General features: G+C 35.8%; 5 protein-coding genes and 1 long non-coding RNA gene across 8 annotated transcripts; 3 read left to right on the top strand and 3 right to left on the bottom strand.

The window, feature by feature from the left end:
- Positions 1-22,537: 22,537 nt before the first annotated feature.
- Positions 22,538-24,776, bottom strand: LOC113699754 (uncharacterized). The gene is made up of 6 exons (XM_027220103.1): positions 24,743-24,776; positions 24,006-24,127; positions 23,524-23,894; positions 23,368-23,437; positions 22,817-22,937; positions 22,538-22,626 (listed from the first exon to the last, which is right to left on the bottom strand). Exons 1-6 carry the CDS (start codon positions 24,774-24,776, stop codon positions 22,538-22,540), a joined length of 807 nt encoding a protein of 268 aa, XP_027075904.1.
- Positions 24,777-38,666: 13,890 nt separating this feature from the next.
- On the top strand, positions 38,667-42,645 carry LOC113698529 (rust resistance kinase Lr10-like). Of its 2 annotated transcripts, XM_027218376.2 has the most exons (4): positions 38,667-39,572; positions 41,064-41,099; positions 41,217-41,246; positions 41,347-42,645. In XM_027218376.2, exons 1-4 carry the CDS (start codon positions 38,756-38,758, stop codon positions 42,498-42,500), a joined length of 2,037 nt encoding a protein of 678 aa, XP_027074177.1. In that variant the 5' UTR covers positions 38,667-38,755; the 3' UTR covers positions 42,501-42,645. The 2 variants fall into 2 exon arrangements, with proteins under 2 accessions (XP_027074177.1, XP_027074178.1); XM_027218377.2 differs by lacking the exon at positions 41,217-41,246.
- Positions 40,288-41,456, bottom strand: LOC140010146 (uncharacterized). The gene is made up of 2 exons (XR_011817404.1): positions 41,352-41,456; positions 40,288-41,275 (listed from the first exon to the last, which is right to left on the bottom strand). It is a non-coding gene; the product is annotated as an uncharacterized lncRNA (long non-coding RNA).
- Positions 42,646-51,086: 8,441 nt separating the features above from the next.
- LOC113699960 (lysophospholipid acyltransferase 2-like) lies at positions 51,087-55,465 on the bottom strand. 2 transcript variants are annotated; one of them, XR_011817403.1, is made up of 4 exons: positions 54,652-55,463; positions 53,562-53,647; positions 52,111-52,174; positions 51,087-51,301 (listed from the first exon to the last, which is right to left on the bottom strand). XR_011817403.1 is itself a non-coding variant. In XM_027220321.2 (4 exons), exons 1-4 carry the CDS (start codon positions 54,647-54,649, stop codon positions 51,135-51,137), a joined length of 324 nt encoding a protein of 107 aa, XP_027076122.2. In that variant the 5' UTR covers positions 54,650-55,465; the 3' UTR covers positions 51,087-51,134. The 2 variants fall into 2 exon arrangements, 1 of the variants encoding a protein (XP_027076122.2); XM_027220321.2 differs by having other exon boundaries at positions 54,643-55,465.
- A 7,564-nt stretch (positions 55,466-63,029) lies between these two features.
- LOC113698581 (rust resistance kinase Lr10-like) lies at positions 63,030-67,566 on the top strand. The gene is made up of 5 exons (XM_072056655.1): positions 63,030-63,169; positions 63,777-64,588; positions 66,011-66,085; positions 66,195-66,224; positions 66,366-67,566. Exons 3-5 carry the CDS (start codon positions 66,059-66,061, stop codon positions 67,452-67,454), a joined length of 1,146 nt encoding a protein of 381 aa, XP_071912756.1. The 5' UTR covers positions 63,030-63,169; positions 63,777-64,588; positions 66,011-66,058; the 3' UTR covers positions 67,455-67,566.
- On the top strand, positions 63,749-64,617 carry LOC140010611 (uncharacterized). Its single transcript, XM_072057911.1, has 2 exons — positions 63,749-63,819; positions 63,969-64,617. Exons 1-2 carry the CDS (start codon positions 63,749-63,751, stop codon positions 64,615-64,617), a joined length of 720 nt encoding a protein of 239 aa, XP_071914012.1.
- Positions 67,567-71,782: the final 4,216 nt, after the last annotated feature.

Genomic DNA, 71,782 nt, shown 5'->3' with positions numbered 1-71,782 from the left:
ACCAACGTGCCAATCCCGTCTCGCCACTTGGAGGACGACGATACCTACGTGGCAAGGGGGCTTCCACACCTATTGGATCTTCAGTTCAGCAGTTTGACATGTTACTGGAATGAGCCTTACTATGGCATTTGAAATCGGATACTTTTTATAAACTTGAAGGGCAGGGCCGATCTTTGGAATGTCATTATTGAACATAATCCCTTCAATCTCCGATCCCTATCCACAAGGAAAATATTCACGAAATAATCAATTATGCATGCATTGACCTGCAGATAAAACAGAAGTTGCCTTAATTGTAAGAAAAATATAAGAACCATATTAATGCGCTATTTTAGCGATGAAATATTTAATCATGTAGTATGAAGAAGTATATATCGTGGCAGCAGGGAGAAGACCTCTGAATCCAATAAAATAAACTTTCATTTTTTTATTGGCGACTTTGCCGGCGTTGCTGTTACAGTTATCTGCTATTTTTCTTGCATGGTGACTTTGCAGGTCCTGCCTTCAGAGCCTGGTAGGACGTCTTTGACTGGGATAACATGTTCCATTCTGTAAATTTTTAGAAAACAGAAATAGAATGGGAAATTGACAATAGCATTTGAGTCTTCAAATTATAAACTAATAAGTATTCAATGGTACGGGTAATCGGACCTCATATGTCATGTGTTGGTCAAGCAAAATATGTCATGAAAGACAACATTTCTTGTTTTACAATCAACTTTGATGTCATCAGAAGTACCCGGAGCAATTAAAGCTTTAACTGTGGAAGAATTCCTAACTCTAGAGAGAGCAACATAAAGCTGGCCGTGAGAAAAGACAGGTTCACTGAGATAAATTTCAACATAGTCAAGAGTCTGACCCTGAGATTTATTCATTGTCATTGCAAAGCATAAACAGACGTGAAACTGTGTCCGTATAAATGGAATACCATTCTTTTCGCTATCAAAAGTCCGCAAAGGAATTTTTGGAATGAAGACTTTTTCCCTTTATGAGTACCAGAGAAAATTTCCGCAGTAATTGTGAGTTCACCCAATTCTCTACAGATTAACCGTGTGCTATTGCAAAGACGATCCGTTGGATTCACATTTCTTAGAAGCATTATAGGACAGTTTTCTTTGCGTAAAAGTTCATGAGGAGGCAGACCTTTTGGGTTAAAAGAATTTAGAAAATCCTTATAATCTGTCTGATTTCTCATATCAATAGTTCTATCACAACTTCTATATCTGTGAAGATTTTTCAAAAATTTTTGCAATCATCGTCATATTAATTTCATCCACTGAATTATTTTTTGGACAAAGTTCACATCTATTTATCATTCGATAAGGATTACAAGAGTACATATTTAAATCAGGAAACAAGATCCCAAATAACCTGGAAGAATTTACATGTAATTAGGACAAATAGTAAAAAATACACGGATGGAATGAACTACTTATAATGCACTATATGATTATAACCTATCAAGCGACTCTTCTTTGTTATGATAAGAAATAAACATATGAGGTGGAAAGGACATCTGACCATGTTCATCAACAGGTTCAACATCTTCTCCTACTCTAATAAAAAAAGCTGAAAATGCTGGATCTAAGGTAGCTCTCATATTTGTTGCCAGTCGCTACTTACGCATATGAGACCATAAATGTGAATATAGAACAGTCGATTTGATCGAATCTGACTCGCCTAGCTGTTCAATAACTGGCAGGGTTTGGCGAAAATCACCGCCAAAAATAATAGTTTTTCCTCCAAAGAGTACATCAAATTCCATTATATCTGTAAGAAGACAATGAACCGCTTCTATTGTTTCCGTTTTTGCCAATGAAGCCGCATCCTACAAGATTAATTTAGCAATAATAATCAGCCTGGCAACACTGCTCTACTTACTTTGTTGACAAGTTTTTTGCTTTAAAAAATCCAAAGGAATCTTATATTTTGAGTGTGCAGTTCTACCACCAGGGATGATAGGTGCTGCGACCCCAGATGTGGCAACTGCAATTGCCACATATCCTTGTGAACGAAGAAAAGCGAGAAGCACTCGATATAAGAAAGTTTTACCCGTTCCACATGGACTATCAATAAAAAAATTTGACCTTTTGAGCCGGATATTGAATCCAGAATCAAATTAAATGCATGCCTTCATCCAGCATTCAATTTTTTAGGAAGAAGCAGATCTTCTGGATCAATCGGTGTCGCAGTTTCACTTTTAATTTCTTTAGTCAGGGGCTCACCATAACGGGATGTAAAGGAATCTTCGAAGAAATGATAGTCATCAAGGTTTTTCCCATGTGTTCCAATGTTGAATTAATATCCTGAAGAACTTTCCTTTTAATCTCTATTGATGTGCAGTGTCGATGTGCACAACTTCTCTTATAATTAGAAGATGGCTGCTCTTCAAATGCTTGCCAAAGATGTTTGGGATTTTTTGGAGAACAATAAAACAGATGCATTGCAAATAAAGACCTTAACAATATGTCATCTGGAAATGAGCAGCTTCCTGTAATGCTTCCTCTATATAGGAATCAGATTCCAATAATCCTAACTGCAAACAGGCTTCTCTAAGAGAGCCAGTTTTGTGACCTCTAAGCATAAGTAAGTCATCCAACGACGTTGGTTCCTGAACATGTGTGAGTAAAAGTCTTATGTAGTACCTTTCTCCTTTCTTAGGCTCGACAGTTCCCAGTCTCCCTACGACCTTTCCACGACTTCTCTCTGACCATGTCTTTATTTTTGGCGTCCATAAAAAGTGTTGCAGAAAATCTTTATATAAGCACTTCAAATTCTGAGCTGTAGCATTTGTTTTGTTCATTCTGAAAAACTCAGTCTACATAATTTTTGAAAAATCAATTTTCCATCAGAAGGAAAGAACAGAGAGAATGTGGGGTAGACGTGCAAGGACTGCGAAGAGACAGTAATTTTTGAATGGGAGCAGCCTCAGAATGTCGAGAAAAAGGAAAAAGAAGCGGGGAGCAAGCAACAGAGTAGCAAAAATAAGCGAAAAGAAAGACGAACGAAGGAGAGAGGAGAGGGAAAATCAAGTGCAGGAAAGATAAAATTTGAAGTGAAGACAACACCAATATGTGGCGGAGTAAAAAAAGAAAGAAGCAGGTCAGAGCCGGTAGAGAGGAGCCTGATGAGCGAGTAGAGAGTAGCTGACCACCTCAATCGAACATCTGTAGAAAATCACAGTAGAATTAAACGGTAGGAAGGAAAGACGGGACGACGAACAAAGGGGAGGAAGAATCAGGTGCGACAGACACAGTTAACAACCAATGAATTCGCGCCATGTCACCAACGTGCCAATCCCGTCTCGCCACTTGGAGGACGACGATACCTACGTGGCAAGGGGGCTTCCACACCTATTGGATCTTCAGTTCAGCAGTTTGACATGTTACTGGAATGAGCCTTACTATGGCATTTGAAATCGGATACTTTTTATAAACTTGAAGGGCAGGGCCGATCTTTGGAATGTCATTATTGAACATAATCCCTTCAATCTCCGATCCCTATCCACAAGGAAAATATTCACGAAATAATCAATTATGCATGCATTGACCTGCAGATAAAACAGAAGTTGCCTTAATTGTATGAAAAATATAAGAACCATATTAATGCGCTATTTTAGCGATGAAATATTTAATCATGTAGTATGAAGAAGTATATATCGTGGCAGCAGGGAGAAGACCTCTGAATCCAATAAAATAAACTTTCATTTTTTTATTGGCGACTTTGCCGGCGTTGCTGTTACAGTTATCTGCTATTTTTCTTGCATGGTGACTTTGCAGGTTCTGCCTTCTGAGCCTGGTAGGACGTCTTTGACTGGAATAACATGTTCCATTCTGTAAATTTTTAGAAAACAGAAATAGAATGGGAAATTGACAATAGCATTTGATTCTTCAAATTATAAACTAATAAGTATTCAACGGTACGGGTAATCGGACCTCATATGTCATGTGTTGGTCAAGCAAAATATGTCATGAAAGACAACATTTCTTGTTTTACAATCAACTTTGATGTCATCAGAAGTACTCGGAGCAATTAAAGCTTTAACTGTGGAAGAATTCCTAACTCTAGAGAGAGCAACATAAAGCTGGCCGTGAGAAAAGACAGGTTCACTGAGATAAATTTCAACATAGTCAAGAGTCTGACCCTGAGATTTATTCATTGTCATTCCAAAGCATAAACAGACGTGAAACTGTGTCCGTATAAATGGAATACCATTCTTTTCGCTATCAAAAGTCCGCAAAGGAATTTTTGGAATGAAGACTTTTTCCCTTTATGAGTACCAGAGAAAATTTCCGCGGTAATTGTGAGTTCACCCAATTCTCTACAGATTAACCGTGTGCTATTGCAAAGACGATCCGTTGGATTCACATTTCTTAGAAGCATTATAGGACAGTTTTCTTTGCGTAAAAGTTCATGAGGAGGCAGACCTTTTGGGTTAAAAGAATTTAGAAAATCCTTATAATCTGTCTGATTTCTCATATCAATAGTTCTATCACAACTTCTATATCTGTGAAGATTTTTCAAAAATTTTGCAATCATCGTCATATTAATTTCATCCACTGAATTATTTTTTGGACAAAGTTCACATCTATTTATCATTCGATAAGGATTACAAGAGTACATATTTAAATCAGGAAACACGATCCCAAATAACCTGGAAGAATTTACATGTAATTAGGACAAATAGTAAAAAATACACGGATGGAATGAACTACTTATAATGCACTATATGATTATAACCTGTCAAGCGACTCTTCTTTGTTATGATAAGAAATAACCATATGAGGTGGAAAGGACATCTGACCATGTTCATCAACAGGTTCAACATCTTCTCCTACTCTAATAAAAAAAGCTGAAAATGCTGGATCTAAGGTAGCTCTCATATTTGTTGCCAGTCGCTACTTACGCATATGAGACCATAAATGTGAATATAGAACAGTCGATTTGATCGAATCTGACTCGCCTAGCTGTTCAATAACTGGCAGGGTTTGGCGAAAATCACCGCCAAAAATAATAGTTTTTCCTCCAAAGAGTACATCAAATTCCATTATATCTGTAAGAAGACAATGAACCGCTTCTATTGTTTCCGTTTTTGCCAATGAAGCCGCATCCTACAAGATTAATTTAGCAATAATAATCAGCCTGGCAACACTGCTCTACTTACTTTGTTGACAAGTTTTTTGCTTTAAAAAATCCAAAGGAATCTTATATTTTGAGTGTGCAGTTCTACCACCAGGGATGATAGGTGCTGCGACCCCAGATGTGGCAACTGCAATTGCCACATATCCTTGTGAACGAAGAAAAGCGAGAAGCACTCGATATAAGAATGTTTTACCCGTTCCACATGGACTATCAATAAAAAAATTTGACCTTTTGAGCCGGATATTGAATCCAGAATCAAATTAAATGCATGCCTTCATCCAGCATTCAATTTTTTAGGAAGAAGCAGATCTTCTGGATCAATCGGTGTCGCAGTTTCACTTTTAATTTCTTTAGTCAGGGGCTCACCATAACGGGATGTAAAGGAATCTTCGAAGAAATGATAGTCATCAAGGTTTTTCCCATGTGTTCCAATGTTGAATTAATATCCTGAAGAACTTTCCTTTTAATCTCTATTGATGTGCAGTGTCGATGTGCACAACTTCTTTTATAATTAGAAGATGGCTGCTCTTCAAATGCTTGCCAAAGATGTTTGGGATTTTTTGGAGAACAATAAAACAGATGCATTGCAAATAAAGACCTTAACAATATGTCATCTGGAAATGAGCAGCTTCCTGTAATGCTTCCTCTATATAGGAATCAGATTCCAATAATCCTAACTGCAAACAGGCTTCTCTAAGAGAGCCAGTTTTGTGACCTCTAAGCATAAGTAAGTCATCCAACGACGTTGGTTCCTGAACATGTGTGAGTAAAAGTCTTATGTAGTACCTTTCTCCTTTCTTAGGCTCGACAGTTCCCAGTCTCCCTACGACCTTTCCACGACTTCTCTCTGACCATGTCTTTATTTTTGGCGACCATAAAAAGTGTTGCATAAAATCTTTATATAAGCACTTCAAATTCTGAGCTGTAGCATTTGTTTTGTTCATTCTGAAAAACTCAGTCAACATAATTTTTGAAAAATCAATTTTCCATCAGAAGGAAAGAACAGAGAGAATGAGGGGTAGACGTGCAAGGACTGCGAAGAGACAGTAATTTTTGAATGGGAGCAGCCTCAGAATGTCGAGAAAAAGGAAAAAGAAGCGGGGAGCAAGAAACAGAGTAGCAAAAATAAGCGAAAAGAAAGACGAACGAAGGAGAGAGGAGAGGGAAAATCAAGTGCAGGAAAGATAAAATTCGAAGTGAAGACAACACCAATATGTGGCGGAGTAAAAAAAGAAAGAAGCAGGTCAGAGCCGGTAGAGAGGAGCCTGATGAGCGAGTAGAGAGTAGCTGACCACCTCAATCGAACATCTGTAGAAAATCACAGTAGAATTAAACGGTAGGAAGGAAAGACGGGACGACGAACAAAGGGGAGGAAGAATCAGGTGCGACAGACACAGTTAACAACCAATGAATTCGCGCCATGTCACCAACGTGCCAATCCCGTCTCGCCACTTGGAGGACGACGATACCTACGTGGCAAGGGGGCTTCCACACCTATTGGATCTTCAGTTCAGCAGTTTGACATGTTACTGGAATGAGCCTTACTATGGCATTTGAAATCGGATACTTTTTATAAACTTGAAGGGCAGGGCCGATCTTTGGAATGTCATTATTGAACATAATCCCTTCAATCTCCGATCCCTATCCACAAGGAAAATATTCACGAAATAATCAATTATGCATGCATTGACCTGCAGATAAAACAGAAGTTGCCTTAATTGTACGAAAAATATAAGAACCGTATTAATGCGCTATTTTAACGATGAAATGTTTAATCATATAGTATGAAGAAGTATATATCGTGGTAGCAGGGAGAAGACCTCTGAATCCAACAAAATAAACTATCATTTTTTTATTGGCGGCGTTGCTGGTCCATTTATCTGCTATTTTTCTTGAACGGTGACTTTGCAGGTCCTGTCTTCAGAGCCTGGTAAGACGTTTTTGACTGGGATAACATGTTCCATTCTATAAATTTTTAGAAAACAGAAATAGAATGGGAAATTGACAACAACATTTGATTCTTCAAATCATAAACTAATAAGTATTCAGTGGTACGGGTAATCAGACCTCATATATCACGTGTTGGTCAAGGAAAATATATCATGAAAGACAACATTTCTTGTTTTGCAATCAACTTTGATGTCATCAGAAGTACCCGGAGAAATTAAAGCTTTAACTGCGGAAGAATTCCTAACTCTAGAGAGAGCAACATAAAGCTGGCCGTGAGAAAAGACAGGTTCACAGAGATAAATTTCAACATAGTCAAGAGTCTGACCCTGAGATTTATTCATTGTCATTGCAAAGCATAAACTGACGTGAAACTGTGTCCGTATAAATGGAATACCATTCCTTTCGCAATCAAAAATCCGCAAAGGAATTTTTGGAATGAAGACTTTTTCCATTTATGAGTAGCAGAGAAAATTTCCGCAGTAATTGTGAGTTCACCCAATTCTCTACAAATTAACCGTGTGCTATTGCAAAGACGATCCGTTGGATTCACATTTCTTAGAAGCATTATAAGACAGTTTTCTTTGCGTAAAAGTTCATGAGGAGGCAGACCTTTGGGTGAAAAGAATTTAGAAAATCCTTATAATCTGTCTGATTTCTCATATCAATAGTTCTATCACAACTTCTATATCTGTGAAGATTTTTCAAAAATTTTGCAATCATCGTCCTATTAATTTCATCCACTGAACTATTTTTTGGACAAAGTACACATCTATTTATCATTCGATAAGGATTACAAGGGTACAGATTTAAATCAGGAAACACGATCCAAAATAACCTGGAAGAATTTACATGTAATTAGGACAAATAGTCAAAAATACACGGATGGAATGAACTACTTCTAATGCACTATATGATTATAACCTGTCAAGCGACTCTTCTTTGTTATGATAAGAAATAACCATATGAGGTGGAAGGGACATCTGACCATGTTCATCAACAGGTTCAACATCTTCTCCTACTCTAATAAAAAAAGCTGAAAATGCTGGATCTAAGGTAGCTCTCATATTTGTTGCCAGTCGCTGCTTAGGCATATGAGACCATAAATGTGAATATAGAACAGTCGATTTGATCGAATCTCACTCACCTAGCTGTTCAATTACTGGCAGGGTTTAGGGAAAATCACCGCCAAAATTAATAGTTTTTCCTCCAAAGAGTACATCAAATTACATTATATCTGTAAGAAGACAACGAACCGCCTCTATTGTTTCCGTTTTTGCCAATAAAGCCTCATCCTACAAGATTAATTTAGCAATAATAATCAGCCTGGCAACACTGCTCTACTTACTTTGTTGACAAGTTTTTTGCTTTAAAAAATCCAAAGGAATCTTCTATTTTGAGTGTGCAGTTCTACCACCAGGGATGATAGGTGCTGCGACCCCAGATGTGGCAACTGCAATTGCCACATATCCTTGTGAACGAAGAAATGCGAGAAGCACTCGATTTAAGAAAGTTTTACCCGTTCCACATGGAATATGAATAAAAAAATTTGACCTTTTGAGCTAGATATTGAATCCAGAATCAAATTAAATGCATGCCTTCTTCCAGCATTCAATTTTTTAGGAAGAAGCAGATCTTTTGGATCAATCGGTGTCGCAGTTTCACTTTTAATTTCTTTAGTCAGGCGCTCACCATAATGGGATGTAAAGGAATCTTCGAAGAAATGATAGTCATCAAGGTTTTTTCCATGTGTTCCAATGTTGAATTAATATCCTGAAGAACTTTCCTTTTAATCTCTATTGATGTGCAGTGTCGATGTGCACAACTTCGTTTATAATCAGAAGATAGCTGCTCTTCAAATGCTTGCCAAAGATGTTTGGTATTTTTTGGAGAACAATAAAATAGAAGCATTGCAAATAAAGACCTTAACAATATGGCATCTGGAAATGAGCAGCTTCCTGTAATGCTTCTTCTATATAGGAATCAGATTCCAATAATCCTAACTGCAAACAGGCTTCTCTAAGAGAGCCAGTTTTGTGACCTCTAACCCAAAGTAAGTCATCAAATGACGTTGGTTCCTGAACATGTGTGAGTAAAAGTCTTATGTAGTACCTTTCTCCTTTCTTAGGCTCGACAGTTACCAGTCTCCCTATGACCTTTCTCCTCTCTGACCATGTCTTTATTTTTGGAGTTCATAAAAAATGTTGCAGAAAATCTTTAAATAATCACTTCAAATTCTGAGCTGTAGCATTTGTTTTGTTCATTCTGATAAACTCAGTCAACATAGTCTTTGAAAAATCAATTTTTCAATAGAAAGAAAGAATAGAGAGAATGTGGGGAAGACGTGCAAGGACTGCGAAGAGACAGTAATTTTTTAATGGGAGCAGCCTCAGAATGTCGAGAAAAAGGTAAAAAAAAGCGGGGAGTAAGCAACACAGTAGCAAATTAAGTGAAAAGAAAGACGAACGAAGGAGAGAGGAGAGGGAAAATAAGGTGCGGGAAAGATAAAATTCGGAGTGGAGACAACACCAATATGTGGCAGAGTAAAAAAAGAAAGAAGCAGGTTTGAGCCGGTAGAGAGGAGCCCGATGAGCGAGTAGAGGGTAGCTTACCACCTCAATCGAACATCTGTAGAAATCACAGTAGAATTAAACGGTAGGAAGGAAAGACGAGACGACGAACAAAGGGGAGGAAGAATCAGGAGCAACAGGCACAGTTGACAACCAATCAATTCGCGCCGTCTCACCATCATGCCAATCCCATCTCGCCATGTGGAGGACGACGATACCTACGTGGCAAGGGGGCTTCCACACCCACTGGATCTTCAGTTCGGTAGTTTGACATTTTACTGGAATGAGCCATACTATGGCTTTTGAAATCGGATACTTTTTATAAACTTGAAGGCCATGGCTGATCTTTAGAATATCATTATTGAACATAATCCCTTCAATCTCCGATCCCAATCCATAAGGAAAATATTCACGAAATAATCAATTCTGCATGCATTGACCTGTAGATAAAAACAGAAGATGCCTTAATTATATGAAAAATATAACAACCATATTAATGCGCTCTTTTAGCGATGAAATGTTTAATCATATAGTATGAAGAAGTATATATCATGCCAGCAGGGAGAAGACTTCTGAATCCAACAAAATAAACTTTTATTTTTTTATTGGCGGCGTTGCTGATCCAGTTATCTGCTGTTTTTCTTGCACGGTGACTTTGTAGGTCCTGCCTTCAGAGCCTGGCAGGATGTCTTTGACTGGGATAACATGTTCCATTCTGTAAATTTTTAGAAAACAGAAATAGAATGGAAAATTGGCAACAGCATTTGATTCTTCAAATCATAAACTAATAAGTATTCAATGGTACGGGTAATCAGACCTCATATGTCATGTGTTAGTCAAGCAAAATATATCATGAAAGACAAGATTTCTTGTTTTACAATCGACTTTGATGTCATCAGAAGTACCCGGAAGAATTCCTAACTCTAGTGAGAGCAACATAATGCTGGCCGTGAAAAAAGACAGGTTCACTGAGATAAATTTCAACATAGTCAAGAGTCTGACCCTGAGGTTTATCGATTGTCATTGCAAAGCATAAACGGACGTGAAACTGTGTCCGTATAAATGGAATACCATTCTTTTCGCTATCAAAAGTCCGCAAAGGAATTTTTGGAATGAAGACTTTTTCGCTTTATGAGGACCAGAGAAAATTTTTGCAGTAATTGTGAGCTCACCCAATTCTCTACAGATTAATCGTGTGCCATTGCAAAGACCATCCGTTGGATTCACATTTCTTAGAAATATTATAGGACAGTTTTCTTTGCGTAAAAGTTCATGAGGTTTTGGGTTAAAAGAATTTAGAAAGTCCTCATAATCTATCTGATTTCTCTTATCAATAGTTCTATCACAACTTCGATATCTGTGAAGATTTTTCAAAAATTTTGCAATCATCATCCTATTAATTTCATCCACTGAACTATTTTTTGGACAAAGTACACATCTATTTATCATTCGATAAGGATTACAAGAGTACAGATTTAAATCAGGAAAGACGATCCCAAATAACCTGGAAGAATTTAAATGTAATTAGGACAAATAGTCAAAAATACACTGACGGAATGAGCTACTTATAACGCACTATATGATTATAACCTAGCAAGCGACTCTTCTTTATTATGATAACAAATAACCATATGAGGTGGAACGGACATCTGATTATGTTCATCAACAGGTTCAACATCTTCTCCTACTCTAATAAAAAAAAAGCGGAAAATGCTGGATCTAAGGCAGCTCTCATATTTGTTGCCAGTCGCTGCTTACGCATATGAGACCATAAATGTGAATATAGAACAGTCAATTTGATCGAATCTGAATCGCCTAGCTGTTCAATAACTAGCAGGGTTTGGCGAAAATCACTGCCAAAAATAATAGTTTTTCCTCCAAAGGATACATCAGATTCCATTATATCTGTAAGAAGACAATGAACCCCCTCGATTGTTCCGTTTTTGCCATTGAAGCCTCATCCTACAAGATTAATTTAGCATTAATAATCAGCCTAGCAACACTGCTCTACTTACTTTGTTGACAAGTTTTTTGTTTTAAAAAATCCAAAGGAATCTTATATTTTGAGTGTGCAGTTCTACCACCAGGGATGATAGGTCCTACGACCCCAAATGTGGCAACTGGAATTGCCACATATCCATGGGAACGAAGAAAATCGACAAGCACTCGATATAAGAAAGTTTTACCCGTTCCACTTGGGCTATCAATAAAAAAACTTGACCTTTTGAGCTGGATATTGAATCCAGAATCAAATTAAATGCATGCCTTCCTCCAGCATTCAATTTTTGAGAAAGAAGCAGATCTTCTGGATCAATTGGTGTCGCAGTTTCACTTTTAATTTCTTTAGTCAGGGGCTCACCATAACGGGATGTAAAGGAATCTTCGAGGAAATGATAGTCATCAAGGTTTTTTCCATGTGTTGCAATGTTGAATTAATATCCTGAAGAACTTTCCTTTTAATCGCTATTGATGTGCAGTGTCGATGTGTGCAACTTCCTTTATAATCAGAAGATAGTTGCTCTTCAAATGCTTGCCAAAGATGTTTGAGATTTTTTGGAGAACAATAAAACAGAAGCATTGCAAATAAAGAACTTAACAAATATGGCATCTGGAAATGAACAGCTTCCTGTAATGCTTCTTCTATATAGGAATCAGATTCCAATAATCCTAACTGCAAACAGGCTTCTCTAAGAGAGCCAGTTTTGTGACCTCTAACCATAAGTAAGTCATCAAACGACGTTGGTTCCTGATCATGTTTGAGTAAAAGTCTTATGTAGTACCTTTCTCCTTTCTTAGGCTCGACAGTTACCAGTCTCCCTATGACCTTTCTCCTCTCTGACCATGTCTTTATTTTTGGAGTTCATAAAAAATGTTGCAGAAAATCTTTATATGAGCACTTCAAATTCTGAGCTGTAGCATTTGTTTTGTTCATTCTGATAAATTCAGTCAACATAGTCTTTGAAAAATCAATTTTTCACTAGAAGGAAAGAATAGAGAGAATGTGGGGAAGACGTGCAAGGAATACGAAGAGACAGTAATTTTTTAATGGGAGCAGCCTCAGAATGTCGAGAAAAAGGTAAAAAGAAACGGGGAGCAAGCAACACAATAGCAAAATAAGTGAAAAGAAAGACGAACGAAGGAGAGAGGAGAGGGAAAATCAGGTGCGGGAAAGATAAAATTCGGAGTGGAGACAACACCAATATGTGGTAGAGTAAAAAAAGAAAGAAGCAGGTTAGAGCCGGTAGAGAGGAGCCTGATGAGCGAGTAGAGAGTAGCTGACCACCTCAATCGAACATCTGTAGAAAATCATAGTAGAATTAAACGGTAGGAAGGAAAGACGGGACGACGAACAAAGGGGAGGAAGAATCAGGAGCAACAGGCACAGTTGACAACCAATCAATTTGCGCCGTGTCACCATCGTGCCAATCCCATCTCTCCACGTAGAGGACGACGATACCTACGTGGCAAGGGGGCTTCCACACCCACTCGATCTTCAGTTCAGCAGTTTGACATTTTACTGGAATGAGCCTTACTATGGCATTTGAAATCGGATACTTTTTATAAACTTGAAGGCCAGGGCTGATCTTTGGAATGTCATTATTGAACATAATCCCGTCAATCTCCGATCCCTATCCACAAGGAAAATATTCATGAAATAATCAATTCTGCATGCATTGACCTGTAGATAAAAACAGAAGATGCCTTAATTATATGAAAAATATTAGAACCATATTAATGCGCTCTTTAAGCGATGAAATGTTTAATAATGCAGTATGAAGAAGTATATATCATGGCAGCAGGGAGAAGACTTCTGAATCCAACAAAATAAACTTTCATTTTTTTATTGGCGGCATTGCTGATCCAGTTATCTGCTGTTTTTCTTGCATGGTGACTTTACAGGTCCTGCCTTCAGAGCCTGGTAGGACGTCTTTGACTGGGATAACATGTTCCATTCTGTAAATTTTTAGAAAACAGAAATAGAATGGAAAATTGGCAACAACATTTGATTCTTTAAATCATAAACTAATAAGTATTCAATGGTACGGGTAATCAGACCTCGTATGTCATGTGTTAGTCAAGTAAAATATATCATGAAAGAAAAGATTTCTTGTTTTACAATCAACTTTGATGTCATCAGAAGTACCCGGAGCCATTAAAGCTTTAACTGTGGAAGAATTCCTAATTCTAGAGAGAGCAACATAAAGCTGGCCGTGGAAAAAGACAGGTTCACTGAGATAAATTTCAACATAGTCAAGAGTCTGACCCTGAGATTTATTGATTGTCATTGCAAAGCATAAACAGACGTGAAACTGTGTCCGTATAAATGGAATACCATTTTTTTCGCTATCAAAAGTCCGCAAAGGAATTTTTGGAATGAAGACTTTTTCCTTTTATGAGGACCAGAGAAAATTTTCGCAGTAATTGTGAGCTCACGCAATTCTCTACAGATTAATCGTATGCCATTGCAAAGACCATCCGTTGGATTCACATTTCTTAGAAGTATTATAGGAGAGTTTTCTTTGTGTAAAAGTTCATGAGGTTTTGGGTTAAAAGAATTTAGAAAGTCCTCATAATCTGTCTGATTTCTCTTATCAACAGTTCTATCACAACTTCTATATCTATGAAGATTTTTCAAAAATTTTGCAATCATCATCCGATTAATTTCATCCACTGAACTATTTTTTGGACAAAGTACACATCTATTTATCATTTGATAAGGATTACAAGAGTACAGATTTAAATCAGGAAAGACGGTCCCAAATAACCTGGAAGAATTTACATGTAATTAGGACAAATAGTCAAAAATACACGGACGGAATGAGCTACTTATAATGCACTATATGATTATAACTTGTCAAGCGACTCTTCTTTGTTATGATAAGAAATAACCATATGAGGTGGAAGGGACATCTGACCATGTTCATCAATAGGTTCAACATCTTCTCCTACTCTAATAAAAAAAGCTGAAAATGCTGGATCTAAGGCAGCTCTCATATTTGTTGCCAGTCGCTGCTTACGCATATGAGACCATAAATGTGAATATAGAACAGTCGATTTGATCGAATCTAACTCGCCTAGCTGTTCAATAACTGGTAGGGTTTGGCGAAAATCACTGCCAAAAATAATAGTTTTTCCTCCAAAGGGTACATCAGATTCCATTATATCTGTAAGAAGACAATGAACCGCCTCTATTGTTTCCGTTTTTGCCATTGAAGCCTCATCCTACAAGATTAATTTAGCATTAATAATCAGCCTGGCAACACTGCTCTACTTACTTTGTTGACAAGTTTTTTGTTTTAAAAAATTCAAAGGAATCTTATATTTTGAGTGTGCAGTTTTACCACCAGGGATGATAGGTGCTGCAACCCCAGATGTGGCAACTGCAATTGCCACATATCCTTGTGAACGAAGAAAAGCGAGAAGCACTCGATATAAGAAAGTTTTACCCATTCCCCCTGGACTATCAATAAAAAAACTTGACCTTTTGAGCTGGATATTGAATCTAGAATCAAATTAAATGCATGCCTTCATCCAGCATTCAATTTTTGAGGAAGAAGCAGATCTTCTGGATCAATCGGTGTCGCAGTTTCACTTTTAATTTCTTTAGTCAGGTGTGAGGCCCCAGTCCGTTCTTAAGTTTGATATTAGGTTTTATTCATTATTTGGGCGGTAACATTAGGTTTTGGGACTAATTCAAAAACCCTAAGTTGGAGTTAGTATTGAAACCCTAGTTTTGTATTAATTATAAGGTCGAGCGGTGATTAAAGCTAGTTATGCTAGTGTTTGTTTTAGTACAGGTACGTATAAGATTTGATCCATTTTAGATAGGTTAAGTGAGTTTAAAAGTTAAGAAAACCCTAAACTAGAAAAGTTTCTAGTGATATGATTTGTTAGAATCTAAGTTGGGTTTGAAACCCTTCATACTACCCATGACAAAAAGATTGTGGTTTAATTGCTTTTATGTGAGATAAAGTATGCTTAAGTATAGGTGATTAAGGTAGGAAAGTGATTAGTGAAGTAATTAAGTGTGATTACATGTCTTGGACTAAATTAAGTTATGACCTATGGAGTTAATTGAAAGAGTTCCAAATGTTTGAGGGCAAGAGTTGATCAAATGCAAAGTTAAAGTGCAAGGGCTAAAAAGCAAATAAAGCACTCTTGTGTGATTGGTTGGCTTAATAAATATCTCTTCTAAGTGGTCTTGCACCACATATTAGTCTCAAGGGCCATAACTAAGTATTTAGTTGGACAAAACAAAACAAACCAAGAGAGTGAGAGAGAGAGAAAGCCGTGAGGGAGAAGAAGAGAAACCAAGGGAAATTTTGCAAAGTTCAACCAAATTTCTGCTATAGATCTTCATCTTGAAGCATAAAGAATCCATCTTGGAGTTGGGTTGAGTTCATTGGTCATCATACAACCTTCATCTTGAGGTAAGAAAGTTCCTATGCAAAGCTAAGTATGGGTTGTGATACTTGAAATGGTGGAAATGATGATAATAGTTGTTAGTTGTGATTGATTATGGTTTCACTTGGGTTTATCACTTGTTTTTATGGAGTAATTTGGTTAAATTTGGGCCTTGATGATTCGGCCATAGCAGCCCTAATTAGGGTTTCATGCTAAACATGTTGGTTAGCCTTATTCTTGTGTTATTGAACTTGTAATGGTTTTGTTTGATGATTTATTTCATTTGTTTCATTTGTTTCATTTGTTTGGTGAGTGGGTGGTAGAAACTGATTTGGGTTAAGAAACCGTAGGCTAAAGTAAGAAGTATTTGCTTGGTTAGGGTTAACTTGGTTAGGGTGTGATACACTAATGGTTAGTTTAAGTGAATGGGTGCATATGAAGTTGGATTAGAAGGTGTAGATAACATGAGGTTAGTTTTGTAGAATTGTATGGTGTAATTTCGGGTTCTGAGAAGAGAGTTAGAAGCTGGTATATATGTGTTTCTTTGGTATGAAAGTAGTTAGAAAACTTGCATGAGAACCACGAAAACGAACCATGCATTTGCGTTGCGTGGAACTGTTTAAAACTCCAAACAGGGCAGCCCAGAACCTGAACTTAAGCTCCATTTTTCTTGATGCTGCGTGCTGATTCAGAAGTTTCTCAAAACATGAAAGTTGTAGCCTCTTATGTCCTGAATATGTCTACAAAACTTCAGGTCGAACGGATTAGTGTAGCCTGATTTAGGGCCAAAATAGTCGTATCTATTCTAAACTCAGAATTCTGCCGCGTTTCTTGTTTTAGCCTCTAACCAGGTTCTGTCCATTTTGATAACGTATGAACTGGGTGTTGACCCCTTCATAAGAAATGTAGATCTTGGTCTTAGTTTCGAAACGGTATAAAGTTCATCCAAATCCGAGTCCCGTAGCTTCAGTTATGACCAAAACAAGATCGGTTGTCAGAACTGTCTTCGCACTTGGACAGTTCTGACAGGAATGTTTGGACCCGTTTTCCTCCATGCTCTGTATTGATTCAGTTTTTAGTACAAACACGAAAGTTATAGCCTTATGGATGAGCTTTCTAATGCCTCTGGAATTTCTTGATTCTGATTTCTGAGCCTTGATTTACGGTCTTCCAAACAGGGCCTGTTTGATAAACCGAAATGAAATGGCTGGAACTATTTTGTGTCTTTTTGACCAATACCTATTGAGATCTGGGTCGAGAAGTCTGAATAAAAGTTGTAGCCTTTCCTCGTAGCTTCGAAACGGTGTCTCACCCACCTTGATCCGATATTCCTAGCCTAACATTTGATCAAAACAGTTTGAGATGGCAGTCTTGGCCGTTTCCGTTTGCCGTTCTGCGCGCGCGCGTGTCCATTTTGCCGTTTCCGCACTTGCATGTGCCGATTTTGCCGTTTTACTTGTTTTGGGCATGTTAGTAGCCGTTTGTGATATAATGAGATGCAATCCTTTATTTCAGACCGTGGTGAGTTAGGCGGAGCTGGTGGGACCTACTAGCTAACACGCACGAAGTGATTTATGCTCTTGTACTACTTTTGTGTTTTAAGTAAGTATTCAGGCCATTCTTATGTGCTAGTTGCTTATGTGTTATGATTTGTATGAAAATGGTACTTAGGCGAGGGTGTACTTTATCGCACTCGACCTAAACCCTAATTTGCCCACGTATTTGTACATGGCATATGTATATGAACCATTTTGGAACTAAAACCCTCGAGCTTGTAGCTCGGGGTGACTTTTGGATAATTTTGTGAAGTTTGTGAGTTTGAGGTCGATTTCAAAATCTAGATGGACTATTCGAGCCGGTTAGGGCTTGGTCGAAGTCAGTCCAGCCTAGTCAGAGGTCACCAAGTTTCTGAATCCGGTTCACCGAGCATGTGAACCAAGTTTGTGAACCGAGCTTGTGAACCAAGCTCAATTTCTTTCGCTCGAGCAAGTTTGTGAGGTGACTGGCAAGTGAGGGTGATAAGGTGTTAGGTGGGAGTACAAGTGGAGTTCTACGGACCTTGTTTATAATCGATGGAGTGTCGGCAGGAGGTCACGCAAGGCAAACGATTTGGCTTTGGAGCCAACCTGTATCCTTCCTTTGTATTGTTACTTTTGCACTTGACTTGACACTTTTGTGAAATAGTTGTTTATCTAACTGTGAAATTTATGATTTTACCCTTGTTTACTTACTAAACATATAACTTGCCTGTTTCCTTTGTTTTCCTTAGCAGGGGACGACACGGGGAACGCCTGGGCATATTCACTGGTATAGTTAGGTCTGCTTGTAATAGTTGGACAATTAAGATGTATATTTTGTTTTGGTGGTTTGTATAAGGACCCTCCTTAGGGTCTACTTCCTGCTGGTTGTTATCACACTGTAGAATAATGGTTTGACCAGATACTTTTGAAGATGTAAATAGAACTTTTGGCGGTTGTATATATTATAAATAGTACTCTTTGGTTTATTATAGTTTTATTAGCTTTGTGTTTCGAGTAAACAACACCAATATGTGGCGGAGTAAAAAAAGAAAGAAGCAGGTTAGAGCCGGTAGAGAGGAACCTGATGAGCGAGTAGGGAGTAGCTGACCACCTCAATCGAACATCTGTAGAAAATCACAGTCGAAATAAACGGTAGGAAGGAAAGACGGGACGACGAACAAAGGGGAGGAAGAATTAGGTGCAACAGGCACAGTTGACAACCAATCAATTCGCGCCGTGTCACCATCGTGCCAATCCCATCTCGCCACGTGGAGGACGACGATACCTACGTGGCAAGGGGGCTTCCACACCCACTGGATCTTCAGTTCAGCAGTTTGACATTTTACTGGAATGAGCCTTACTATGGCTTTTGAAATCGGATACTTTTTATAAACTTGAAGGCCAGGGCTGATCTTTGGAATGCCATTATTGAACATAATCCCGTCAATCTCCGATCCCTATCCACAAGGAAAATATTGACGAAATAATCAACTATGCATGCATTGAATTGTAGATAAAAACAGAAGATGCCTTAATTATATGAAAAATATAAGAACTATATTAATGCGCTCTTTTAGCAATGAAATGTTTAATCATGCAGTATGAAGAAGTATATATCATGGCAGCAGAGAGAAGACTTCTGAATACAACAAAATAAACTTTCATTTTTTTATTGGCGGCGTTGCTGATCTAGTTATCTGCTGTTTTTCTTGCACGGTGACTTTGCAGGTCCTGCCTTCAGAGCCTAGTAGGACGTCTTTGACTGGGATAACATGTTCCATTCTGTAAATTTTTAGAAAACAGAAAAAGAATGGAAAATTGGCAACAGCATTTCATTCTTCAAATCATAAACTAATAAGTATTCAATGGTACGGGTAATCAGACCTCGTATATCATGTGTTAGTCAAGCAAAATATATCATGAAAAACAAGATTTCTTGTTTTACAATCAACTTTGATGTCTTCAGAAGTACCCGGAGCAATTAAAACTTTAACTGCGGAAAAATTCCTAACTCTAGAGAGAGCAAAATAAAGCTGGCCGTGAAAAAAGACAGGTTCACTGAGATAAATTTCAACATAGTCAAGAGTCAGACCCTGAGGTTTATTGATTGTCATTGCAAAGCATAAACGGACGTGAAACTGTGTTCGTATAAATGGAATAACATTCTTTTCACTATCAAAAGTCCGCAAAGGAATTTTTGGAATGAAGACTTTTTCCCTTTATGAGGACCAGAGAAAATTTCCGCAGTAATTGTGAGCTCACCCAATTCTCTACAGATTAATTGTGTGCCATTGCAAAGACCATCCGTTGGATTCACATTTCTTAGAAGAATTATAGGACAGTTTTCTTTGCGTAAAAGTTCATGAGGTTTTGGGTTAAAAGAATTTAGAAAGTCCTCATAATCTGTCTGATTTCTCTTATCAACAGTTCTATCACAACTTCTATATCTGTGAAGATTTTTCAAAAATTTTGCAATCATCGTCCTATTAATTTCATCCACTGAACTATTTTTTGGACAAATTACACATCTATTTATCATTCGACAAGGATTACAAGAGTACAGATTTAAATCAGGAAACACGATCCAAAATAACCTGGAAGAATTTATATGTAATTAGGACAAATAGTCAAAAATACACGGATGGAATGAACTACTTCTAATGCACTATATGATTATAACCTGTCAAGCGACTCTTCTTTGTTATGATAAGAAATAACCATATGAGGTGGAAGGGACATCTGACCATGTTCATCAACAGGTTCAACATCTTCTCCTACTCTAATAAAAAAAGCTGAAAATGCTGGATTTAAGGTAGCTCTCATATTTGTTGCCAGTCGCTGCTTAGGCATATGAGACCATAAATGTGAATATAGAACAGTTGATTTGATCGAATCTCACTTGCCTAGCTGTTCAATTACTGGCAGGGTTTGGGGAAAATCACCGCCAAAAATAATAGTTTTTCCTCCAAAGGGTACATCAGATTCCATTATATCTGTAAGAAGACAATGAAACGCCTCTATTGTTTCTGTTTTTGCCATTGAAGCCTCATTTTACAAGATTAATTTAGCATTCATAATCAGCCTGGCAACACTGCTCTACTTACTTTGTTGACAAGTTTTTTCTTTTAAAAAATCCAAAGGAATCTTATATTTTGAGTGTGCAGTTCTACCACTAGGAATGATAGGTGCTGCGACCCCAGATGTGGCAACTGCAATTGCCACATATCCTTGTGAACGAAGAAAAGCGAGAAGCACTCTATATAAGAAAGTTTTACCCATTCCTCCTGGACTATCAATTAAAAAACTTGACCTTTTGAGCTGGATATTGAATCCAGAATCAAATTAAATGCATGCCTTCATCCAACATTCAATTTTTGAGGAAGAAGCAGATCTTCTGGATCAATCGGTGTCATAGTTTCACTTTTAATTTCTTTAGCCAGGGGCTCACCATAATGGGATGTAAAGGAATCTTCGAAGAAATGATTGTCATCAAGGTTTTTCCCATGTGTTCCAATGTTGAATTAATATCCTGAAGAACTTTCCTTCTAATCTCTATTGATGTGCAGTGTCGATGTGCGCAATTTCATTTATAATCAGAAGATAGCTGCTCTTCAAATGCTTGCCAAAGATGTTTGGGATTTTTTGGAGAACAATAAAACAGAAGCATTGCAAATAAAGACCTTAACAAATATGGCATCTGGAAATGAGCAGCTTCCTGTAATGTTTCTTCTATATAGGAATCAGATTCCAATAATCCTAACTGCAAACAGGCTTCTCTAAGAGAGCCAATTTTGTGACCTCTAACCATAGTAAGTCATCAAACGACGTTGGTTCCTGAACATGTGTGAGTAAAAGTCTTATGTAGTACCTTTCTCCTTTCTTAGGCTCGACAGTTACAAGTCTCCCTATGACCTTTCTCCTCTCTGACCATGTCTTTATTTTTGGAGTTCATAAAAAATGTTGCAGAAAATCTTTATATAAGCACTTCAAATTCTGAGCTGTAGCATTTGTTTTGTTCATTCTGATAAACTCAGTCAACATAGCCTTTGAAAAATCAATTTTCCACCAGAAGGAAAGAATAGAGAGAATGTGGGGAAGACGTGCAAGGACTGCGAAGAGACAGTAATTTTTGAATGGGAGCAGCCTCAGAATGTTGAGAAAAAGGTAAAAGGAAGCGGGGAGCAAGCAACACAGAAGCAAAATAAGCGAAATGAAAGACGAACGAAGGAGAGAGGAGAGGGAAAATCCGGTGCGGGAAAGATAAAATTCGGAGTGGAGACAACACCAATATGTGGCGGAGTAAAAAAAGAAAGAAGCAGGTTAGAGCTGGTAGAGAGGAGCCTGATCAGGGAGTAGAGAGTAGCTGACCACCTCGATTGAACATCTGTAGAAAATCACAGTAGAATTAAATGGTAGGAAGGAAAGACGAGACGACGAACAAAGGGGAGGAAGAATCAGGTGCAACAGGCACAGTTGACAACCAATCAATTCGCGCCGTGTCACCATCATACCAATCCCATCTCGCCACGTGGAGGACGACGATAACTACGTGGCAAGGGGGCTTCCACACCCACTGGATCTTCAGTTCAGCAGTTTGACATTTTACTGGAATGAGCCTGACTATGGCTTTTGAAATCGGATACTTTTTATAAACTTGAAGGCCAGGGCTGATCTTTGGAATGTCATTATTGAACATAATCCCGTCAATCTCCGATCCCAATCCACAAGGAAAATATTCACGAAATAATCAATTATGCATGCATTGACCTGTAGATAAAAATAGAATATGCCTTAATTATATGAAAAATATAAGAACCATATTAATTCGCTCTTTTAGCGATGAAATGTTTAATCATGCAGTATGAAGAAGTATATATCATGGCAGCAGGGAGAAGACTTCTGAATCCAACAAAATAAACTTTCATTTTTTAATTGGCGGCGTTGCTGATCCAGTTATCTGCTGTTTTTGTTGCACAGTGACTTTGCAAGTCCTGCCTTCAGAGCCTGGTAGGACGTCTTTGACTGGGATAACATGTTCCATTCTGTAAATTTTTAGAAAACAGAAATAGAATGGAAAATTGACAACAACATTTGATTCTTCAAATCAAAAACTAATAAGTATTCAACGGTACGGGTAATCAGACCTCGTATGTCATGTGTTAGTCAAGCAAAATATATCATGAAAGACAAGATTTCTTGTTTTACAATCAACTTTGATGTCATCAGAAGTACCCGAAGCAATTAAAGCTTTAACTGCGGAAGAATTCCTAACTCTAGAGAGAGCAACACAAAGCTGGCCGTGAAAAAAGACAGGTTTACTGAGATAAATTTCAACATAGTCAAGAGTCTGACCCTGAGGTTTATTGATTGTCAATGCAAAGCATAAACGGACATGAAACTGTGTCCGTATAAATGGAATACCATTCTTTTCGCTATCAAAAGTCCGCAAAGGATTTTTTGGACTGAAGACTTTTTCCTTTTATGAGGACCAGAGAAAATTTCCGCAGTAATTGTGAGCTCACCCAATTCTCTACAGATTAATCGTGTGCCATTGCAAAGACCATCCGTTGGATTCACATTTCTTAGAAGTATTAAAGGACAGTTTTTTTGCGTAAAAGTTAATGAGATTTTGGGTTAAAAGAATTTAGAAAGTCCTCATAATCTGTCTGATTTCTCTTATCAACAGTTCTATCACAACTTCTATATCTGTGAAGATTTTTCGGAAATTTTGCAATCATCATCCTATTAATTTCATCCAATGAACTATTTTTTGGACAAAGTACACATCTATTTATCATTCGATAAGGATTACAAGAGTACATATTTAAATCAGGAAAGACGATCCCAAATAACCTGGAAGAATTTACATGTAATTAGGACAAATAGTCAAAAATACACGGACGGAATGAGCTACTTATAATGCACTATATGATTATAACCTGTCAAGCAACTCTTCTTTGTTATGATAAGAAATAACCATATGAGGTGGAAGGGACATCTGACCATGTTCGTCAACAGGTTCAACATCTTCTCCTACTCTAATAAAAAAATCGGAAAATGCTGCATCTAAGGCAGCTTTCATATTTGTTGCCAGTCGCTGCTTACGCATATGAGACCATAAATGTGAATATAGAACAGTCGATTTGATCGATTCTGACTCGCCTAGCTGTTCAATAACTGGCAGGGTTTGGGGAAAATCACTGCCAAAAATAATAGTTTTTCCTCCAAAGGGTACATCAAATTCCATTATATCTGTAAGAAGACAATGAACCGCCTCTATTGTTTCCGTTTTTTCCATTGAAGCCTCATCCTTCAAGATTAATTTAGCATTAATAATCAGCTTGGTAACACTGCTCTACTTACTTTGTTGACAAGTTTTTGGTTTTAAAAAATCCAAAGGAATCTTATATTTTGAGTGTGCAGTTCTACCACCAGAGATGATAGGTGCTGCGACCCCAGATGTGGCAACTGCAATTGCCACATATCCTTGTGAACGAAGAAAAGCGAGAAGCACTCGATATAAGAAAGTTTTACCCATTCCACCTGGACTATCAATAAAAAAAACTTGACCTTTTGATTTGCATATTGAATCCAGAATCAAATTAAATGCATGCCTTCATCCAGCATTCAATTTTTGAGGAAGAAGTAGATCTTCTGGATCAATCGGTGTCGCAGTTTCACTTTTAATTTCTTTAGTCAGGGGCTCACCATAACGGGATGTAAAGGAATCTTCGAGGAAATGATAGTCATCAAGGTTTTTTCCAAGTGTTCCAATGTTGAATTAATATCCTGAAGAACTTTCCATTTAATCTCTATTGATGTACAGTGTCGATGTGTGCAATTTCGTTTATAATCAGAAGATAGCTGCTCTTCAAATGCTTGCCAAAGATGTTTGGGATTTTTTGGAGAACAATAAAACAGAAGCATTGCAAATAAAGACCTTAACAAATATGGCATCTGGAAATGAGCAGCTTCCTATAATGCTTCTTCTATATAGGAATCAGATTCCAATAATCCTAACTGCAAACAGGCTTCTCAAAGAAAGCCAGTTTTGTGACCTCTAACCATAAGTAAGTCATCAAACGACGTTGGTTCCTGAACATGTGTGAGTAAAAGTCTTATGTAGTACCTTTCTCCTTTCCTAGGCTCGACAGTTACCAGTCTCCCTATGACCTTTCTCCTCTCTGACCATGTCTTTATTTTTGGAGTTCATAAAAAATGTTGCAGAAAATCTTTATATAAGCACTTCAAATTCTGAGCTGTAGCATTTGTTTTGTTCATTCTAATAAACTCAGTCAACATAGTCTTTGAAAAATCAATTTTCCACCAGAAGAAAAGAATATAGAGAATGTGGGGAAAATGTGCAAGGACTGCGAAGAGACAGTAATTTTTGAATGGGAGCAGTCTCAGAATGTCAAGAAAAAGGTAAAAGGAAGCGGGGAGCAAGTAACATAGAAGCAAAATAAGCGAAAAGAAAAACGAACGAAGGAGAGAGGAGAGGGAAAATCAGGTGTGGGAAAGATAAAATTCGGAGTGGAGACAACACCAATATGTGGCGGAGTAAAAAAAAAAATAGGTAAGAGCCGGTAGAGAGGAGCCTGGTGAGCGAGTAGAGAGTAGCTGACCACCTCAATTGAACATCTGTAGAAAATCACAGTAGAATTAAACGGTAGGAAGGAAAGACAGGATGACGAACAAAGGGGAGGAAGAATCAGGTGCAACAGGCACAGTTGACAACCAATCAATTCGCGCCGTGTCACCATCGTGCCAATCCCACTCGCCGCGTGGAGGACGACGATACCTACGTGGCAAGGGGGTTTCCAAACCCACTGGATCTTCAGTTCAGCAGTTTGACATTTTACTGAAATGAGCCTTACTATGGCTTTTGAAATCGGATACTTTTTATAAACTTGAAGGCCAGGGCTGATCTTTGGAATGTCATTATTGAACATAATCCCTTCAATCTCCGATCCCTATCCACAAGGAAAATATTCACGAAAAAATCAATTATGCAGGCATTGGCCTGTAGATAAAAACAGAAGATGCCTTAATTACATGAAAAATATAAGAACCATATTAATGTGCACTTTTAGGGATGAAATGTTTAATCATGCAGTATGATTTCTTTCCTTAAGCTGGCGGCTCAAGACACAAGAAAATATTTTTCTAGAAATTTTTTCTTTAGTTGGTCCCACGTGGTGATGCTACTTGGAGAAAGGTAGTACAACTAATCTTTTGCCGAGTCCTTAAGAGAGAAGGGGAATGCCCTCATTTTTATCTGCTTGATAGGGTGTTAATTGTTAGTAATTTTATTGTTAATTTCCCCTTTTGTCCTTGCCAAATATTGTTTAAATTATTAATATATACTTATATCTGGTATTTGGACCTATCTACAGGGAAGTTGAACTGAAATATGCTAAAAAGGGGGATTTGTTGAAGAAAATTGCTCCACACGTGGGAGACTCCAAAGAGCTTCACGAACCCTGGCCCACAGGGTGCCAAAATCGGATTGCAATTCCTTTTGCTAATTAGGAGATTGGAATCCTACTAGTAATAGGAAACAAAAAATAAGGGAAGGCTCGGTTCATTCAGGAAGCTTTTGCAGTGCTTGCTCAATTCGATAGGGACCCACGGAGATTGATCATTAGTCATTTGGCTTTAAAAAGAAACAAACGTACAGAGGGTTCTTATCAATAGTTTTAGCATAGCTTTAGTTTTAGTTTTTCTTTCTTTTTTCCTTTTCATGCGCACAAGGTGCTCGACAATATTTTCCAACGGGAAAAACATCTTTTACTCCTGCTTTCTAGTGAAAAACGTGATGCCTTTGTAATCAATTAATTTGCGTGGAGATTTAATTATACGGCGTGGCTAAACCCTTCATCTAGTCGAAGGCCAACTTGATGGCGCGGTTCCAAATATCTGTGAGATCGAATTAATTTTATTTATTTCTTTTATTCATTGGTATTTGTACGTTTCCTGATTTAATTGCTTATACTTGTTATGTTATTTGAATGTCAAGGGCCCGATATTCGAATTAACCTAATGATCTAATGCCAAATTAATTGATTGAATCCGTAATTGTTCAATCGATTAATACCAGTGGTGACTAGCGTGATTGGTTTCATATTAGGGAAACGTATGATCTAACTTAAACAAACCCTCGTAGTGTGTTTGTTGGTTAGGGTTAGGTTTTTTTAATTATTAATACAATCGAGTAATTAAATCCTACGGTCGTACCTAGGATTATTTTTTGGTTAGAAAAACAGTTAACGATCGTACCTTAACTATCAAGAAATTAAGGAAAGGCTAGTTATTCATTGTGTGTATGACAACTATAACCAATCTAGTAATGAGTAATTGAATTATTTTTGCATCGATGATCAGTTGAATGGACCGTGTCTGAAAAGTTGCACCTTTGACTAGAGTCGTATTGGTTATTGATTAATTCCTGTTTATTTTTATTAGTTGTTTCATTAGTTAGTTAATCAGTTATTTTATATTCTCCAAAAAAACCCTTCATACTTTGAACTCTAGAAAAAACAAATTATTCCCAGTCCCTGTGGATTCGACCCTGCTTATCACTATCTACAGAAATTATATTTTGTTTGAACAGGTATTTATTATTGCACAGGTTCGACACCCTGTCAATTTTTGGCACCGTTGCCGAGGACTGGTGCCAGATTAATTTGTTTTTTTTTAGTTCATCTTGTTTTCTTTTTTTTTCTCTTATTATTATTATTTTTTGTATAAAATTTATGGCTGCTAACATTCCGTATTTTGGTGATAGACTGGACTTTATTCGTGAATTGGGTTATGAGACTCGTGTTTTTCCTAATGATTGATTGGCTGTTGCAAATTGTTGAACTTATTTTGCCTCAGGTTATTCAACCGACATAGGCCCCACATTTCAAGATAACCTAAGTGCTCCGATTGATACTTTTGGAGATTTTTTACCTCGATTTCAAACGTGGTATGACCCTTACTCAAATAGGTATGATCAAGGATGATGGGATAATTTCAATTTTAATTATGCGACCGGACCAATGGATTTTCAACAGCAAGAGTTTCAACAACCATCATCCATGTCAGCTATGTCTCTTGAAGAAATGATTGAATTACTAGCTGTTAATACATATCGATTTCATCAGGAGACACAAGCGATGGCGGATCAAGTGCAACTATTGACATCCGGGATAGCGAATCAAGTGTATCTATTGACATTCACGATAACGCAATTAGCTTTCACATATGTGAAGAATTACCCTCATAGACCAACATCAACCTTGAAGAAGATGAGAGTGCAATTATCCGGCCAAGTGACATGGAGCTGCAAGAGTCTCAAGAAAATGGATCTAAAGATGCAATTGAAAAGGAAGTTGAACTGCAAGAAATGAGAGCCCAATATCAACTCGTTCAAGTGAATGAATCCAGTGAACAAACTCCAAATGCGGTGACATCTTCTTCATTCCTTAATCAATATTCTCCTGACCCTTATTCTTCAATTCCTGTTAGTGAGATTGACTTTAATATACCAGAAAATTTTGAATTTCATGACAGGAATAAATTAAAAGTGGCGATGACAAGATATCTTGGACCAATAAATGCACGTGATGAAGGAGTGAATAGAGAATTCAGATTATCGTTGACTTGTTTGGCGCCATCTACTAGTTCATGGAAAATCGTAGCTCGTGTGCTGAAGGATTACTCTATTTACGAGGGCTTTCAGGACTATATAGAAGATGAAGTACTAAAACAAGCCACAAGATTTTATCCTCCCTGAACAAATATGACAATGTCTATCCAAAGACAATAAAAAAAGGCACTTTTTGGGAGGCAACCCAATTATTGATTTTATCATTTTTCGTTGTTCAATTCTTTCATTTTGTCGTTTCTCATTTGGGTGGTAGTCGATCTTAATATTTTCCTTCAATGTGGTCAGGACAAGAATTTTGGCATGCCCACGCGGTGTCAATGACTTCAAAGGTTAGTAGACGTTTACCAATCTTGGCATGCCCGCGCCATGTTGGTCAAATCTCAACATCTCGTAATATTGGCAGGAAATGCAATCTTGCCGTGCCCGCGCCATGTTAGTGACTCCTGAGATCAGTGGATGTTTTATAATCTTGGCGTGCCCACGCAGTGTTTGACGACCCAAAAACAAAGAAAATAATTTTTCATTTTCAAAATAAAAATAAAAATAAAAAATTTTAAAATAAAAGTAATTTCCGTTTTCATTTTCAGTTTTGGTGCTCAAAATTCGAATTTTCCAATCTCAATTCAATTCTAAAAAAAAATTCCCAAAAAAAAACTATTTTTTTCTTTTTCTTCTTTTCCTTTCTTTCTTCTTTTCTTTCTTTCTTTCTTTCCTTCTTCCTCTTTTCTTTCCCTTTTCTTTCCTGCTGCCTTGCTTCTCCTTTTCCATCTTTTCTTTTTTGGCCGATACACCACCACCCACAGCTCCTGCCTCCCCCTCATGCATCCGCCGCCTTTTCCTTTCTCTCTATCTCCCGTCTCGCTCCTCGCGCTCTCCCTTCTCCCTCGTCACTCCTCCAGCACTCAGCTCGAGCAGCCACGACCGCCACCGTCGTCGTCGACCCACGGAAGCGACACAGGCGCCGCGCTCCCTTGCATGGCAGTCGCCGCTGCCCGCCGCTCCCTCCATCGCGAGCCATCAGCCTGCATGCCACCACCTCTCACCGACCCACTTCTCAGCATGCACCACTCCACCTCAGCCACACGCGACGCCCAGTTCTCCTTGCATGCCTCCATCAACGCGCCGCTCCACAGCGGTAGTCCAGGTGTCTAGGACACCTAGAACTTCTCAGCCCCCTCCCACCCCAGGGGTTGACGACTAGCTCCAACTCCAGATGCCAGTTGAGAGACTGGAGACTCAAATGACCCACATTGACGTCAACTTGCATAACATGGCGCAGAATTTGACAGCACTTATGCACCATGCGGGTCTTGCTCCTCAGTTCCCACCCAACCTGCCCCTATTTTGATGATTTCAGGGAAATACCGTTGCCCTTCTCCTTCCTTTTCCTGTTAGATTATCACATTGAGGGCAATGTGTGGTTTAGGTGTGGAGGGGTCAGTTTTGGTGCTGGTATTTCTAGTTTTTGGTTTTTAGGTATTTTTTTTTGTTTTTGTTTGATATTTATCTCCTTTTCGTTTATTTCTTTTATTCATGATCAGCTCTTATTTGAATACCAAGTTTTGATGTTGGATTGTTGCCTCTAATTCTGCTCTTGCCAAGTTTTAATAATAAAAGAATATCAAGTTAATGTTGTTGAGTTCAGGGGCTTCTCTTTGGTGAATATCAGTAATTGCTTGACTCCTCTAATTTTTGGTTAACTTATCTAGGTATAGGGAATCATTGTTGACATTTTTCATGTGAATTGGTTCAGTTATTAACTTTAGTTCTCCATGTTTGAAAATATACGGCTGGCTGCTGTTGCTTTTGTGTTATTTTCAGTTATTATGCTATATGGCTGCAAATAAGAGTTGACTGTACCCCGCTAGAGTTACTACTAAGTAACCGGGAATTTTCACCAAAAGTGTCGATTCTCACGTCAAAAAGTAGTGATCACTATGAGTACGTGGTCTTATAGCGATCGGAGCTAAGTAACCGGGCTCCTTCATCTGACAAATGTTGGAGTTCGCGTCAAAAGACTCTAATGGCTAGAGACTAAGTTTTTTGTTATTATTGAAAAGAAAAAAAAAAAGCAGAATAGAAAAACGTGATAAAAAGGTGAAGGTTGTGTTAGTGTGTGATATAAGTCAGCTGGCCGAATTATAGATTTAATGTTGAGATTTTGGTTAATAGTTGGACCATTTGCTGATAAATGTTGAGCGACATTCCCTTTTCTTAGATTAGTTTGCCTTAATTTGGAGGAGTTGGTGGTTTAAAAACTAACTGGGGTGATTTTTCCTGGATCTTGACCTGTGATGCTTGATATATGTTTTTCTTGGTATCTTGGCAATGCGATAGTTGGAGTAATAGCCATTGTCAAATTTTGGTGTTTGCTTGATATTCTCATACTTGAGCACAAACATGATTCAGGTGTGGGGGGAATTGATAGGGTGTTAATTGTTAGTAATTTTATTGTTAACTTCCCCCTTTGTCCTTGCCAAATATTGTTTAAATTGTTAATATATACTTATATTTGGTATTTGGACCTATCTACAAGGAAGTTGAACTGAAATATGCTAAAAAGGGGGACCTGTTGAAGAAAATTGCTCCATACGTGGGAGACTCCAAAGAGCTTTACGAACCCTGGCCCACGGGGTGCCAAAATCGGATTGCAATTCTTTTTACTGATTAGGAGATTGGAATCCTACTAGTAATAGGAAACAAAAAATAAGGGAAGGCTCGGTTGGTGCAAGAAGCTTTTGTAGTGCTTGCTCAATTCGGTAGGGACCCACGGAGATTGATCATTAGTCATTTGGCTTTAAAAAAAAACAAACGTACATAGGGTTCTTATCAATAGCTTTAGCATAGATTTAGTTTTAGTTTTTCTTTCTTTTTTCCTTTTCTTGCGCACGAGGTGCTCGACAATATTTTCCAAAGGGAAAAACATCTTTTACTCCTGCTTTTCAGCGAAAAACGTGATGCCTTTGCAATCAATTAATTTGCGTGGAGATTTAATTATATAGTGTGGCTAAACCCTTCATCTAGTCGAAGGCCAACTTGAAGGCGCGGTTCCAAATATCTGTGAGATCGAATTAATTTTATTTATTTCTTTTATTCATTGGTATTTGTACGTTTCCTGATTTAATTGCTTATACTTGTTATGTTATTTGAATGTCAAGGGCCCGATATTCGAATTAACCTAATGATCTAATGCCAAATTAATTGATTGAATCCGTAATTGTTCAATCGATTAATACCAGTGGTGACTAGCGTGATTGGTTCCATGTTAAGGAAACGTATGATCTAACTTAAAAACTCTCGTAGCGTGTTTGTTGGTTAGGGTTGGCCTTTTCTAATTATTAATGCAATCGAGTAATTAAATCCTACGGTCGTACCTAGGGTTATTTTTTTGTTAGAGAAATGGTTAACGGTCATACCTTAACTATCGAGAAATTAATTAAAGGCTGGTTGCTCATCGCGTGTATGACAACTATAACCAATCTAGTAATGAGTAATTGAATTATCTTTGCATCGATGATCAGTTGAATGGACCGTGTCTGAAAAGTTGCACCTTTGGCTAGAGTTGTATTGATTATTGATTAATTCCTGTTTATTTTTATTAGTTGTTTCATTAGTTAGTTAATCAGCTATTTTATATTCTCCAAAAAAACTCCTCATACTTTGAATTCTAGAAGAAACGAATTATCCCCAGTCCCTGTGGATTCGACCCTACTTATCACTATCTACAGAAATTATATTTTGTTTGAGCAGGTATTTATTATTGCACAGGCTCGACATCCTGTCACTGCTCGTCTGTAATCCCCGGGGATTTCATACTGTTACAAATGACATCAAACTCTTGCAAGTGCTTGTAAGGTTCTTCACCTGGCAAACCATGAAAAGATGATAAAAAATGAGTTAGACCAGATTTTAATTCAAATAGAGTGTTATCATTTAAATGTGAAAAAGTAATGCATAAGGGTTGCTGATTTAAATCAGGAGCAGCCAACTCCTTTAGTGTTCGTGTATTAGCCATAGTGACTTTTTCTTGATCTGAGTCACTCGAAGTATCACTATGTGAATCTGTTGGTTCAACTTCTGGCTCAGGTCTCTGAAATGCAGCACTGGAATGCTCTTCTCTGAATTGTCTGGTCTCTTTCCTTGTTCTATGCGCAATCTTCTCTACCTCAGGGTCAAAAATCAATTCACCTGTACGAGAAGAACGAGCCATACACTCGAAAAGCACTAGAAAATTAGAACAAAAATGAAATTAAAAGGAAACAAATACTAACGCCAGTCCCCAGCAACGGCGCCAAAAATTGATAAGTTGTCGATGTCTGTGCAATAACAAAAATAAATCTAATTGCCAATTAAAGTAACCAAAACCCGATTCTAAGTATTGGAGTAGGGACTCTAGGTGTGCAATGGATTACTTGATTCACCCTATTTCCGAAGAGTTTATTTGATCCGATATACCCGAATAGGATGGCTTTTTCACAAATAATTATTAATCTGTAAACAGGGCAAGTAGGGTCGTATCCTCAAGAACTAAGGATATTTGTCTCTTTTTTATATTCAAAGTAACAATGGGAGATTTTTTATAACAATGGCAGTAAGTAAATGATTCGAATAAAAATAATTAGCCAACAAAAGATTAAATGACAAATTACTAAAATTAGAGTAATAATAACTAAACACCTAGCTAAAAAATAACTTTAACAATGACTCACCTAATTGATCATCTATGCAAAGGCAATTCTAATTATTTACTAATAAATAGGTTATAACTGTTAAACAAGCGATGACAGTCAACTCCTCCTTACTGTATTGGCGATTAAGGTACGCCCGTTAATCACTGCTCTAATTGAGAAATAATTTTAGGTACGCCCGTAAGATTTAATTCCCCAATTGTCTTACGTATTAGAAGAGCCCTATTCTAACTAAATAACACACTATCAGGGTTATTTTAAATTAACCCGCGTATTCCCCTGACACAAACCCAATTATGTCAGTTGTCACTATTTCAAGGCAATTAAACAATTACGGATTTAATACCCTAATTGACAATAGATTACTAAATCAATTCACTATCCGGTTCCAAGACAATCAATTAATTGAACAACCATAAGCACTGTAATCAGAGAATATGCGAATACCAATAAATAAAAGGAAAAGATAAAATTACATCGATCTCATAATTTTTGGATGAATCAAAACCTCCGTTATTTCTTGACTAGAAAAAGGGGATTTAGTTCATCCCTAACAACAAAGACCCATGCAAAATTGAAGAGAAAGCAGCTGCCATTGTCCTTCGAAATTGGGAAAATTCAATTCGCTTCAATCAATGAGAAAAGCAAGCTACAGCAATTGATCCAATTCTTTCTAATTGTCCAGATATACGAGAAGAAAACTACTAAGGATGAAAAGCAAAAGTCAAATGAGGAAAACTACAGGGAATCATTCAATTCTTCCATTGCCACTAACATTCGTGCAGAGCAAAAAGATATTAAGAGTCCCCGCTAAGAGACGAAGAAGAAAAGTCAAGAAAAGCTAAACTAAAGTAGTGCTCTCGTCTGCTATTCTATTTCCTATTTCCAATCTAATTACTACTGCCACTGTGCGGCGTCCGCTGGCCGAAGAAGAAAACTCCAGCCTTTTCGTTGTTTTCCTAATGCTGTCTTTCGCAAATTACCTTTTTATCAAAAAAGGATCGCGTCTTAATATTTCAAAAATGCTTTTGGATGCTTGCTACTTGAACTCTTTCATGATGACTGTCAAATTGGCATTTATTATAGTATTTTCGTTCTACTCCTTAAAATAAATGTAAATTGTCAAAAGTCAGTAGAATCTAATAATTAATTCACATCGGATCAGGTAATAGAAAAAATTAATAATAAAATAAATGATAAAATTACAACCTATCACCAATATTCTGTAAAACTATTTCGAATATTTTCTAGTACGTCCAAAAGTTTTCACTTGACCTCCTTTTATGATAATTTGTGCTGTAAGAATTTCTGTTGGATTTTTCTGCTCAATGTAGCAAATATTATTTTAATTTTCTTAAGCAGCAATAACAACAGAAAGACTATAGACCAAAAGGGCTTCATTTTTAATTGCATTTACCGATCAAAACTACCATCAATGGAGCCCAACAAGAAAAGTCTGCTTGTTGGTATTCTAAAAGTTGATTTAAAATGGATTTCCAAGTCAACACTCAAAAAAAAAAAATTTTCCAAGTCAACTAATCATCAATCATGGATCCAGACATCAATAATCATAAAAGGATCACTTTATGAAGGAACCTCTCTCCTTCACTTAAAATCTTCCTGTGATAATGATGATCATAAATGTTATCAATAGCACAGAGAGGAAAGTTCAACCAAGGAGCGGACAAGGAAATTGGAGATTGTATGACTGAAGAGGAAAATGGAAATGCGAGGAACTTAGTTTTTATTGTTGATTGCAAATCTCCCTTAATAATGACTTTTTTTTTTGGCAGATTTAATTGGCAAAGAACCTTAACTGCGGTAGGCTGTAATAGACTCTATTGCTTATGAAAAATTTTATTATAGTCTAGACTAACTATTTGAATAACTACATAATAAATCTAGTAGTTGAGGGTTATTATCACTTTACCTCTTAACATTTCGTTCTACTATGAATTTTTTTTTTCAGTCACTTTATCCGTAAAATTAATGGTCAAAGTTAATGGAGTCCGTTAATTCAAATGCAAAAACATGTTTAGTTCTTAAAATTATTATCACTTTACCCCCATAAAATTATAGTCTCATTATCAATCTATCCCCAAAAAATTATTTTTAGGCAATTAATCCGACTATTAAACCAATTTAGGAAGTTAAAAAACTTTAGAAGAAACTAGCACCCTCTTTGGATAATAAAAACAATAAAAAATTTAGAGTGCCTCTTCTCCTTTTTAGTATCAAGAAAAAAAAAGTCAAAACATTAGTTTCTTTTTTCTTGGCAATCTTTTTAATGTTGAAAAAATTAGAAAGATAGGGGGTAGAGAAAGGGAGAGAGCTCAATTCTTTTTTTTTTGTTACAAAATATAAATAAGAAAGAATTCAATGTTTTTATTATTTTAAAATTACTTTACTTTTCAGTTTACCACCCAATTCCAATCATAACCCCGATGATGTTAAAGTGATATGATAAAATTAGATTCTTCCTTATTTTCTTTTCTTTCTTGGCAAAATCTTCTCTCCTGTCTCTTTTTCTTTTCCTAGTATGAATAAGTATGAAAAAAGATATTTCAGAAAACTCTTTTATTTTTATGTTTTTGGAACTCTTAGAGTAAAAAAAAAGAAAAATAACCATTCCAACTTTTTATTTTTAATTATATACAAAAAAGGGGTAAATACATTTAAATTTTTTTTAACATACTGGTTAGATTAACGATGGGGTAAAATGTCTAGAAAATAATTTTAGAAAATAAAGTGGTTGTATCACTATAATTAAAGGAATAAAGTGATAATAATAATATAGTAAAGTGATTGTATCACTATAATTTAGGTTTGATGGAGAGAGCAGTTTTCTCTGTATTGATAAATAGTTTTGAGTCAAGTCTACGCCTGACTGTGTTTTGCATAAGTTGTGTTTTGAATCTGTCAGGAAATTGCTTTGAGAATGGCTTCTAATGGTTGGGTAAGGAGAAAAAAGGGGGCAGCTAGTCTTGTGTGAATTGCAGCAGTCGACCATTGACTGAACTGAGCTCATATTCTACTTTGACGAGTTTTTTTTCTGCACTTTCTTCATTTCCTCTAGAATAAAATAATAGATCACAAAGTAACCAATGTAACAGTAGTTTCTGGTTATTATCGAGTTAGCATTTGGAAGTAAACACTCACAACAGTTTCTGTCGATTAGACCCCTTTTTTTAAAAAAATTTATAACTACGTCTGGTTAGGGGAGGATTTGGCTTGGTAATTGGAATTGATTTAGAATGGTTGATGACAGCCAATTTTTATTAACCAGCTTCTTCAAAGCAAAAGTCCAAGGGCTAATTAAGGAGATTTGGCCCCAGAGCTGGGACTTGTCTTTTTAGAGACCATGGGACTATAGTAACAGATTATGCTTGATTTTTCAAACCATTTACAAACAGTGGACAGTGGACACAATACAGAATTACAATGTATTATGATTCATGGAAAAGTTTGGAGTTTGTATTTATGATTGATGGCCATATCATAAAATTTTTTATAAAGGTATACTTGCCCTGAACTTAGCACATTCGTAAGACCGGCAATTCAACATTGGCGGGAATCAATTAGTTTCAGAAGTCTGTTGTTTATGTTTTTCCCTTTTGCATTTTCACGTGATCTCCTTTTTATGATAATTTGTGCTGTAAGAATTCCCTTTAAAGGAACAAGTGAAAAGCATTTTCAAGCTGATATCCCCAATTAATAGCTATATCCATTTCATTTTATGGTGCAATTGTTATTTTAATTTTCTTACACAGCAATAACAACAAAAAGACTATAGACCAAAAGGGCTTCATTTTTAAATGCATTTGGTATTCTAAAGTACGCTTGTTGGTTTTCTAAAAGTTGATTAAAAATGGATTTCCAAGTGAACACTCAAAAAAAAAAAAAAAATTCCAAGTCAACCAATCATCAATCTGGTCCGAGACATCAATAATCATAAAAGGACCACTTTATGAAGGAACCACTCTCCTTCAATCATAAATGTTATCAACAACACAAAGAGGAAAGTTCAACCAAGGAGAGGAAATGGAATTGCGAGGAAATTAGTTTTGAAAGCAATGTGGTGCGTCCAAATGATAGAAATTTTGGAAACGCTCTGAAGAGCCAACAAAACAACCGTGCAACTTTGTAGCCAAGAAATACTAGTGTGGAACTATAATACATTTTAAATCAATGACCCAATTAGTTACTTTTATCATGTGAAGCTCTTGACAATTATGCAGTTGATTTTTGTTTTTTTTTTTTTTTTGAAAATTAGAAGCCACAACTAGTTACAAGTGGCTTTTGCTAACTACTCTAAGTTATCTGTACCTTGTGACTTTGTACACCAATACGTACTCACTATGTTAGCACTAGTTTAATATATCTAAAGTCTTTTCTAAAGTCATCTAATCATTCTGCCTGTTGGTTTTACTGGTAAAGAATGGTTAGAATATTAGCTACAAGTATATTTTAGTGAATTACCCCAGCTACGTTTTCCATCACTCAGTAGAATTTTCTTGTACAATAAAATAAATGCATCTTCGTCTTAAATATCAATGGATATGGAGCCCAGTATGAAATTGCTTGGAAAAACAAATACTACAAAATCTAACTGAAATTGTATGATAAGAATTTCCTTCTATCAATAAATCAAAAGAGATTCCAAGTCAACATTCATCTTGGTTGGCCATCTCCGTGTGGAAAAAGAACGAAGAAAAGAGAAGAACAGAGTCGTAGGAAGTAGGAATAAAAACAAGATAAGATATTGAGTTGTCTTCCGCTAGTACTATGTTTTTGTGGAGCAGAATTGCTAATTTGACATACTTACCATGTGATGTTTGTAGATGACAATGAAGACTTGCTCAACATCCACACTTCTATCAACACCTATCAGACAATGCAGTCGAACTTTGACATCTTTTGTGATACGGAACGAGAAAACCCGGGTTTAGGAACCCATCATACGTATTCGTTGATAATTGTTTAGGGTTCTTAATTTAGAAGTTAAGCATTATAAAATGGTTGGAATTCTTTTTTATTTTCCAATGTGGGACAAATTGTACTTGTACTGTGAGAATAGTTCATCATTTAACTTCTAATGCATTCGGTTAGCAGCTTCCCCCATCGGAGCCCAATGCCAAAAAAAGAATGGTTTATGGAATTCTGCTGGTTTATTAAACAAAACATCCCAACTCCCAAAACTAATGCAAGAAAGTACAACTTTACTAAAACTAGAAATTGAGATATAAAAACCAGCTAATTTGAAATTAGGCTAGCTCTCATTTGCTGTGAAATTTTGCCAAATTTGATTAAAGTGATTGGTGAGGATAATGAGAATCAGGTAAATCTACTCTGCAGTAGATTCATAATTTTAATTTTTTTGACTATCGAAAAAATCTAAAGTTTAGATGTAGAAGCAAGAATATCAAAAAGTTAATAATCCAAATTTTAGAATTTATAATCAAGAAAAATAATCAATCGAGAATAGCCCTTAATTGGCATGTGCAAGAATCTAAATTTAGTCTACTAGAATGTTTTTCCCACAATGTGTGATTTTGTTGTAATTGACGATCAATTTCAACTATCAGGGTTGGCTTAATGATCAGAGGAGGGCTCTTACGGTCTTCCTACCTCACGTAACTCTTTAGTAATAAGGCTATCTGAAAGAGATAATTCATAAATTAATTTTGGCTTACATACATACATATTGGAGACCTTAGGTCCTGTTCTCTTTACCAACTAAAGAGCCCCTTCTCTGTTTCCTATATATATATCTGGCTTCTTCATCCTTTTTTTTTTTGGTGTAATTCATTCAGTCAATGTTTAACAAGCATGCTCCAATTTCAGTGTTTGGTAGTTTTGTTGTCTCTAATCCTGATTGCCTTCCTTTTGCAGATCCCATATGATTATGATTATATGGTTATGAGGGATGGTCACAGATATGTTTATCGTACCTTCAATTCAAAACACACAAGCTGCGACCATAGCCCATCCACTTGCGTGGGTAATGACATCAATTTACAGTGCCCATTTCAGTTTAGAGGTGATCATCCAAATCTATGCCCTATTGAATTCTCTTGTGAAAATAATCGCACTGTTCTACCCGTAATTGGTGGTAACCATCTGGAGAAACAACAGTATAACTTTTCTGTGGAGCTAAACAGTATTGATTATGAGCAACAAACACTTCGTCTCTTTGATCCTGGGGTGCAAAAGAACAACTGTTCTACTCTGCCAGTGTACTCATTCAAGCCAAACGACGACTTCTACCAAAAGCAAGTTGGGGCTTCTACCATAATGTATATTGATCCCGATGCTGGTTCGTTGGTCTTTGTCAGCTGTCAGAATCCCATGAAATCGAAATATACACCTCTTTATGTAGACACTGCTTCCTGTAATATCACTGCAAATCAGTTTTCAAAAATGAAAGCTCCGTCCAATTATTACAGCTATGTTGTGGTGGGCAAAAATGTGGTGGCATCTGATATTGAAGAGTCGTGCACTGTCTATAAGACAGCTCCGGTAGACCTGCGGTGTCTCCCTAATGTAACAGCAGGAGATATTTCGTTTCAAGACATCCACAATCTTCTGTCCAATGGCCTTGACCTCCGATGGTTAAGAGAGTGGCGGAGCAGGAGACATTTTCCTTGTAAGTACACTGATTTGATGATTTATTAATATGGTGATTGATGATAGCTTATGATGATCTTTAAAAAGTATTCAATACTACTGCTTGAAACTATGTTTTTTGGGAAATTAGTGATACGTTATTGTATCTTGAAAGATTTTATGATCTGCAGTGGTATGTTTGGAGGCTAATTTTGGTGTTACTGCTGTTCAACTTTTTTATTTTTCTTAATAGAACAACCAAAATATTGTTAATGAGTACAACTGTTTATTTCAAAATCATTGGAGGTATGGATAACTGATTAAGAGAGTGCTGCAAAATATAATTTTTAATTTTCAAAGGATAACTCATTAATGCATTGGAGGTGGACCTAGAGTAATGTGAAAGTGTGATTTAACCTATCTCAGTCTTTGCTCGAACTCATTTTCCCCAAAAGAGAAAAAGAAAGATGGAGGAGTGGAATGATTGTGTCTAAAAATGTGGATTTTATTTGGTATGATTGTGTCTCGTTATTGCACTCTTTATAGCGATTAGTACCTTTTTTTTCGAAACGATAATTTTTTATAGCGATTAGTACATATAGAGATAAATTGTTATACTTTTTACAATATTTGGTGTCCACAATCCATAGCAAATAATTAAATGCAAAATTCATGTATATAATAAGAGAATATAAATGTATAACAAATTATGCAAAAAAAAATACAATAATAGTATACAACTACACCTGCCCCAATTTTCCCTAGGTCATCTTCTAATTTAGAAACTGATGACGTGACTTCTTTTTTTTTTTTTTTTGGTCTATTGAGTTGGCCCTGGAAACATACAACCATACATGTATAAGATATATGAAAACATAGTAGTGTTAGTCGTGCGAGTATAAGATGCTAATTTTGTAGCTTCATACAACCATACATATAATATTGTACCTATACTTCTCCGACGGGAGTTCAGAATTTGCAAACCGGTTGAGTGTTTTTGTGGCAGATGAAGTATTTTTGTGTAAGGTTTGTGACAGTAGATCTGACAGTAGATTTGTGATCTTGATAATAATGTTTGAAATCGTATTGCTAATAAACATCTAATTTCAAAGTTACACATTAACTTGTCCGGCCGCTTGCCCTTTTTTTAAGATTAAAAGAATTAATGAATTTAACTCTCGATTTCATACAATTAGAATACCAGAAACCTTCTGTTGGAAATCTTTGTAAGCAAACAAAAGTACAGGAACATTGCTGACTACATTCTCATATATTTTTCAATTTTAGTCTTTTAGATATGCGTGCTCAGTCAAATTAGAGAACATAGATTTTAGACGGGAGGGCGGGTTTTTTTTTTTTTTTTAAGAAAGTTTATTTGTTGTGTGATCCCAACAAACACATGAATTATTGAATTCTCACTTTGAACCATGCAAAACATACATACTTTGAATTTATTCTGCAGTTTGAAACTTATAAACATTTGAGCATCCAATTGGACATTGACTTTGATTTTTGTCCTTGGGCGATATAGGGCTCCCACAAGGGCGAATCAGCGACGCAATTCGATGTGAGTAAACTTATTTCTTTGATATACACACACAAAAAAAAATCATTCTTTAATCAGGCAGACTCTTCATATTTCAGTATTTCCATCATAATCCTATGAGTTTTCTTGTATGAGCAGCTTACCGGTTTATTGGTGTCCCAGCTTTGGGTAAGGCATCTGATTTGTAGTTAACAACTCTGTCCATTTGGAAAATACTAGAAGTCAGTCAATCATTGCTAAAACTTATTGTTTTGTTTTTCTATTTCAGTTTACCTAAATGCAGCAATAAAAGTCATTGGCATTATCCTCTTGTTTGCTTTCCTCCTTTATCGGTATCGTCGGAGGCATTCATCGAGGTATCATACAATCGAAGATTTCCTACAAGCAAACAACAGCCTCATGCCCATTAGGTACTCATACAAAGAAATAAAGACAATGACAAAAAATTTTGAGGAGAAATTAGGTGAAGGAGGCTATGGTTTGGTTTACAAAGGCAAATTGTGCAGTGGAGGTGCAGTTGCTGTCAAGATGCTGAACAAATCAAAAGCTAATGGCCAAGAATTCATCAATGAAGTTGCGACTATTGGAAGAATACACCATGTGAACGTGGTTCGGTTAGTGGGATTTTGTGTTACTGCCTCAAAACATGCTCTAGTGTATGATTACATGCCTAATGGCTCTCTGGATAAGTTAATTTTCTCAAACTGTCAAAATAGTCCTCCACTGAGTTGGAAACAAGTTTGTGAGATTGCAAAGGGGGTTGCTCGTGGCATTGAATACTTGCATCAGGGGTGTGATATGCAAATTCTACATTTTGATATTAAACCACATAACGTCTTACTTGATGAGAACTTTGTTCCAAAAGTTTCGGACTTTGGACTTGCAAAACTTTACCCGATGCAAAAGAGTATTGCAACTCTTACTGCTGCGAGAGGAACATTAGGTTACATGGCCCCGGAGTTGTTCTACAAAAAGATTGGAAGAGTCTCGCATAAGACAGACGTTTACAGCTATGGAATGTTATTGATGGAGATGGCTGGGAGGAGGAGAAATGTGGATGCGCATGCCGAGCATTCAAGTCAAATATACTTCCCTTCATGGATATATGACAAATTCAATCAGGTGGAGGAAATGGAAATCGAAGATCATGCAACTGAAGAAGAAAAAGCGATTACAAGAAAATTGATTTTGATTGTATTGTGGTGCATACAGATGACACCTGAGGATCGTCCTTCAATGAGAGAAGTTTTAGAAATGCTTGAAGGTGATGCTAGAGGCCTAAAATTGCCCCCTAAACCGTTGTTTTACTCTCCAGATTCACCCATATCCATGCAAAGAAGCAGTAATAGTTGTTCTTCTGGCGAGTCAACGGTGCCCCTGTGTAGCTTTGTTGCTTTAGAAATAGAGCAGATGGATGACTAAGTAGTACTTTCAGTGAAAGCTTTGTCTAGTAGATTTGTCTTTCAAACTCTTAAATATGCCACCTACTACCAGATAACATGGCAAACTGAAATATCAGTTTGGTATCAATAAAACTGAAGGGTAGCACCTTGATATATGCTTCATATATAGTAGAAATACCAGCATCAATCTTTGTGTTTACCTTAACAATTTCTACAATTGTGCTCCAGTACATATTTTTTTTCTTAAAGTATTATGTTATCTAAAACGAGCAGTATATCTAAATATTTCCTGCAAATTCATAAGATTGATTTTTTCCAGTAGTGTTGCTGTTACTTGTCAAATCGTTAGTTTAACATAGCCTTGTAGCCTTTTTTCTTTGTGCTTGGATTTTTCCTTCCAAACGTGTATTTCCCTTTCATCAACACGCTGGATTATGAAAGGCCACATCCAGGTGGATGGATCTGTGTTTTGTTCTTTCCTTGTTAGACCTGAGCGGTAAGCATTTAGTTTTTAATGCATTGGTTAACCAGTTTCTATCATTAGAGCCCAAATCTAAAAAAAAAAAAAAAAAAAAAAAAAGTCTGGTTCCCTGAATTCTACGGCTTTATTAGTCAAAAATTCCATCGAGAACTTCAATTCGTGGACCCAAAAATCGATAGTACAAAAAAGAATGACTTGACTAATTAAACCTTGAAATTTGATATTTACTATGTGATTTCAATGAAATTTTGCTCAAGATCCACTTTGGTCAACACCTATACGACAATTGCTCCCAACTTTCCCTCCTTTGCCTTTGGTTACCGCATATCATTTACTCTTTTTTTTTTTCATAGTTGTATATATGATTACAATCGAAATCCACTGGGATGGATACAAGCGAAGTGCATTTGAACATCTTTACAAATAATTCAACAATAACACAAAAAAGGATGAGAACAACAACGTGCACATAGTAAGAAAAGTATTAACGTACTTGTCAGTCTCTTGAACTTGGCAGCGGATAACATATTCTTCATTTGTAAGAGTTAGCTGATTCATGAACCACCTACCTTTAGAGCTCTCCTTGATGCAGGTCAAAGGATCAAATCTCTTAACTTACATTCTTCTTCAAGATTTTCTGAAAATTTCACTAACAAATGTAGAGATATTCGTTTGATTCGGCGGTAGTTTGGTCCCCCCTGAATTCTTTATTGGACCATTTGATCCCACCCTTTCCCCCTATAAAAGAGTAGGAATAAGTATAATATACAATCTATCGTGCCGAAAAAAAAAAGGATAGCTAATTCATGAACTCCAAATTATTGAATAGCAGACGATTGAAGGTATGCACTATTGCTCCTATTCTGAAAAGTTAAGCTTGTTTTCCCAATAATTGCATCATTGTTCCTACTCTGATCTTGATTAAAGTTGAACAGTAGACCACAAAACGTATGGGCCATGACACCTTTGAAAAGTTAAGCTTAATGGCTAGAGGCTCTTGAGTCAATTTTCTCCAACTTTATTGGCAATTCATCTTAATCAGTGAGATCGACATTTTTTCTTAGTGTTGAAAAAAATATGTTTTGAAATTCCATATCTAGACATGCAATTTCACCAAGCCTCCACTAACCATAACTTACGCGTACATTTGTAAACTTACTTTACCTTAGTCTTTTCTCTTTTTCTTTTTGCTTTTTGGTTTTTTGGGGTTAAAAGTCCCCATTCATAAATCATTCTTACACTCAGTGGTGGAGTTAGAACCTGTGGTTAGGAGGCAATTGTCAATGTATAGATTTGTAGAAGAGTTAAATTTTCAGTATGGATGATTGGATACTCTTATATTTCAATTGTTGTTTTAGATTTACAATTAACATCATAGTTGTTTTTAAACTAAAAAAGGATGAATTTTTTTTCTATAAAGCGAATCTATGCAGTATTTTTAGCCCAATATCTTCACTTCTTGTAGCAATTCACCAAGAGCTATTTATCCAATTAATGTTTCACTAAGAAAACTTTTCTAGCATCATATGATTGTTGAAGTACCTTGGATGGTGCCACAATCTAAGCCAGGAGTTGCTTGTGATATGCTGATGAGAAAAGTTTATTCTCATGCTAAACTAAGAATGGAAATTGTGATATATCGTGGACAGTAGCTTCCAATATTCTGTAAAACTATTTCTAATATTTTCTAAATATGAGCAATAAGCCAGTACGTCCAAAAAGTTTTCACTTGACCTCCTTTTATGATAATTTGTGCTGTAAGAATTTCTGTTGGATTTTTCTGCTCAATGTAGCAAATGTTATTTTAATTTTCTTAAGCAGCAATAACAACATAAGGACTATAGACCAAAAGGGCTTCATTTTTAAATGCATTTACCGATCAAAACTACCATCAATGGAGCCCAACAAGAAAAGTCTGCTTGTTGGTATTCTAAAAGTTGATTTAAAATGGATTTCCAAGTCAACACTCAAAAAAAAAAAATTTTCCAAGTCAACGAATCATTAGTCGTGGACCAGACATCAATAATCATTGAAGTATCACTTTATGAAGGAACCTCTCTCCTTCACTTAAAATCTTCCTGTGATAATTATGAATAATAAATGTTATCAACAGCACAGAGAGGAAAGTTCAACCCAGGAGAGGACAAGGAAATTGGAGATTGTATGACTAAAGAGGAAAAAGGAGAGGACAAGGAAATTGGAGACTGTATGACTGAAGAGGAAAACGGAAATGCGAGGAACTTAGTTTTGAAAGCAATGTTTTTGACAGGGAGAAACACTTCGAGAGAGTCCATCAAAGAACCCAATATGTAAATCAGGAATCTAACTCTGATTCAAAAACTTAATTCATTAGGTCTCGAGCCCTTACATATTAATTTCTCTTTCTCTATCTCTCGGGACCAATGTGAAACATAATCTTTTATTCATGAATCTAACAGTTTTGAAAGGAATGCTGGAAAATTTCAAAATGCTCTGAAGATTCAACAGAACAACTGTGCAACTCCGCAGCCAAGAAATACAATAGACTAGCGTGGAACTAAAATACATTTTAAATCAATGACACAATTAATTAATTTTATCTTGTCAAGCTCTTCATAATTATGCAGTTGATTTTTTTTTTCCTGTTGAAAATTAGAAGCCACAATTAGTTACAAGTGGTAATTGCTAACTAATCTAAGTTATCTGTAACTTGTAACTCTGTACATCAATACTCACTATATTAGCACTAGTTTAATATATCTAAAGTCTTCTTCTAAAGTCATCTGATCATTCCGCCTGTTGGTTTTACTGGTAAAGAATGGTTAGGGTATTAGCTATACAAGTACATTTTAGGGAATTACCCCACCTACATTTTCCATCACTCAGTAGAATTTTCCTGTACAATAAAATAAATGCATCTTCGTCCTAAGTATCAATGGATATGGAGCCCAGTATGAAATTGCTTGGAAAAGCAAATACTACCAAATCTAACTAAAAATGTCCGATAAGAATTTCCTTCAATCAATAAATCAAAAAAAGGTTCCATGTCAACATTCAATTTGGTTGGTTATCTCCGTGTGGAAAAAGAACAAAGAAGAAAGAAGAATAGGATTGAAGGAACTAGGAATAAAAACAAGATAAGATATTGAGTTGCCTTCTGCTAGTACCACACGTTTTTGTGGAGCAGAATTGCCAACCATACGTTTGAACTGGCTTTTGGTGTGGACTGACCATTAAGGAGTGATGTTCATGGCGCGGTGTGTAAGCTTTCTGCTTTTAATGTTTTCTGACCAAAATTGATAACTTTCTTTTTTGATCTCGATTTAGCAGACATATTCTTTGTTAAATAGTGATGCAATTTAGGGTGACTCTGAAGATCGTATTTTTTTGCAAGTATTAGATGTTGAGAATTGAAGTGCATCATTTGCTATGCTAAAAATACAACATGAGAATTTACAGTGGTACTATCACAAATACGCCATTAGAAAGTTTTCCACTTAGGCGGTGTGTAACAAGAATAAAGTTGGAAAAATTATATATAACCCCCAATAGTTGGACCCCGAAATTGATAGATGAAAGAATGACCTGACTAATCAATGCCTGCTTCAAAATGCGACAATGACTTTGGCATCTTTTATGATACGGAACGAGAAAACTTGGGTTTAGGAACCCATCGTACATATTGGTTAATAATTGTTTGGGGGTTTTTAATTAAGAAGCTAAGCATTATAAAATGATTGGAAGTCTTTTTTATTTTTTAAAGTGGAACAAGTTTTTTTAAATACACAATTATTCACAACAATAATTACCCTTGTTATCTAATTTGAAAATTCCTAAACAAGAGTCTTTTTGGTTTTGCACTTCGTATAAGGCGAAACCATTTTCCAATTAGGCATTTAGCGTGTGAATTGTGAAAGACGGCATCTAGGTCTAGAGATTTTTTCTCTTTTAAATTTTTTGGATTTACTCGACTTGATTGTCATGTTAGCATCAATTGGGGCTCACAAGAAAAAAATGACTATTCTGCAAGACATTAACGGGTTTGATGTTGTTGGAAAGTTAAAACGTTCAAATGTGGAATATACTCAAATTATTCAATACTCCATTCGATTCCAGGGCCCCAAAAATTATAAAGAGGAAAAGAAAGAGTGAATCACTTTTCTAAACCTGATCTTGATATTTTCAAGTGAACTAATTAGCTTCTCATCAGATATCTTTTTATTCTTTTATTGAATACACTAGTTATCATAATACTGTTTGTGTTTTTCATTAAAATAAAGATAACTTCTTATAACTATATTTAGTTCGTCATGCATCACCATAATGATGTGGCACTGAATTTACAATATAACTTATGTATTAGTAGACTCATTACATGTCTAATTTTCCTTTTTCTTCACTTTTCTCTTTTCAGGGTTAAAGTCCCAATTCATAAATCTATGTTGGACTGCTTAAAAGAAATCATCAAAAATCTAGTTTGGAGCTTTGATATGGAAGGTGAAGGCCACATCCAGGGTGGCAGGTCAATTCATTTTCTTCAATTTAATTTGCTACTTATTTTCTAGTATTTTGATGAATGAATATTGAAAGAAAATGTATTAACGTCTCTTCATTTTCATGCTAACAAGAAAAATATGTTTTTCTTACAAAACATCAATAAGTGAAGAGTAGGCAGGAAAATAAAAAAGAACAAAGACTATGAACCAAGTTTAGATTGAACTCCCGCAGAACTTAAAAAACAAAAAAAAAAAAAAAGGCTCAAATTGGACTTGTTCTGTGAGAGTAGTTCATCATTTAACTTCTAATGCATTGGGTTAGCAGTCTCCTCCATTGCAGCCCAATGCCAAAAAAAGAATGGTTTATGGAATTCTGCTGGTTTATTAAACAAAACATCTCAACTCCCAAAACTAATGGAAGAAAGTACAACTTTACTAAAACTAGAAATTGAGATACAAAAACCTGCTAATTAGAATTTAGGCTTGTTCTTGTATGCTGTGAAATTTTGCAAAATTTGATTAAAGTGATTGGTGAGGATAATGAGATCAGGTAAATCTACTCTGCAGTAGACTCATAATTTTAATTTTTTTGCCTATTGAAAAAATCTAAAGTTTTGATGTAGAAGCAAGAATATCAAAAGGTTAATAATCCAAATTTTAGAATGTATAATCAAGAAAAATAATCAATCGAGAATAACCCTTAATTGTCATGTGCAAGAGTCTAAGTTTAGTCTACCTGAGTGTTTTTCCCACCAAGTATGATTTAGTTGTAATTGACGATCAATTATCAACTATTAGGGTAGGCCTAATGATTAGGGGAGGGCTCTTAGGGCCTTCCCTGTCTCATGTAACTCTTTAGTAATAAGGCTATCTGAAAGAGATAATTCATAAATTAATTTTGGCTTACATACGTACATATTGGAGACCTTAGGTCCTGTTCTCTTTACAACTAAAGAGCCCCTTCTCTGCTTCCTATATATATATATATATATATATATATATATATATATATATATATCTGGCTTCTTCATCCTTTTTTTTTTTGGTGTAATTCATTCAGTCAACGTTTAACAAGGATGCTATTTTTTTTTAAAAATAAAAGCTTTTATTGCCCAATCAGAAGCTTACAAGCCGAGACCAGGATCGGTCATCACGACGATCCTTTGATAAGCCTAATAGAAGGAAAGCCTAGCATATTCAGCCTAACTTCCCCTCTTGCCAGCTGTGGAAGAGAGCAGAATTGGTGATACACCCTCACATGATCCTGCGGATGCAAGATACCTATATTAGCTAAGATTTATGCAAAATTTTGAGAGATTTATGCGTCAATCGAAGAAGGCTAAGGGGAGATGAAAGGGTCATCGTGGGGGAGAATGTGTCAGCGGTTCTACAAAGGAAACTCCCACCCAAGTGCGGGGATCCAGGTAGGTTTACTGTCCCATGTAGGATAGGTAATACTTTGATTAGGAATACCCTGCTGGACTTAGGAGCATCGATCAACGTAATGCCTAAATCTATGTATGATTCTCTGAACCTCGGTCCATTAAAAGAAACTGAAATAATAATCCAATTAGCTGACCGAACAAATGCATATCCTGATGGGTTGGTCGAGGATGTGGTGGTTAAAATTAATGAATTGGTATTCCCGGCTGACTTTTATGTACTTGACATGGATGATGACCATTCTCCCGACCTTCACCTTTGCTATTAGGTAGACCCTTTTTGAGTACAGCTCAGACAAAAATTGACGTTAATAAGGGTATATTGTCCATGGAATTTGATGGAGAACTAGTCCACTTTAATATTTTTGATACAATGGAACATCCTATTAACTCTCACCCTGTGTTTACTATTCATGCTATTAATCCCTCTGTGCAAGAATTTTCTGAGTTTGCTTGTAGGGATAAATTCAAATTTACTGAGAACAAGTATAAGAGGATGAAAGCACTGTATGAGGTGAAAAGGAGTAGAAAATTAAGGAAGAAGGCTGCACTCAAAAGCTATTTGGATCTTGGAGGAGGGCCACCGATTTCCAGGAAAATTGACTTACACCCAGAATGAAGAGTGGTGTTCAATGTCTAGCCAAAGACATTAAAGAAAGGCGCTCATTGAGAGGCAACCCAATCTCTTTTAATTGTTTGTTTGGCTTTGTGTGATAGTTTCAATATGTTTTCGTTGAGTTTGGATTGGTTTCGGGCTTGAATTTTCGTTTTTGGTGAGTTGTAGGTGTCTATCTGACTCGGCGCGCCCGCGTCATGTCGCAGGAAGAGCTCATGGTCAGAGAACTCTCTTGCCCTCATGACGTGCCCGCGTCATGACGTATGGAGAGCTCAATCGTTAGAAAGGGTTTCGGTCCTCTTGACGTGCCCGCGTCAAGTCCCATGGAGAGCTCATGGTCAGAGAGCTCTCTTGCCCTCCTGACGTGCCCGCGTCAGTCACGTTCGCGGGAATGGTAAGGATTCAATTTTCAAAAAAAAAAAATTTTTTTGATTACTTGTTAACTTCTAATTTTTAACTTCGAAAATGACCTATGCTCATAATAAGATTAAAAAAAAAATTTTAATACCAAAAAAAAAAACCCAATTTCTTTTTCTTCTTTCCTTCTTTTCTTTCTTTTTCTTTCTTTCTTTCTCTTTTCTTTCTTTCTTCTACTCTGTTCTCCTGCTGGTCCGCCGCTCCCTGCTAAACGTGTGCCTCCAGCTCAGTGACCACCGCTCGTGCCGCCATCAGATCTCCTCCAAAGTCGCAGCCTCCTGCCCTCGGCCGCGCGCCACTAGCTAGCGCACAACCCAGCTTCTCAGCCACACGCGACAGCCAGCCCCCCATGCCGTCTTTCCTTTTCATCAACATGGTGAATTTGAGCTAGCCCAAGTTCACTTATGCTTTACAATCTTTAAATTTGAAATTTCATTAATTTTATGGATTTAACAAGCAATCTCTCATAATTTCAATGACGCAATAAGAAAATATAGTATTTTCTCTAATTGATCTACTAATAGATTAAAATACATCATTAAATCACTACAAGAAAATTGTGTTTCTGTGACAGGCGAAAGTCGTCACTAAAAATTCAGAAGTCGTCACAAAAAAAGTCAGTGACGACTTTTACTGCTGTCACAGAGCTGTCACTAGTTCTATGTCACAAAAGGGGGTCCATGTGACGACTATTGAAAGTCGTCACAAACGATTTCGCTTTTGTGATGACTCTTGTCGTCACTCATTGTTGTACATTGTGTGACGACTTTTATTGTCACTAAGCTGGCTAAATTCTTGTCATAGTCAACCCTTGGAGTTGTCACATTATGCTTTCGTTCAGTGACGACTTTTGTTGTCATTGTTTTCCATCCATAAAAAGTGACGACTTTCTGGTGTCACTAGTGAAACTTGTTGGCAGTGACAACTTTTTTATTGTCATTTATTTTTTTGTAAAAAGCAATAATCTAATGTTAATTACGCAACATAGCTGCCAACAATCACAAAACGTTCATTGAGTAGCAAGGAGAAAAAAAAAGCCAACATACGAAAAGAAAGCCAACATTCATTTCTAATAGAAGATCAACCCAAATACATATATATATATATATATATATATATATATATATATATATATATATATATATATATATATATATATAAATGTTGCCTCAAATGAGTCATAAACCATGCACCATCCAAAATAAGTCATTCAGTTACAATACTAGTGATTTCCCATCCTCAATAGAGAGTAGTAAAGTTCTATACAAAAATATGAGCACGATTCCCATCTAGAACAAAACATGAGCACGATAGGCCTTGTAGTCTTCAATTCAAAAACCATCTTCACAGTAATGACTGGCTTCTTCTTCTTGGGAATCGTGTTAGAACCTACACGTTACCAAAATTGAAGCAATGAGCACTGGTGTTAAAACTGGAACTACACTTCTAGATAGGCACCATATTATAAAAACTAATGTCACTCTAATTTGAAATTATAGCAATCTAAGTAAATTGCTTAACACAAAAATAAAGTGAAATTATAGCAAATAAGACATTGAATGTATATTCTGTGAAATATAGAATAAAATACAAACACAATAAATATCTGCATGTTCACAAATATATATGCAATAACAATAACAATAACAACAATAAAATTCTAAAATCATTGAGAGCCTAGATGATCGTGAACCACACAGTATATCAAGAAAAAAAACACACACACACACACAATCACAGGTGCCTCTTTTTCCTTAGCACAAAAAAAAAATTCTGATACAGAAAAATTTAGATGAGTTCGACAAAGAAAAAAGTGGAATACATCCCAACGTTCAAACACATGTGCTTTAAAAACACTAAAGTTTTGGTTGCAACATCCAGCACCTCAATGGCTGTAATTAAACATGAACAAGATTTCAAGCACCTAAATCAGCCTCAAGCAACTCAATTGCATTAAACAGGAATCAGATTTGGTGGAACCAGATTTCAAGTGCCATCAAGCAACTAAATTGACATCAAGCAACCCAATTGTATTAAAAATGAATCTCTATTTTGTAGAACCAGGATTCAAGTGCCTCAATTGTAATAACTATAAAGAGCAAACAATTTATTTATACCACAAAAGAAATTAGACATCCAGGCAAATGATGAAATACATTCCTAAGCACAATATGCCAAAGTAAAGACCATATTCATACCTCTTGAACCAGCAATAAACAAAGCAGACTGAACAAAGAAAATCATGTACCCAGGATACAATCCCTGCGACACAACAGATACATTTAATTATGTAATGAGGTGATATTCAGATTATTTATTATCTAAAAAAAGGGGGAAAATGAAAGGTCATATGGCTAGTGGACATGTTGCGTCTCAAGGGAAGGGAGAAGTATTATCACCAAAATTGGGGTAACAAAGATGCATTTGCTTTCAGATGGCAATAATACAAAGGATAATGCAATTAGGAAGAAAATGACCTGGGGACTATTATCAAAGAATATAAGCATCAAACACAGGTCATCATAACAGCCCGAGATCAGAGCATCAAAGATATAAAGGAATGTGGAAACACATATTAAATACAAATATAAATTGAAAACATGCCTTCTTCTCTTTATTGCATTTGACAAAGTTTCCATGATGTTAAACATGGTGATAATCAGGAAGCCAAGAACACAACCAAGACTTTATCCCATTCAATCTCACCCTTGTACATCAGCCCTTTACTTCTATTCTACCCTTTTTTGGTCATGCTCTTCCATAAGCAGCAAGACCACATATTAATTAAATTACTAACATTCCACTGTGGTTTTAGTCCATCTTTTCCTCCAGCCTGCAATTGTCGTCCTATAACTCTTTCCAACATTGCAACTTTTGATTATATGGAAACATCCGGATTTCCATATCAATTTGTTAAGTTATCTTCCAAAGATAACAACTATATTCTTTTCTTATATCACAATAAAATCAGTAAATAGGACCAAATGGATGGCACCAAAATGTGCTCCATGCAGCTCAAGAAACAACAACATATTGCATCGACCAATATTCCTGATTCAGGAAAGCCAAGTATATAGCCAAATCATAGAAGATGGCCAACACAAGCAATCAAGTTTTATTTGCCAGTACCCTACAGAATCATGTTGTTGAAATTGTTAGCATGCACAGGTTATCAAAACTAATTAGACCATGCAAGAAAAATAAGCTGCCCTTGTTCGATTCAGCTTTTCTGAAGCTGATTAGAAAAGGTGATCATCCAAAAGGTGAACTCCAAAAATTTGGAATTACGTTTCACTTTTAAAATTTCTCCAACCTAAAAAGCTGTTTTCAAAACTAACTAGAAGACTGCTCCTCATAAATAGCCTTTCTGCATAAAATCGATTCTGTTACTCAGATGCTTTTAGCTTAAAAGAAACTATAATTAGCTGATTTTAAGAAACCAAGAAGAGAACCTGTATTTAGCTAATTAATATATATTTTACAATAAGGACCCATGCACCTGTTAGGAACATAAATGCTTAACTTCCATGAATACAACTACTACCAATTCCGATAGTGATATATGATCAGAAATATAATACTAAACTAATGAAACCATGTCTTCTCAAAAGAAAGGAAATGAAAGAAAAAAACTATAGCTTATACTTACATGCCATACAGCACTGACAGTTTGCGTAGCCAGCAACTGAAAGAAACCAGCTTTCTTACCATCCTGGACAAGCCGCTCATATACATCTAAAAAACAAAATGGAGATCAGGCACCAATGTTGCTTCTAGCTTTGCTTCCAAATTTGTGTAATACAAGATGGAAAGCATGACATGCATGATAATATGAGCTTATACATAGAGGAATTAGCTTACGAGATGGATATCAAGCTCATAAATTTGGTTCTTGCAGCAGCGAGCAAAAGAGTAGTTCCTTAATACTTGTGACCTCTCCAGAGGTCTAATTACCATGGCCTTGAAAAGTTATGTTCACTTAAAATGTTGTTGCATTTAACTCTAGTAAGGAGGAAAATTAAGGCATTATATTCTTATCATTGATGAAGTTCCTTGACTCTCATAGATGGTATTGAAGCCGATAACATGAGGAACAAGAACAGTAATCTGCTCTCAAGCGAAGCAGATAGCTCAAATATCCAACTCAATTGCAGATGATAAGAGTGCATTTCTAAAATGTATCATTCAATCTCAACTAACCACATGATTCTTCATGACTAAAATTTAAGATATATCTACAATTTCAGCTCCAAACCCTTAGATAAAATAACTTTGTATATTAAGCATGTCTTCTTAAGTATGATAACCATGTAATTTATTAGATAAGTGCTACAAACTCCTTTCTCGATCTGGTTAAGTTAATAAAGTTCCAGATATAGTTATAAAGCCCTCCCTTTGATTTGCGCACTTCAAACCCCTTGCCAGCCCCCCAAAACCCCACGCCTCCTAAAATGCCCATGTAGATATATCATATGTCATTTATGTCAAATGTGGGTCAACAGTAAGCCATAAGCTAGCTTTACTTCCACAACATAATACACAAGGTCTAGAAGAAAATTTAACTCACAATGCCCTAACACTGTTCATACTCCAGATCGCAAGTGTTTCGGATGCGATTTGGCCAAGAGTATTACCTTCCCCACTGCTAATTAACAATCTAGTTCATAAATTAGTCTTTACAATAGAAGGCTGAGCAGCTTTTGAAAGCAAAAAAAAAAAAAAACACATACCGCACATACCGCACAATTCCCCGTCACGAAGCTCGGCCGTCTGGTGAAGGACGGCCAAATTCGCTCATTGGAGCAAATCTATCTTCACTCTCTCCCAATCAAGGAGTACCAAATCATTGATACTCTGGTCGGCCCTTCGTTGAAGGATGAGGTTATGAAGATCATGCCGGTCCAGAAACAGACCCGAGCTGGTCAGAGGACCCGGTTCAAGGCCTTTGTGGTGGTCGGAGACGGAAACGGCCATGTGGGATTGGGTGTCAAGTGTGCTAAGGAAGTGGCGACTGCGATTCGTGGGGCTATTATTTTGGCTAAGTTGTCTTTGATTCCGGTGAGGAGAGGATATTGGGGGAATAAGATCGGGAAGCCCCATACTGTGCCGTGTAAGGTTACCGGGAAATGTGGGTCTGTTACTGTGAGAATGGTTCCGGCGCCAAGGGGAGCTGGAATTGTAGCTGCTAGGGTTCCTAAGAAGGTTCTTCAATTCGCTGGTATTGAGGATGTTTTTACCTCTTCCCGTGGATCTACCAAAACCCTCGGCAACTTCGTCAAGGCTACTTTTGAATGTCTGTTGAAGACTTATGGGTTCCTAACCCCCGACTTCTGGAGAGAAACTCGCTTCACATAGTCTCCATACCAAGAGTTCACCGATTTGCTGTCAGCTAAGCCCACTGCGAAAATTGCCTATATAGAGGACTCTGCTCCTGAGAGGGTTGAGGCCCAAGTTTTGCTAGGTGTTTATGAAATACTAGATAAACTGTTTGAAGTTTGGTCTTTCTTTTGAGTACTGCCAAGGTGTTCTGTTTCTTGATATACTTGATGGTTTTATTTGTAGCACATCATTGAATTTGGTGTCAAAAAATATATATATATATATATCATTTGTATTTTGCTAATACGTAATGAATAGGGGCTAAATTATAAAATTAGGGTGTCATATCTTCTGTGTTTTTGCTCATATAAAAGAATTGGGGGCTAAATAATAAAATTAGGGTGCCATAGTAGAATTAGTGAAATTTGATGAAAATACTATAGAATTGCTTATATACAGTATAGCACTTCTTACTCATGCTTATCCTACTCTTTGTCTATTACTTAGTTTTTATAATAAATTAAAAGAAACATGTAATGAAATATTCTGTTAAATGTGTTACAACTCTCAATCTTATTGCATGACAGATATTTTACTGAATAATTTTATTTCGTATATACCCATTCCATATGAAAATAATTATTACTTATGATGTATTACACGTTATACTAATCTTTCACAGTGCTAACATTAGACTACAAATTATATTCAATTACACTTTTTCAAATTATTTCAGTTATTGATTTTTGGGAGTTGTTATAAGTAATAATAAACAATTCATGAAAAAAATTTTATGCTCAGACATGTCTATTATGTCAACTTAGCAAAAATTACAAATATCTAAAAATAGTTTGTTATTATATCATTTGCATTTTGTTAATACATAATGAATAGGGGCTAAATTATAAAATTAGGGTGTCATATCTTCGGTGCTTTTGCTAATATAAAAGAATTGGGGGCTAAAAAATAAAATTAGGGTGTCATAGTAGAATTAGTGAAAGTTGATGAAAATACTGTAGTATGCAGTGATGCAAAAAGTTGTCACAAAATTGGAACCGGGTAGACTTTCAATGACAACAAGTTATGTTGTCACTGTAGAGAGAGCGTTTGTGACGACTTTACTTGAGTTGTCATAAAATCATTTCCCGCGGCATCAAATGAGATGCGCGCCAACTATTTCGTGACGAGTTGAGAATGACAACTTCCAATGTTGTCACTGATTATGCTTGTGCTGTACTCATCTGTGATGACACCTAATGTCGTCACTGAATTAGGTTATCTGTGACAAGATTTTTGTTGTCACATAAATTTTTGTCACTGAAAAATATATTTCTTGTAGTGAATGAAAAGCTTTAAATAAAATTTTTTATTACAATTGGCCTGATTAAATTTTTTTTTAAGTGTAAGTGGAATGTATCGAATTCGAAATCTCTCACTTACACTCACTCCTCCAGCTATATTAAGTTGAATTTTATATGACTATCTTACATTGATATATGTCCTTTATGTGATACCTTACAGCCTATAGATGTACAAATTACTATAGGATTTAGCTAAAGAAATGCATACATCAACAAAATGTTGTACATATCAAAGTGGGCTGAGACTGGACATGGCTAAACCTTTCATAGCCTAATCTTGGCTCACTTTGAAAACTTTTAGATTTCTTAACCCGCCAAGGTTGATATGGCTGGGGTTGGATTGCCTAAGATCAACTCACTTTGAAATTGAGCATCAATAATAGGCCCAAAAATTGAACCCTGCTTGATCTTATATTAAGCTCAGCCCTAGTTTGGGTGGAATAAATATAGCAAACTCATTTTTTTTCGCAATGATAACAGTTGTTTAATCTATTCTATCCTAAGGAGACTTGTGTGTCAGGGGCTAGTAGGTATGTAGATCTGACTAGACCAAGAGGGTGTTATGGCTTGATCTTATATTAAGCTCAGCCCTAGTTTGGGTGGAATAAATATAGCAAACTCATTTTTTTTTTTTCGCAATGATAACAGTTGTATAATCTATTCTATCCTAATCTACAGGGAAGGGGAGCCTAAGAAGGCTTGTGTGTCGGGGGCTAGTAGATATGTAGATCTGACTAGACCAAGAGAGTGCTATGGCACCTCCCTTGGATTTTTTTTTTTTTTTTTTTTGCTGCAGGTGAGGTTTGAACTCCCCACCTATAATCCAAGGAGAGATTTAAGTCCCTCCCTGTTGACCACCGAGCTAAGCTCAGTGGTTTGATTCGGCACTATTGACACTCCTACTGCTATGGCAAGTGAAATATAATATCATCGTAATACCAGCTCATAGCTCTCAGCCATTTATTGTTGATTGCAAATCTCCCTCCGTAATGAACTTTTTTTTTTTTGCAAATTTAATTGGCAAAGAACCTTAACTGCGGTAGGCAGTAATAGACTCTATTACTTATGAAAAATTTTATTATAGTCTACACTAACTACTTGAATAACTGCTTAATAAATCTAGTAGTTGAGGGTTATTATCACTTTACCACTTAATGTTTGGTGCTACTATGAATTTTTCTCTGAACGTTACTTGTTAGTCACTTTATCTTCAAAATTAATGGTCAAACTTAATGGAGTCTGTTAATTGAAGTGAAAAGACATGTTTAACCCTTAAAATTATTATCACTTTACCCCCCATAAAACTATAGCCTCAATATCAATCTACCCGCTAAAGTTATTCTTCAGACAATTTATTCCGCTATTAAACCAATTTAGGAAGTTAAAAATTTTAGAATAAAGTAGCCTCCTCTTTGTATAATAAAAATAATAAAAAATTTAGAGTGTCTCTTCTTCTTTTTAGTATCAAGAAAAAAAAGTTAAAACATTAATTTCTTTCGTCTTGGCAATCTTGTTAATATTGGAAAAAAAATTAGAAAGATAGGGGGCAGAGAAAGGGAGAGAACTCAATTCTTTTTTTTTAAATACAAATACGAAAGAATTCAATGTTTTTATTATTTTAAAATTACTTTACTTTTTAGTCTACCACCCAATTCCAATCCTAATTCCAATGATGTTAAAGTAATATGATAATATTAGATTCTTCCTTATTTTCTTTCCTGGCAAAATCTAATTTTTTTGTTTCTTTCTCTCCTATCTCTTTTTTTTTCTAGTATGAATAAGTGTGAAAAAAGAAATTTAAGAAAACTCTTTAATTTTTGTGTTTTTTAAACTCTTAGAGTGAAAAAAGGAAGAATAACCATTCTAACTTTTTTTTATTTTTAATTATATACAAAAAAGGGGTAAATACATTTAAAAATTTTTGAACATACTGGTTAGATTAACGACGGGGAAAAATATCTAGAAAATAATATTAGAGAGTAAAGCGATTATATCACTATAATTAAAGGGATAAAGTGATAATAATAATATAGTAAAGTTACTGTATCACTATAATTCAGGTTTGAGGGAAAGAGCAGTTTTCTCTGTCTGGATAAATGGTTTGGTGTCAAGTCTACGCCTGACTGTGTTTTCCATAAGTTGTGTTTTGAATCTGTCAGGAAATTGCTTTGAGAATGACTTGTGATGACTTGCAACAGTCGATCATTGACTGACCTGAGCTCATATTCTACTTTGACGAATTTATTTTTCTGCACATCCTTCATTTCCTCTAGAATAATATAATACATCACAAAGTAACTAGTGCAACAGTAGTTTCTAGTTAGTATCGAGTTAGCATTTGGAAGTAAACATTCACAACAGTATCTGTTGATTAGACCTTTTTTCTTTTAAATTTATAACTACGACTGGTTAGGGGAGGATTTGACTTGGTAATTGGAATTGATTTATAAAAGTTGATGACAGTCAATTTTATTAACCAGCTTCTTCAAAGCAAAAGTCCAATGGCTAATTAAGAAGATTTGGCCCCAGAGCAGGGACTTGTCTTTTAGGGACCATGGGACTATAGTAACAAATTATGCTTGATTTCTCAAACCATTTACAGACAGTGGACATGGACACAATACAGAATTACATTGTACCATCTTGGAAGACACCACGAAAGTTGGTAGAACTCACAGATAAATTATACCCAATTTGTACATGTAAGAGTTTGGAGTTTGTGTTTATGATTCACGAATGGCAAATTAAATTGATCTGAGGACTCTACGAAGCCACTATAAATATGGATCTGTTGGTATAGAAATAGACCAAATTCACTTTAAATATGTTAATTTCAGCCACTTGTAAATTGTAATCTAGGTATACTTGCCCTGAACTTAGCACATTGGCCATTCGTAAGACAGGCAATTCAACTTGTGCAAAAATGTTTTATTTGCCCTTGTCGGAATCAATTAGTTTCAGAAGTCTGTTGTTTATGTTTAATGAACTCATTAATGAGTTCAGTGGCAAGTTTTCCGACTTGGTCAATGTTTGGATACCGAGGTTCCTAGGTTAAAGTATCAAATTAAAGAAGAAAATTATAATTAATCATCAAACGATGGCTGTACATTAATATATATGTTGATTAACTAAGCACACAACCATGAGACTCGAAACAACTTATTTTACTACCAGAACAATGCCCTAATTAACATCACTGTCATGGTCATATCATAAAATTTTATCCTTACAGGTTCAAGAAATTGCACCGTTGGTTTCAAGATAAGCACAACTTTGATGAACCGTGTTAATGTGGGTTCTTGCTCTGGTGCCAAATCGCTTTAGTTAATCCTTAGCCCTTTTTTTTTCCCCACGAAAAATGTTTTGAATATATCAATCTGGGCCATGTTGAGCAGCTATAACATGTAATTGACTATAACATGCCAATTGGTGAAGTCCACCCCACGAGTCTTCGTGTCTTCAGGACCACATGCTGCTGATAATGAACTAAACCGTCCAAGTACAAAGTCACAAGACTTCACTCAAAGGCAGACCTGCGGATTTTAGTATCTTCACACTTAATCAATTACTCAGCGGTCACTAATATGTTACAAGTGCAGATTTTGGTAGTGTTAGTCTCCCTTGCCTGCATTTCCTGTCTCAAGATTTCCTGAAACATTTCCAAAGATAGTTTAGCTCCCTCAAATTCTCAACAGCTTAGTTGGATTCATTCTCATCCCCTCCCCCTAGTTTGGGATCAATTATAAAATGTCGTACTCAAAAAGTCTCCCTTGCTCAGCTCGGATAATTTTGTCGGTAACATTTGCTACATACCGGGTGATCGTCACTGGACTTCAAAAAAATGACCCGTGATCATATTCTTTTTTTTTTTGGGTTATATTAGTACTTGACTTTGCAGTGTATTATTTTTATTATTGTTGTTGTTACCATTATTATTAATATTTACGGTGATCATATTCTTCACTTCTTGTAGCAATTCGCCAAGAGCTATTTATCCAATTAATGCTTCAATAAGAAAACTTTTCTAGCATCATATGATTGTTGAAGTACCTTGGATGGTGCCACAATCAAAGCTAGGAGTTGCTTGTGATATGCTGATGAGAAAAGTTTATTCTCATGCTAAACTAAGAATGGAAATTGTGATATATCGTGGACAGTAGCTTCCAATATTCTGTAAAACTATTTCCAATAAGCTTCAATTGACCTCCTTTTTACGATAATTTGTGCTGTAAGAATTCCCTTTAAAGCAGCAAGTGAGAAGCATTTTCAAGTTGACATCCCCAATTAATGGCTATATCCGTTTGCTATAGATTCTATTGGATTTTTGTGCTCACCCTAAGTTTCATTTTACGGTGCAATTGTTATTTTAATTGTCTTACACAGCAATAACAACAAAAGGACTATAGACTAAAAGGACTTCATTTTTAAATGCATTTACCCATCAAACTTGTTGGTATTCTAAAAGTTGATTAAAAATGGGATTCCAAGTCAACTCTCAAAAATTTTCCAAGTCAACTAATCATCAATCATGAACCCAGACAATAATAATCATAAAAGGATCACTTTATGAAGGAACCTCTCTCCTTCACTTAAAATCTTCCTGTGATAATTATGAATCATAAATGTTATCAACAGCACAAAGAGGAAAGTTCAACCAAGGAGAGGACAAGGAAATTGGAGATTGTATGATTGAAGAGGAAAATGGAAATGCGAGGAACTTACTTTTGAAAGCAATGCTTTGAAAGCAATTATAGAAATTTTCGAATGCTCTGAAGATTCAACAGACCAATTGTGCAACTCTGTAGCCAAGAAATGGAGTAGACTAGTGTGGAACTAAAATACATTTTAAATCAATGACACAATTAGTTAATTTTATCATGTCATGCTCTTCATAATTATGCAGTTGATTTTTTTGTTTTGAAAATTAGAAGCCACAACGAGTTACAAGTGGTAATTGCTAACTAATATAAGTTATCTGTAACTTTTAACTTTGTACACCAATACTCACTATATTAGCACTAGTTTAATATATCCAAAGTCTTCTTCTAAAGTCATCTGATCATTCCGCTTGTTGGTTTTACTGGTAAAGAATGGTTAGAGTATTAGCTACAAATACATTTTAGTGAATTACCCCAGCTACATTTTCCATCACTCAGTAGAATTTCCTGTATAATAAAATAAATGCATCTTCGTCCTAAATATCAATGGATATGGAGCCCAGTATGAAATTGCTTGGAAATGCAAATAGCCAAATACTATATGTGAGGTAGGAGTTCAAGGGTTCAAATCTTGCCTCCTGCCAAGCTATTATATGCGGCTTCCTCCAATGGTGTTCCTAAAAATGATAAGAATCATTTAAACTCTAAGATTAACACTTGTGCCTTAGGCATCACAATAGTTGAGGAACTCTTGCTTCCTCAGTGTCAAGTACACTGAATGTAAAGTTAACTCGAGCCTTTACTCGCAATTGTATATCTTTTGAAAGCAATATAATCAAATATAGTTTTGAGAAAAAAAAATTAGGTTCCCTCCACCTAAATTAGATTATACAAATGTTATTATTGTGATAAAAAAATTGCTAAGTAGGTCCTAGCTGCATGTTTCTGCCCCACCGGAGAAAATTGGGCAATCATATGTTTGAACTGGCTTTTAGCGCGGACTGACCACTAAGGAGTGGTGTATAAGCTTTCTACTTTTAATGTTTTTTGACCAAAATTGACAACTTTCTTTTTTGATCTCGATTTAGCAGACATATTCTTTATTAAATGGGAACGTAATTTAGGGTGACTTTAAAGAACATATTTTTTGCATCATTTGTTATGCTAAAAATATAATATGAGAATTTACAATGGAACTATTACAATAGACTTTTAGAAAGTTTTCCACTTAGGTGGTGTGATGTTGAGCAAGCTTTCCACTTTGATGACAATTTGAAAGCTCAACATCCACACTTCTGTCAATACTTATCCGACAAAGCAGTCCAACTTTAACATCTTTTGTGATATGGAAACTGCTCTTAAAGTATCATCAACTGGGGCTAACAAGCAAAACAACGATAGACTTTGGTACAAAGACCAACGACTTTTAAAGTCTACATAGGTCTACCCCAAAAGAAAAAGGGAAAAAAAAAAGAGAGGAGTTTCCCTGATTGGACATGCAAAAGTTTGCGTTCAGAGTTCGTTAATTATGAAAGAGAAACTTTACTAAAGAGCAAAGTAAAAGTAGGGAAAGTCGTCCTCACTAAAACCTTTTTGACTGCTAAAGCTCATTTTCCAATTAGACAATTAGTGTGGGATTGTGAAAAGCTATACCTTGGTCGAATTACTCAACTTTATTAGAATTTTTTCAATTAGAATTTTTGCTCTTTTTCATACAAAACAACAACAAGAGAAAGGAGTTCAAATTAGACTTGTAATAGACTTAGAGCCACAAAAGCATGAACTCCCTCAGAACAAACAAACAAAACAGAAAAAAAAAATGGAGCTCAAATTAGACTTGCACTGTGAGAGAAGTTCAGAATTTAGCTTCTAACGCATTTGGTTAGCAGTTTCCCCATTGAAGCCTAGTGCTGAAAAAGGTATGGTTCATGTAATTCTACTGGTTTATTAAACCAAACGTCCCAACTCCCAAAACTAATGGAAGAAAGTACAACATTACTAGAACTAGATATTTAGAATATAGGCTTGTTTTCATTTGCTGTGAAATTTTGCAAAATTTGGTTAAAGCGATTGGTAAGGATAATGAGAATTAGGTAAATGTAGTCTTTAATAGATTCATAGTTTAATTTTTTTGACTATTGATAAAATCTGAAGTTAGATGCAGAAGAAGAATATCAACAAAAAAAAAAAAAAGTTAATAATCCTAATTTTAGAATATATAATCAAAGAAAAATAATCGATCAACTATCAATAGCTATTGATCCCATAATCGTACACTACATATTATTTTGTAAAGAAAAATGATTTTATCATACATTTATTGTTTAAATATATATCCAACTCAAAATGAGGAGTTATGTCACATCATGTAACTCGTTGGTAATAAGGCCTAGTTCTGAAAGAGATATTCAATAAATTAATTTTGGCTTACATACATGCCTATTTGAGACTTTAGGTCCTATATATATCCGGCATCTTTTTTTGAATTCACTCAGTCAATGCGTAACAAGTATGCTCCATCTGCAGATTTTGGCAGTTTTGTTTTCTCTAATCACTGGGTGCTTCTGGGGTGCTGGATATCACATCTAATAGTTTTTTCGATACCCATTGTCTGAGATATGGTGATCCTACCTTCAATTCCAAAAACACCAGCAGTGACCGTAGCCAATCCACTTGCGGGGGCACCGACATCAATTTAAAGTGCCTGTTTCAATTTAGTGGTGATGATTTGTGCCCTGAACCTTATGTTATTGAATTCTCTTGTGAAAACAATCGCAGTGTTCTATCCTTGAGTGTTGGTTCCTCTCCGGAGATACAACGGTATAACTTTTCTGTGGAGCTAAACAGTATTGATTATGAGAAACAGACATTTCGTATATTTGATCCTGGGGTGCAAAAGAACAACTGTTCTACTCTGCCAGTCTACCCATTAAGTCCATACTACTACAACTTCTATTATCAACCTGGTACCTATTACGGCATGGAGATTGATCCCGATGCTGGTTCGTTGGTCTTTGTCAGCTGTAAAAATCCCGTGAAACCGAAATATCCTCTTTATGTAGACACTGATTCCTGTAATATCACTGCAAATCAGTTTTCAAAAATGAAAGCTCCGTCCAATTATTACAGCTATGTTGTGGTTGGTGAAAGTGTCGTGGCATCTGATATTGAAGAGTCGTGCACTGTCTATAAGACAGCTCCTGTAGACCTGCGGCGTCTCCCTAATGTAACAGCAGGAGATATTTCGTTACAAGACATCCACAATCTTCTGTCTAATGGCCTTGAGCTCAGTTGGTACGCACGCTTCGATACCAGCAGGAGGAGGAAATCCCTTTTTTGTAAGTACACTGATTTGAAGATTTATTAACATCGTGATTGATGATTGATTATGGTGATCTTTTAAAACGTAGTCTTGAAACTATGTTTTTGGGAAATTAATTGCAAATTACCGTATATTGGAAGATTTTAAGTTAAGATGTGAAGTGGTACATTTGGGACTAAATACGGTAGTACCACTATTCATCTTTCTTTTTTAGATTAGAGTGAATGACCGAAATGATCACTCAACTATTCAAAATGGTATCCTTTGATCATCAAACTTTTTTGTGGTTAAAAAGGTCACTAAACTCACATAAACACGCCAACAGAGTCATTTTACCGATTTTTAACGGTTTCTCATCCGGTTACAAGGGTCTTGAGTTGCATGAATATTCTAATAGGGGCCAAAATGTTCAAAAGTTTATTGGAACAAGTGAACTCATAGAAGCTCACATCAAAATCAAAATGACTCCACTAGCGCGTTTACTTGAGTTCAGTGACCTTTTTAACCACAAAAAAGTTTGATGACCAAAGGATGCCATTTTGAATGATTGAGTGACTATTTGGGCCATTTACTCTTTAGATTATAGAAAAACCAAATATTGTTGATGAGTACAACCGTTTATTCTATACACCGTATAGGTCTAGATTGTGGAAGTGTAGATTTAACCTATCTCAAATTCTCCTTTTAATAATGCAATTCTTACTCCAGAAATGAAAGGAGAGTACATGTGAAATTTAGTTGAGTCAACCCTGGGTAATGTTCCTTTCATTTTCCAGCTTCAAGTAGATTTCTTAATTTGTATTTGATACATCATTCATGTAACGAATTGCATCACCAAATACCAGTACTTTGAGTAAGATACCTTGTTATCTATTAGAAGGAGATATTTCTTTACATATGGCATTAAGTGAAAAGAATTAAGGCATTTTTAACGTATGTTTGTTTAGTTCTTACAACATTTGTTTGTTTAGCAACTAATAAAATACAGTATTCAGAAATATGCAAGAAATACAATAATAGTATACAACCGCATCTACAAAAACACATCTGTTTAATTCAAAAACTGATGATGTGGCCTTTGTTGTTTTGGGGAAACAGAATACCAGAAACTGCTATTTTGTCTTTATTTGTTGCTGCAAATCTTTTTTAGCAAACAAAAGTATATAGGAACATAGTCAAATTAGAATAGTTGGATTTTAGACAGGAGGGTGGTTGACTTTTTGAAAAAGCATATTTGTGTTATGATCCCAACAAACATATCAATTATTGAATTTTCACTTTGAACCATGCAAAACAAACAAACATTGAATTTATTGTCGTAGTAATTTGAAACTATTTTCATTTTTATTGTCGTAGCACAAGAGTGTGAAATAGCTGCAATTAATAAAAGTTGATTTTCAGCATCCAATTGGACATTAACGTTGACTTTTGTACGTAGGCGATGTGGCTCTCAAATCGGTAGAAATCTCCGAATTCGTCGAACGACATGTCATCGGCCATTATGCATATGAACGTGAGTAATCTGATTTCTTTGATTTACAGAAAAACCATTCTATAATCAATCAGATTCTTTCTATTTCAATATTTCCATTATAATCCTTTAACTTTTCTTTTATAAGCAGCTTACATTGGTATTGGTGGCTTGGTTTCGGGTAAGGCATCTGATTTATAGTTGAAAACTCTGTCTATTGGAAGTCAGTTAATCATTGTTTTGTTCTTCTATTTTAGTTGTGCTTATTGCAGCAAAACATGTCATTGGCATTATCCTCTTGTTTGCTTTCCTCCTTTATCAGTGTCGTCGGAGGCATTTATCGAAGTATGATACAATAGAAGATTTCCTACAAGCAAACAACAGCCTCATGCCCATTAGGTACTCATACAAAGAAATTAAGACAATGACAAAAAATTTTGCGGAGAAACTAGGTGAAGGAGGCTATGGTTTGGTTTACAAAGGCAAATTGCGCAGTGGAGGTGCAGTTGCTGTCAAGATGCTCAACAAATCAAAAGCTAATGGACAAGAGTTCATCAATGAAGTTGCAACTATTGGACAAATTCACCATGTGAACGTGGTTCAGTTAGTGGGATTTTGTGTTACTGCCTCAAAACATGCTCTAGTGTATGATTACATGCCAAATGGCTCTTTGGATAAGTTAATTTTCTCAAACTGTCAAAATGGTTCTCCATTGAGCTGGAAACAAGTTTGTGAGATTGCAAAGGGGGTTGCCCATGGCATTGAATACTTGTATCAGGGGTGTGATATGCAAATTCTTCATTTTGATATTAAACCGCACAACATCTTACTTGATGAGAAATTTGTTCCAAAAGTTTCAGACTTTGGACTTGCAAAACTTTACCCGATGCAAAAGAGTATTGCAACTCTTACTGCTGTGAGAGGAACATTAGGTTACATGGCCTCGGAACTGTTCTACAAAAAGATTGGAAGAGTCTCAAACAAGACAGACGTTTACAGCTATGGAATGTTACTAATGGAGATGGCGGGAAGGAGGAGAAATGTGGATGCGCATGCTGAGCATTCAAGTCAAATATACTTCCCTTCATGGATATATGACAAATTCGATCAGGTGGAGGAAATGGAAATCGGAGATCATGCAACTGAAGAAGAAAAGACGATTACAAGAAAATTGATTTTGATTGCCTTGTGGTGCATACAGATGACACCTGAGAATCGTCCTTCAATGAGGGAAGTCTTGGAAATGCTTGAAAGTGATGCTAGTGGCCTAACGTTGCCTCCTAAACCGTCGTTTTACCCTCCAAATTCACCCATATCTATGCAAAGAAGCAGCAATGGTAGTTCTTCTGATGAGTCAACGGTACCCCTGTGTAGCTCTGTGTCTTTAGAAATACAGCAGATGGATGGCTAAGTAGTATTAGTACTTTCAGTGAATGCTTTATCTAGTGGATTTGTCCTTCAAACTCTTAAACATGCAACCTAGTACCAGATAAAATGGCAAACTGAAATATCAGTTTAACTTACTAATTTCTACAATTGAGCTCCAATACATAATTTCTTAAACTATTATATCATGTTATCTAAAACAGCGAACAGTACATCTAAACATTTCACGCAAATTCACAAGATTGATCTTTTGCAGTGGTGTTGCTGTTACTGGTCAAATTGTTGGTTTAACATAGCCTTGTAGCCTTTTTTTTTTCATTTATCCTTGGATTTTTCCTTCGAAACGTGCCTTTCCTTTTCATCAACATGCTGAATTGGAGCTAGCCCAAGTTCACTTAAGCTTTACAATCTTTAAAGGGATAATTTCAGAAACCTCAAGAGGTTTCTGACAATTTCAGTCAACTCCCCCTAAATTTAGAAAATTACACTGACCTCCCATACTTTTACTATTTAGGTAACATTATAGACCCATTAGGCTAGAAATATACTTAAGTATCCTAAAATACCCTTATGCAATATCATAACATCAAAAGAAAGTGAAAAAAAGGTTTAGTGATCAATTTAACCAAAAAAAAAGTAACAAACACTTTTATCCAAATTTGCTATGCTTCCACAATAATTGTAAACCCAAAACCTTATCAACCGTTCAAGCAAACTCCAATTTAATTCCCAAATTCTATCAATTTTGGTATCACTAAAATCCCAATTTATTGATGTCTATGCCAAGAGTAACCCTATACTCCAATGGCATTAGAAATAGAGAAACTAATCTTTACGACAAACCACTACCAATACTTGTAAATCAAACAAAAATGAAACTAAATGAAGATATTAGATTCTAGTATGTAATGGACATAATAGCACAACTCAAAGTCATCCCTTTTTCTCTTCTAACTATAGCCCATTCATTTTATTTTTTTTCCTCCCTATCACAACCATCTTCATCATCTCCATCTAATTTGACCATGAAATTTTCATTTTCTCCCTCAATTTGTAATTTTGGAAATTTTGATTCTTTAAGATATGTAAATTATAATACAAGAAGAAATAAACAAAGGGGCTGATCAAGGGGGCTGATAGTTAAGTACCACGGAAAGAGAGAAATAGACAAGAAATATACACTTCAGGTAGGTTTGCATGGCCTTGCATTTACGGGTGGAAGAGACTGTGGGGTTATAGGTAAGAAGGAGAGAGTCATAAGAGGTAAAAAAAAAAAAGAAAGGGAAAGAGAAAAGAAACTGCTGTTAATTAAAATAGAATTAGAGATAGTGATAGGTTGTCGAGCCTGTGCAATAATAAAAACCTACTCGAAAAAAATACAAATTTTGTATAGAGCGATGAGCAGGGTCGAATCCACAGGGACTGGGGATAATTCGTTTTTTCTAGAGTTTAGCGCATGGGGGATTTTTGGAAAATATAAAATAACTAATTAACTAACTAATGAAACAACTAATAGAAATAACAAGAATTAATCAATAACCAGTACGACTCTAGCCAAAGGTGCAACTTTTCAGACACGGTCCATTCAACTGATCATCGGTGCAAAGATAATTCAATTATTCATTACTAGATTAGTTATAGTTGTCATACACGCGATGAACAACCAGCCTTTCCTTAATTTCTCGATAGTTAAGGTACGACCGTTAACTATTTCTCTAATCAAGAAATAACCCTAGGTACGACTGTAGGATTTAATTACTCGATTGCATTAATAATTAGAAAAACCCAACCCTAACCAACAAACACGTTACGAGGGTTTGTTTAAATTAGATCATACGTTTCTCTAACATGAAACCAATCAAACTAATCGCTACTGGTACTAATCAATTGAACAATTACGGATTCAATCAATTAATTTGGCATTAGATCATTAGGTTAATTCGAATATCGGGCCTTTGACATTCAAATAACATAACAAGCATAAGCAATTAAATTAGGAAACGTACAAATACCAATGAATAAAAGAAATAATTAAAATTAATTCGATCTCACAGATATTTGGAACCGCGCCTTCAAGTTGGCCTTCGACTAGATGAGAGGCTTAGCCACGCCGCATAAATAAATTTTCACGCAAATTAATTGATTGCAAAAGCATCAAGTTTTTCACTAGGAAGCGAGAAATAAGAGATGTTTTTTCCGTTGGGGAATATTGTCGAACAGTAGGCGTGCGCCTGACAAAGAAAAAGAAAGAAAAGACTAAAACTATTCAAAAGACTAAGCCCCCCAAGCCTTTGCACGATTGTCCCTTTTTAAAGCCAAAAGAAAGATGACTAATGCTATCCCTGTGGTCCCCGCCGAATTGGGAGTCAAAGAGCCAAAGAATTGGAGCTTTGCTGAAATTCCTCCTTGTTTCCTATTGATAGTAGGACTCCTTGTACCAGCCACTCCTCATCAACAAGAGCAAACGGAAATCCGTTTCTTCCCTCTTGTGGACCACGTTGATGGAGCTTTGCAGAAGACTCCCACGTGTGAAGTAATTTGCTTCAGAAAGTCCATCCTTTTTTGTAATTTTCTGCTCCATTCCCTGAAATTAAATCCAGATACCAAATATAAGTAGATATTAACAATTAAGACAATATTTGGCAGGGATAAGGGAAAAATTAATAATAAAATAACCGACAATTAACACCCTATCAGATAGTGACGAGTTGTTGCAGGTTTATATATATATATATATATATATATATATATATATATATATATTTTACCTTTGGTTTGGTTTTTGTATCCCGCATATGTGGTAAATTATCTATTAAGTAGAAGGTATTGTAGTAATTTTATTGAATTGAGGGAGGTTAGTGTAATTTTCTAAAATTGGGGGAGCTAAGTGAAATTGTCAGAAACCTCAAGGGAGGTTTTTGAAATTATCCCATCTTTAAATTTGAATTTTCATTAATTTTATGGATTTAACATGCAATCTCCCATAATTTCAATGATGCAGTCAGAAAATATAGTATCTACTTTAATTGTTCTACTAATAGATGTAAAATACATCATTAAATGAAAAGCTTTAAATAAAACTTTTTATTACAATTGGCCTGATTAAGTTTTTTTTCTAATGTTCCGTTTGATAAAACTGAATCTGAATTCTGAAGTCTAAATTCTGAATTCTGAATACTGAAATAATTAATTTGCTGAATTTTAAGCACTGAATAGAAATATATGAATATCTTAATTTTAATGCTAAATCTATTTATACTGTTTGATAAATATTTATAATTGAATGCATAAAACGTTTAATTTGATAATTTTACCCTTATATCTTTTCATTCAAAAATGAAATAGAACCTATGATTTAATTAGTTTAAAATTGTTAGGTATGAAATTGACAATATTTATTTTTAAAACAAATTAATATAAAAGATGAAATATATTATATGAGGAGTATGGTGAAAAAAATGAAAGTCATTAAAAAGGGAGAAAAGAGAAACAAAAAACCGTTATATAGAAAATATCAGATTGTTTAATTAAATAAGAATTTTGAATATAATTAACAAACAATGGTAGATTTGGTAGATAAGATAAGATGCTTGAACTAATTCTATTAATTCTTATCAGAATTAAGCATTCAGTTAGGATTCTTGTGCTGAAAAAAATACACACAAGTTCAGCACTGGTTAACAAGTTTAGCAGATGGATTTTCATTTATCAAACATTCAAAGCATTGAATGTCTAAAAAGATTCAGTTTCAACACTTTTTTAAGTTATCAAACAAACCCTTAGTGGGATGTCTCGAATTCGAAGCATCTTACTTACACTTCCTCTTCCAACTATATGAAGATGAATTTTATATGACATGCATTTCAGCAAAAATAATCTTACATGGATACATGTTTTTTAAGCGTTATCTTACAGCCTACGGATGGACAAATTACTATAGGACTAGTTTATTTGGGCCTCACGCGCTGCGTGAGGGTACCCGGAAAGAGTATAATCTATTCTAGGGATGGCAATTCCTGACACGACCCGAAAACACGACACGAACCTAACAAGAAATTAATGGGTTTGAGTTGAGGTTTTGAGAGTTCGGGTCAGAATCGGGTCGAACCCGATGAACCCGAAAAGAAAACATGTCAATTTCGGGTCAACCCGTGATGACCTGATATGACCCGATGTGACCCGTTTACGAATTAAAACTAATTTAATAAACATAAAAATTATTTTATCTAACTAAACTAAATTATTCTTTTTTTCCAAAGGCATTAATTACTTAATCCTAAATGAATTTATTTAACTTGTGTGAAGTTAAAATTATTATATTTGGACAAATAATATATTATGTTATTTTTTACT

This window comes from Coffea arabica, chromosome 7c (genome assembly GCF_036785885.1).
Source record: "Coffea arabica cultivar ET-39 chromosome 7c, Coffea Arabica ET-39 HiFi, whole genome shotgun sequence".
In the NCBI taxonomy this organism is placed as follows: domain Eukaryota; kingdom Viridiplantae; phylum Streptophyta; class Magnoliopsida; order Gentianales; family Rubiaceae; genus Coffea; species Coffea arabica.
The sequence above is the reverse complement of the archived record's forward strand: the minus strand, read 5'-3'. Positions and strand labels throughout refer to the sequence as shown.

Bases quoted from the DNA above. Each gene is read 5' to 3' on its own strand.
- LOC113699754 (XM_027220103.1), bottom strand. From the start codon at position 24,776: ATGGTCAGAGAGGAGAAAGGTCATAGGGAGACTG. The intron at 24,128-24,742 runs GTAACTGTCGAG...TTGATAGTCCAG, and splicing joins GAAAGGTCATAGGGAGACTG to GTGGAATGGGTAAAACTTTC. The intron at 22,627-22,816 runs GTACTTCTGATG...AAAAATTTACAG, and splicing joins TAAAGCTTTAATTGCTTCGG to AATGGAACATGTTATCCCAG.
- LOC113698529 (XM_027218376.2), top strand. From the start codon at position 38,756: ATGCTCCAATTTCAGTGTTTGGTAGTTTTGTTGTCTCTAATCCTGATT. The intron at 39,573-41,063 runs GTAAGTACACTG...TGGGCGATATAG, and splicing joins GAGCAGGAGACATTTTCCTT to GGCTCCCACAAGGGCGAATC. The intron at 41,100-41,216 runs GTGAGTAAACTT...TTGTATGAGCAG, and splicing joins AATCAGCGACGCAATTCGAT to CTTACCGGTTTATTGGTGTC.
- LOC113699960 (XM_027220321.2), bottom strand. The intron at 52,175-53,561 runs GTAAGTATAAGC...GTTGTGTCGCAG, and splicing joins CTGTCAGTGCTGTATGGCAT to GGATTGTATCCTGGGTACAT. The intron at 51,302-52,110 runs GTATGAATATGG...GGTAACGTGTAG, and splicing joins GTTTATTGCTGGTTCAAGAG to GTTCTAACACGATTCCCAAG.
- LOC140010611 (XM_072057911.1), top strand. From the start codon at position 63,749: ATGCGTAACAAGTATGCTCCATCTGCAGATTTTGGCAGTTTTGTTTTC. The intron at 63,820-63,968 runs GTGCTGGATATC...GTTTCAATTTAG, and splicing joins AATCACTGGGTGCTTCTGGG to TGGTGATGATTTGTGCCCTG.
- LOC113698581 (XM_072056655.1), top strand. From the start codon at position 66,059: ATGTCATCGGCCATTATGCATATGAAC. The intron at 66,086-66,194 runs GTGAGTAATCTG...TTTTATAAGCAG, and splicing joins CGGCCATTATGCATATGAAC to CTTACATTGGTATTGGTGGC. The intron at 66,225-66,365 runs GTAAGGCATCTG...CTCCTTTATCAG, and splicing joins TATTGGTGGCTTGGTTTCGG to TGTCGTCGGAGGCATTTATC.